Source organism: Engystomops pustulosus, chromosome 6 (genome assembly GCF_040894005.1).
Source record: "Engystomops pustulosus chromosome 6, aEngPut4.maternal, whole genome shotgun sequence".
Lineage (NCBI taxonomy): Eukaryota > Metazoa > Chordata > Amphibia > Anura > Leptodactylidae > Engystomops > Engystomops pustulosus.
Window position 1 is genome coordinate 140,872,453 of NC_092416.1, and position 72,089 is coordinate 140,944,541.

Here is a 72,089-nt window from a genome sequence, read left to right on the forward strand (position 1 = left end):
TATGGGTTCAATAGTTATTTAGTTTTATTCTATGGATTGTTACGGACGCGGTGATACTATATATGTGGGGTTTGTGTTATGATTTAGACTTTTTTGAGCGTTATATGTCTCTTTATATGTTTTGGGGCTTATGGGCATTTTTAGTGATTTATAAAGTAATTTTTTATTGAAAAACATTATTTTGTACATTTTTTACATGATCCACCATGGGATATGAACAAGCAATCATCTGATTGCTTGTTCTTGATAATACTCTGCAATACTAATGTATTGCAGGGTATTATCAGTGCCAGCCTATGCAGATGCATAGGCTGACACTTTGCCTTTAAGATGACGTCACAGACGCCATCTTAAAGGTAAACCCTCCAGGCTTTTCTGGGGTCCCGATCGGACCCCAGAGGAGCCAAAACAGCGATCGGCCCCCCGAAAACGGTGCGGGGGGGCCGATCGTGGGGTAAAGACCCCCAGAAGGCAGGTTAAATGCCGCGGTCGCGTTGACCGCGGCATTTAACGGGTTAAACACCCGCGATCGGAGCCCACTCCGACCGCGGGTGTTAGCTGCGGATGTCAGCGGTAAATTACCGCTGAAATCCCGCGGCTAACGATGCCGGTTCGGCTGCTATACAGCGCTGAACTGGCATCGGCTCTGCGCAGTAGCTGTACTGCGCTGAGCGCTAATCGCGGGACTCAGCGCAGTACAGCTACGGTGCAGAGCGCTAAGGGGTTAAACAGTCAGCTGATGAAATTGCAATTACATGAACAAGTGTGGGCACGGTCAAAACACGGTCTCAGAAGTGAAAAATAAGATTTTTAATTTCAAACGGAGTGTTAGTTATCTTCTAAAATACAACAAACATTAAATACAATTGTGGTGAACAATATAGACACATCTACACACGAATGATGTACAGACCCCAGTATGGATGTGGGGACTTAATTCATCTTTTTCTATATGTGCAATGTCTTACTGACAGAAAGATTAGTTTTTGACAATAAATAATATATAATACTTATGAACAGTATAGTAGTATATATAATTCCCTTAAAAATGCGAGGATTTATTTTAACCTGTTATGTGTACAAAATATCCCTCTCCGTAGGATCATATATTGTACACAATGAGAAATCCTATGTTTTTTATTTTTTATAATGTCCCAATTTTTAGACAAAAAGATGAGTCCTTAATTGATTCCTCTAGTGTAAACATCAATACAAAGAATGAGAAGGTAAAAATGAAAAATACGTAAAAAAAAAAAAAGCGCAATGCTTCTTCCTCAGTAGCTTGAAAATTTCAAGCTACTGAGGAAGAAGCATTGCGCTTCGAAACGCGTTTAGCCATAGACATTAGCCATAACCATTAGACTCTTACAAAATCAGAACACTCCCAAAATTGGATCCACCACACCACTCTCTATACAACTATAGGAAGACTCACACTTACGGGTCGCTGGTGGGCTGGAGTCCATTGTTCAGAGCACTGCACGCTAGCAAGCACAACATCATCCGTGGCACACAGCGGTTGCGGAGCCCGCACTGTGAAGGGAGAAGACCGAGGAGTGGGGAGCATGCAGACTCGTTCTTCTTGGTGGCGTTCCCGGAGGATACACACGGACGCCGTTGCACGTGGAGGACGCCATCGCGCATTGAAAGCGGCCAACAAAGAAATCCCTACAATATAGAACGTCTCCAGATATCTCCGCTAACTAGAAACAGAAATACGGACATAAAGACAGCCACATAAGACCAACCAACCGTGAGTGATCAAACTTCAAGTATTATTATAAAATATCTGTAGGGCCCTACACCCTGTGCAACTTTAAAACCTCCTGGATACCAATTTATCCTCAGAAAAATTCTTTACCTTTTTAACTTTTTTATTTCAATGCATGCAATCTTTTACGAATTTCTTACGAATTTTTTTTTTTTTTTTTTTACCTATTTTTCATTTTTACCTTCTCATTCTTTGTATTGATGTTTACACTAGAGGAATTTTACGAATTTTTTTTTTTTTTTACGTATTTTTCATTTTTACCTTCTCATTCTTTGTATTGATGTTTACACTAGAGGAATCAATTAAGGACTCATCTTTTTGTCTAAAAATTGGGACATTATAAAAAATAAAAAACATAGGATTTCTCATTGTGTACAATATATGATCCTACGGAGAGGGATATTTTGTACACATAACAGGTTAAAATAAATCCTCGCATTTTTAAGGGAATTACGATATATACTGTTCATAAGTATTATATATTATTTATTGTCAAAAACTAATCTTTCTGTCAGTAAGACATTGCACATATAGAAAAAGATGAATTAAGTCCCCACATCCATACTGGGGTCTGTACATCATTCGTGTGTAGATGTGTCTATATTGTTCACCACAATTGTATTTAATGTTTGTTGTATTTTAGAAGATAACTAACACTCCGTTTGAAATTAAAAATCTTATTTTTCACTTCTGAGACCGTGTTTTGACCGTGCCCACACTTGTTCATGTAATTGCCATTTCTCTACCTTGGTCTTTTTCCGGTGTTGGGACCTATTGTGGATGCACTCAAACTCGGCCTAGCAGAGATCGATAGGTGCCACCATAACCTCAGCTGATGAAATTGGTTAATATGTCAGTAAGCAAAATAAGACAGTGTTCATTGAGTGGGTAAAGATTAATCAAGGTATCGACCTATTGAAATTCACTCTCATACTGAAAGTGGTTCGAAAATGAGTCACTAGAGCAATGACCTCCATGAGATGACATCCATGAATAGAGATGTAGGCTTACTTATCACTAACCAAACACAATGTGGACTTTTAGCACTGGATCCTGAACAAAGGATGAATTAATTTTATGTATATAAACGGGAAAAGATGATAAGCTACTGGTCAGCATAATATACAACCAAATGTCTTTCGAGAAGGTGACCTCTCGAGAAGTTGACCATAAGGTATCAAAGGTACCTATGCCTCCAGTGTCTATTCTGGAGCAGGAGGACTGGGAACTACAATTTCATCAACTTCATATTGTGGTCACAGATGGATCTGTACAAAATGGAGGTATTTAAGACATCATGGCAAATGAGAAGGAGGCTGTGCAGAATTTGAATAAACATTTTCCTAACTATTTAAACTAAGTGCACTCTTGGGGAAGGCTAATGCCAAGGAAGAAGGTCACATTAAGGAGCAGTACACCAGGAAATGCAGAGATGGTATTCAATGAGTCGGTAAAGATTAATCTGGTGATCAACAAGGTTTAGAGACCTATTGAAATTCATTGTCATACTGAAAGTGGTTTTAAGATGAGTCAATTTGTCTAAACAGAGCAATGACCTCCAGGAGATGGCACCCAGGGACAGATGCAGGCTTACTAATCACTAACCAAACATAAATGGGGACTTTTACCACTGGATACTGCACAAAGGACTCATTTCAAAATTAGTTTTTGAAAGCGCTGAGCTCAAGGCAACAGGTTAGCAAAATGTATAACCAAACATCTTTCAAGAAGGTGACCTCGATCCAAGCTGGTTCTGTACAGTCTGGAAGCAGCAGCGGTGGAGTTTACCGTACGGTATCAGGAGGTGCCTATGCCTCCAGTGTCTATGCTGGAGCTTCACGTAACAATGTGGCCGCAGGTGGATTTGTACAATATGGAGGTACTCGAATCATGGGAAATGAGAAAGAGACAATGCAGAATCTGAATGAACGTTTGGCCAGCTATATAACCCAAGTGCACTCCTTGGAGAAGGCCAATACCAAGCTAGAGGGACAAATCAAAGAGTGGTACAGTAAGAACAGCGGTGGGGCAGAAAGAGATGACAAGCGTTACTTCCAAACTATTGAAGAATTAAGGAAAAAGGTAACACTTCATTTATATTTGAATATGTTTTAATGGAACATATAAACACAAAAACCTTTTGTAAAAAATATTTAACTAGGAATTACATCTGCATACATAATATTTTAAATATTAAAAATAGCATTTAAAGATAATGATCCAGATTTATGAAAGTGTTTGCGCAGTGGCGTAACTAGGAGAGACATGGGATCACCCTTACCACTTAAAAAATATACATATTAGTATACTTAAACATGCAAGTTACAGTCACATATAAATACACTCATGTGCATATACACATACATACTGTGCCATATGCAACATACTCACATACAGTGTATACAGACACCATATACACATGACAGATACTGCATATATACATCACAGTACATTTTATATACCGTATATTCCGGCGTATAAGACGATCTGGTGTATAAGACGACCCCCCTACTTTCCTGTTTAAAATATAGAGTTTAAGATATATTCGCCGTATAAGACTACCCCCTTTCCAACGCATACAAAACACCGGTAAAAATAAAAAAAAAAAAACAGATTTGAATTTAACATGGTCCTTTTTTTAATGTAAATTCTTATGACATGCAGGTATATAGCAGGAAAACTGTCGCTCATGAACATAAAGCATACAACAACAACATTACCATTACAGCACAGCCCCCAGTAGTATACAGCACAGCCCCCAGTAGTATACAGCACAGCCCCCAGTAGTATACAGCACAGCCCCCATTAGTATACAGCACTGCCCCCAGTAGTATACAGCACAGCCCCCAGTAGTATACAGCACAGCCCCCAGTAGTATACAGCACAGCCCCCAGTAGTATACAGCACTGCCCCCAGTAGTATACAGCACAGCCCCCAGTAGTATACAGTACAGCCCCCAGTAGTATACAGCACTGCCCCCAGTAATAACCAGCCAGCCCAGCATTAATAGAAAACAATAAACTTATATACTCACCCTCCGGTGGCCCCGACCTGCAGCGCTGCTCCCCCGATGTCCGCGTGGGTCCTCTTCTGGCTTCGGCGCCCGTCTTCTGTCTTCACTAACTTCGTGCCGGGCGCCGCCATTGTCCTCCCCTGGACTGCGCCTAGTATGACACGCCGCTGCTGACGTCATACTAGGCGCCGCCCCGGGGAAAAGCATGGCGGCGCCCAGCAGAAGAAAGAAGACTGCGCGGAAGACGATCCGCGCAGACATCGGGGCCAACGGAGGGTGAGTATGCACCCCGATGTCTTTTTGAGGCTGCCGGCAGCTTTTTGAGGCTGCCGGCAGCCATCGCTGTGCAAACACCCGCGATCGGTGCTAGCACCAATCGCGGGTGTTACCGGTAAGCCTTTGCTGCAATATGCAGCAAAGGCTTACCGGCTATGGAGAGGGCTCAGCCCGTGAGCCCTCTCCATGCACCGGGACCCGCCGTATAAGACGATTACCGGCGTATAAGACGACCCCAGAGAAGACAGAAGATTTTTCTGTCTTCAAAAGTCGTCTTATATGCCGGTATATACGGTACATTTAATGCTGGACAATGTGCAGTACAATATAGATATAATGGTGCACATCCTCCATTCCCTATTATATCAGGTCAGATGACGGGGCCCCCTGATACTGCGGGCTCCATAGCGTCTGCTATGGCTGCTACCGTTGTAGTTACGTCCCTATGTTTGCGTCAGTTTTCTGTTTGACTTTTCACTAGAAAGAATGTGCAAACTGCTTGTACATGTATTTCTAAAGTGTTTGTGTTTCAGCTGCGCTGTGTCCGACAAGACAGAAAAAAATGCGCACCTTAAGGGGTATGTTAGTGTTTAGTCGGACCATGCACCACAATTCTATCCGATATGCGCCACAATTTTGGCTGCGCAATAATTCTGCAGCATGAACAAAGGCCCACATTTATCATAAACAGTGCAGTACTGTGCAGTGTGATTCATGAATTGTGGCGCACGGTCTTCATGAATCTGGAAGTGTGAATACATTTTTTGCTGCACTTTGTACCTGCTGCAGAATTGTGGCGCATGTCGGACAGAATAGAGGAGCACATTCAGACTAAGCCCTAACACGCCCCTTTAGGTGCAGCTTTTTCTGGTTTGTCAGACACAGTGCAGTAGCGACACAAAACTGGCGCAGACACTTTATAAACTAGGGCCTAACTTTATGGGGTGCAGAGGTTGCGATCGCACCAGGGCCCAAGAGGTTTAAGGGGCTCTTATGGTGTCACTTTCCCATATGAGAAGACTAGAACTATAAACCATACATTATAGTTGGGGGCCTGGCACAGACTTTGAACTGGGGCCCATCAGCTTCTAGTTACGCCACTCTTTATAAATACATATACGAACACGTTCTTTCTAGTGTAAAGTCAGAGAGAAAACTTCCACAAATGCTTTAATAAATGTGGGTCATTGATTGAGAAGAAAGTGATCGCAACTGAATGGGTGAGTGCAAGTTCCAAGATCCTGGATCTTGATAGTTGATTTTACGATCCTCTTTGGTATGGCACGGTATGTGCCACCATTTAATTCATGTGATTTCATAGAATAAGAGAATGCTAGGGGAATAGATGTGGGTAGTGGGGAACGCCGGTACAGTATAGTACCTTCTTTTGTACCTTTATGCAATACAGTATGTACAAAAAAAATGTAAAACGGGTTTATTTATTTTACTATTACATTACATTTCTAGCAGTGTAATTTTAAACGTGTACATGGGAAAGCAAAAGAACTATGGGGGACGTTTATCATACAGCAGTACTTGTGCACTGGCACATTATAAAGTCCCTGTCCCATTGGTGCCATCGGATACATCAGGATGCATTAAGTCTTACAATTACCCATGAAGATTGCTGGCTGGAGCGATTGTGGAGAGAATTGGCCACATCAACAGCCAGCCCACATCCCTGCATGCCCACTTGGCTTGTTGGTGGTGCAAAGGGAAAAATAGTCTCAATAACTGGTGGGTAATTTCAATTATTACTGGGTTTGTACAAATCCTTATAAATGTCCCCCTATAAGTAGTAACCTCCACTACATACCTGAGCCTAACACAGAGGCATATCAGTACTGAGACCTAGGAGATTTTTTTTGTTATTTTACATATTCTGTTATTAATTAAGAAAATGTATTAATTATAATGGCAAATACCAGTGAAAGTTAGTTTTTAATAAAAGTATATTACTACCCACATCAATTCCCTATCATTGTCATGCATGAAAATTATTCTGTCTACAAGGCAATATGCTAATTGTACCCTTTATTGTCAAATAATTATAATAAATGGGTGGTCTGGACCATCTGCTCCAGTGAAATACCTACCCTAACAATAGGAAGAGAAAAAAATTCCAACTTTTACAAATTAAAAAAGAGCTGGAGTTGGTGGTGACAACTTTATGTTTAGATTACTCCATGGTTGGACATGAGTTATGAGGACATGGCCAAAAAGATTTTCCTATTTTAGAGCTCAGAATTGTTTATGCACATTACAAACAAGATTGACACAGACAATTGTGTCTCAGTAGAGGTTCCCTGGTTTCTTAATACTGATAAATATATTTATTACTTTATTGCTACTTTTATTTTTTAGATCCTTGATGCAACTCTTGAAAATGCCAGTATTTTACTTCAAATTGATAATGCAAAACTGGCAGCAGATGACTTCAAAATGAAGTAAGATGAAAAATTTTTTCTAAAACTGTATAAATGAATACCTCATATGTTGTACACTTGGGCCCCTTAATTGCAGCCCATGCATAGGGCAAGCAACTTATTCCCACAATAAGGTACAGACTGACAAAGGTAGATGACTAAAGGCTGGGGCATAGTACTTCAGATGAGAAAAGAGAAATCTCAAAGAAGATTATGATACCGTAGAACTTTATTGTTAGCGTTACAGCGTAAATCTCTTACATTTATATCATTCTTTTTCTATAGCTGCAGTAGCTGAAAAGTAACATTTTTCCAATATAAATTCAATAAGTTATTACAGCCATTTCCCTGTCATTGCTTTTCCTTCTGCCTGCTTTAGATCCTCTCCATTTAGACCTGCATTCTAGTTGTCAAGAAGAATCACTACTGGAGATAACAGGACGATCTCCGGAGAAGACGTTGAAGGGGCTGAGCTATGCACCCTCTGCTCAGTAATTTAGGGAAGCCAGGACCTGTGATGTATTTCAGCTCTGTCCTGTCTACAGTCTTCCCTCATGTTTCCACACACAGTGCACCTCCTCCCCTTTCAGCTGAACAGTTTAATAATGAAGAATCTATTATTCACCACAGTATCATCCACAAACCTGTTCTGCGTACCACCCCTTCTCTCTAGGCTGAGACATGTCTAGAAACCCCCGAGAGAAGGGGGTCAGCACAGCAGTATTATACACAACTATTTACTTCTCAGTCTGGTCTGTGTCTTCCCAGTCCCTATCGTGCATATCTTATTGTTCTCTGTAATCCTCCTTCCACCTGTCCTGGTATAAGGAGGTAGTGATGGCATCTGCTGAACAGCCAGACTGACTTGTATGTAAGATGGCGCCTGATGGCTGGTCAAGCAGCAGAATTTTTTATCTAACCTGTTACCGACTTTGGATGTGGTACTATGTCACAGGCGGCAGGGACTTACCGCATCATGACGTAGTACTACGTCCCACTTCTGGCACCGGTCGCTGAACGCCGCTGGTTTCAGAAGGTGCGGGTGTCGGCTATAATATACAGATTCCTCAGATCATGGGTGTTGACCCCTTGCACTCTGCGGTCACGAGCATGTAAGGGCCATGTGTACAGATTTGGACTCCCGTGGATACCACACAATCCTGCAATATGTGCACAATCTTCTCCGGCAGCCGGAGCATAACATAGTGTAATGCATCTGTATTATACTGTGTTATGAGAATAAGATCTTGAACAAGCGATCATAGCAGAGCAGATTCTTAAAAATACTAACAAAAAAAATGGATTTCACAGATATAATTCCAACTTGTCTCTGTGTTAACATTTTGGTTGACCATGGATGTGACCATAAAATCCTGACTATGGTCTAAAAGATTCCTCTGGGCTGAATAATTTCTATTGTACTGCTGGGGGAGGGGCAAGAGGAATAGAGCACTACAGACAAAGGCACTTCCTGTCCAGCAGCAGCGTGCAGAGAAGCTACAAACTTTGCAGATCAGCTGAGGGGATGAAGGCATAGTAGTGCCATAGTAGTATTTTATAGGTGACATTAGGTAACAGTGCTCCTTGTGTCATTGTGTTGTATATCATCATGACTCATCTCATGACTCTGATCTGTCTCATATTTCTTTTTCTAGGTTTCAAATATTAGTAAAATCTTCAGAAGCTAAATGAAAGTTTAGATAAACCCTGTACTCTGATAATCTAAGCACATTGTCAGCACACAGTATCTCATAGCACAGAGGAATCATGAAATGCCTGCTCAGCTAGGGCATACTACTGAATATTACACCGACCATCACTTAGGGATATGACTAAAAACAGCAATAAAACTGACTAAAATTGCAAAGTAAGTGTAAACATCATTAGGGGATCTCCACCAGTGCTACTGTACTATGCTTTAGTTGGCAAGGGTCTGACACTATCTTTGTAAGTTAATACATGCATGTATAGTAGCAATGAACAACACAGAAGGGCAAGGACAAAAATTGTCTGCTATGATAATTGTAGGGAATCTGGGGCATCTGGAAAAAGACAAAGTGCTAAATTCCAAATTGCTTGATATACTGTATAACATAACTCAGGAAACACATAAATAAATCCCACACTAAAAAACGTTGATCCCTTCTGGATTGCAGATGTTCCTTATAAAGTATGTTGTATTTCCTACTTTAGGTTTGAAAGTGAGCAAGCTGTCCGACTCTCAGTGGAAAAAGACACATTGGAATTACGCAAGGTGGTTGACCAGCTTACAATTACCAGGGCTGACCTTGAGATGCAAATCGAAAGTCTGAATGAGGAAATTATCTACCTCAAAAAGAACCACATAGAGGTCAGCATTCCCATCTCCAGAATTTCTGTTTTACAGCTACTATGACCAAGAAGGGGCCTGATTGAGAAAGCCAAATCTATGGTTGATAGGAACATTATAGTGTAAGAAGTAGGATGCTTGTATGAAGACTTACTGGGACCAGAGTGACTACCTGGGCCTTTGTGCAGCTGAATATCCATATGCCTTTGGGTGGAAAAGTAAATTAGAGTTAATTTCTTTCAGTGTTTGGCCAATAAGTGGCTTACATTTAAAATAGATGGCCAGTGTAAAATGGGTTAATATCTCTATCTGGTTTATATTACTACATTCATTCTCTTCTTCCCTCCTTCATATACCTTGGTGTCCTCATCTGTTGTGTGACTCCTGATTTCCATTTGAAAATCCAGATGGACAGATAGTCACAAATTTATGTGTCTCTTATGGAATTTACCAGGCACCTCCATTAATCCAAGGCTGTAAAACATTTGCATGTATGGCTGTTGCAATGGATCAAATAATAGCTGGATTCTAATCTTTGGATGTGACCCCAAAAATCTTAATACAGCTCTGCCTCCGTTTTACTGAATTTAAACATACTTCCAGATAATTCAAAACCTTGATATCAAAATAATATGCCAAATATTTTATGCCATAGATTCCATCTACTCTTCTTTTGGAAAATGGAGTCAGTTGACTTTTTACCATGTACCCAAAGAACTTTCTACCCACATAACATTGTTTTAACATTAACAAAATAAAAACCATATAATTTGCTGAAATATTCTTTCTACAATACAAATTGTGAACTACAGTTAGAAAGTAATTTTTTTTATACATTATATGTTTATACATAGTATTTATTTCACTGATCAGGACATGGATGATCTTCGTAAACAAGCAACAGGCAGTGTCAATGTGGAGGTAGATGTAGCGCCTCCTGTTGATCTTGGTAAAATCATGGAGGAGATGAGGGCACAGTATGAGCAGTTGGTTGAAAAACAGCGTCTGGAGGCAAAAAATATGTATGAGAAAAAGGTAAGTGATCAGAACTTTGGAATATTGTTCAGAATGTGAGTAAATGGTGACTGGTGAGCTCTCTTTTCGTAGAACCCCCATAAATATTAACAAGTTACAAAGGGTTCAACATTTCTGGAATTGTTAATTTTCTGGTATTAATGGTCACAGCTCTGGAGTAAAGTTTCTCGGTTGTACCCTAAGCCACCACTATAGAAAGCTTAACCTATTGTCCAAAGTTAGAAAAGAACAGCTTTCTTCCAAGAACAGTGCATGTGTTGGTACTGAGGCCGAATGCTAGTCATTTCAGTTCTGCAAGACTAGACACTGTACCACTGTTTTGGTAAAAATCTTCCATGTTCTTCTGATCCTGGACAGCCCTTTTCATACTTGTGAACTTTACTGAATTCACTGTAACAGCTTTGTGTTCAGAGACAGTCTCAAAGCACAAACACATCCAATTTATGGCAATAGTAGGGTGCTTTGTAGCAGTTCTATGGGCAGCCCAAGTTAGCATGCCTGTTTAAAGTTGGTCTGTATACCCTCTAAAGCATCTCATGTATCAAGCTCCCATTTAAGCTAATTGTAATGACCAATTTATATAATAAAACCCTATATTTGTTATTTTATCCAAGACCCCAGGGGTCTTGTTCAGTTCAGCTTGAATTGGAAAACAGCATGTTACCAGTCACAACTAAGTTACATATTGGGGCACATTTACTTACTCTGTCCCCGGAGTTCACTGAGAGTGCATTGTCCGACGATAATTCACTGCGCCGCGATTTACTAAGTTTGTGATCCCGATATCCTGTATGTGTCGCTTCCTCGCTCAGGTCCGCCGGAGTTCACCTTCTTCTTCCTGGTGCATGTAAGTGTATTGTGTTGCGACACTATTTGAAAGTTAAATCCCGCGCTCAGTCGGAATCAATCGGGGCGTCTGACGGCATGCCCCCCAATTTGTGTTGAATGGAAGCAAGCTCAGCTGCGGCAAAAAACAATTTTGTGCAACACTATCCCAGCGCAGACACACGTTAAATACCTGTCCAAGCTGTGCAAACCCGAAAAAGGCGCAAAGTCTGACGAAAGTGCAGCGCATGACTCTAAGTAAATGAGCCCCATTGTATAAACTCTAGAGATGAGCGAGCACTAAAGTGCTCGAGTGCTCGTTATTCGAGACAAACTTTTCCCGATGCTCAAGTGCTCGTATCGAATAACGGACCCCATTGAAGTTAATGGGAGACTCGAGCATTTTTCACTGAAAGAACACATTGAAAGACACTGAAGAAGAACACATTGCAGATGTTTTCACTGAAAGAACACATTGAAAGAACACAGTGAAGAACACATTGCAGATGTTCGCGTACATCTGCTAACTTATCCGAAGACACGCGTGCAGAACGGTGTTCTTCACAATAGTATGTGAAGAACAATATGTGTGAAGAACACATTGCAGATTTTCCATACATCTGCAATGTGTTCTTCACACATATTGTTCTTCACATACTATTGTGAAGAACACCGCTCGACACGCGTGTTTTCGGAAAAGTTAGCAGATGTACGTAACATCTGCAATGTGTTCTTCACTGTGTTCTTCACTTAAATGATCCTGTGTTCACTGTGTTCACTGTTTTCATTGTATTCTTCACTGTTCTTCACTGTGTTTTCTTAATTAAATGCTCGTTATCGAGCAGGGGAAATACTCGTCTGAGCAACGAGCCGTTTCGAGTATGCTAATACTCGAACGAGCATCAAGCTCGGACGAGTATACTCGCTCATCTCTAATAAACTCCTTTCCATTTGTACATCATTTTGCATGGAATCTTTTTGGCACAAAGGTCAAAGTAGCTTAGAATTTTTGCATATGAGAAAAAAGATGCAAATGAAAATTGATTTAAAGCCATATGATTATTGATGTGTAGGAAAGTGTTTGAATAATTGTATTTGTATAAACTTTGTGTTTCATGTATGTATATAATAATACGAGAATTGAAAGAGTAGAGTATCACTATCCTATTTATGTTTTGGTCAAAAAAAAGAAGGTTTACCCTCAAAACACTGTATGTAGACCACATGAAGTATTTTGAGGGTAAACCTTTTTTTTACCAAAATATGTAGTTCTCTGTAAACATAAATAGGATAGGGATAGTCTTATCTTTCAATCCCCCCTATTTTTCTATAATGGGAGCTCCAGGATCTTTTCGGTCATTAGCAGAGGGCTTGGTACCAACCCTTGTTTTGTCTTATGTTGTCTTCATTAACCACAAATCTTAAGAGATTTTTCAGGCTAGTGATATTGATGACATATCCATAGTAAAGGTCATCAATATCAGCCAGGTGGGGGTCTGCTTACCAGCACCTGCCTAAATGTCTGCAGAGGTGATACATAGCACCCATCACTGCTGTAGCCAATCACTAGTCTTAGCCGTATACCATACAAGACCACCTGGGTCAGTGATTGGCTGCAGATCAGGCATATAAAGGGGAGGGAGCACTAAAATTGGGGTAAGTACAGCTATTTTTATTGTTTTGACTCTATCAGCATTTTGAATTTGGAGAACCCCTTTTATGCAGCTACACAAATATAAAATTAGTAATGTGAAGACAATAAAGGTAAACTATGAGTCTGCTTTTTACAGGTGCAAGAGTGGAATATTGAAATACAAATAAACACAAGTGAGTTGGAGAAGTACAAGAAGGAGTTAAACGAATACAGACAAAAGGTGCAAGAACTAGAAATTGAATCTGAGGCTGAACTGAGTAAGGTCAGTATTTATTGTAATGAAAACTGAGCATGCTCAGATATTCCCATAATTCCACATGAGTTCGTTTTGGGCCCTGTGCTAATTGTTTTAACAGCTAACACACATCCCCATGCAGTTCTAAGGGCTCATTCACACTGCCGTGATTGTGTGCAGGTAGCGTAAGTGGAATATGTATGTTAAGGCCATATAGATTAATCGTCTCCCTCTGTACTTCCCTTTATTCTAAAGCTCTACTCAGTTTTTACCTTTAACTACTAGTAAACCACACTTTGGAGCTGTACATTTTTATTATGCGATGTCTACAATATTATATTGTATTATACTTATCAGGTTACTATACTATTTAATCTTATATTATTAGATTAGGTGACATTGTAATGCTTACTATCATATATTCTTCATTATGGTGCTTTCCTATTTTCTCTTTTATAGATTATTTTCCACCTTATGAGACAATACGTCTTTGCTCCTTGATTTTTGTGATTTTCTCCTCACACACTCTATTGTTTGTCATTCAATTCAGTAATAACATAATATGCAGCTGTCATTGTTCATGCTGCCACACCCAGTCTTTGCTCCATTTTTAGAATAATACCTTTTTTTAAGCCATTTCCATTGTGTCTATCAGCTTCTCAGGACTACTCATGCACATGAGCTTATTTCTTGTCTCCAGAACTTCAATGCTGTAGTTAGCCACAAAGTGTTGCCCATGGAGTTCTATGATTTGTGAAAAACATGGCACCTTTTAATGGACACCATGGGGGGCATTTATCAATATTGGTGCTTCTAAGTTTTTTTGTGCTTGTGTTCGGCGCACGATATTAAGCAATTTTAATCTATGATGAAGAAGAAGTTCCTTATCCGGAACTGCAATATTAAACCACCTGGGCGTCCAAATTAAAACAAGCATGCAGCATGGAGCAGCGTGGAGAAGGAGGCAGAGCAAATCCCAACCTTTGCGTTAGATCCAGGAACACAATAAAGGATGGCACATATTTTAAAAAGGCCATACTTGTGGATAAGCAAAGAAGCCATGACATCGAGCACGTATTTCCCACAAATGAATGTACTGTTTTGGTTTTCATGAATATGGTGATAAATGCATCATTTAGCACATCTGGAATAGAAAATAAATATGTCTTACAGACAACAAAAAGTTTTTTCCCCAAAAAGGCGCTAAAAATTGCAATACGCCCAAAAAAGTATCAAAAAGGAAAAACAGGAAGAAAAATAAAGATAACTGACCCCCCATGTGTCTCATTACACGTTCTGTATTCATGGTTCATTCAAATTCATGATACCTAACTCTAATATTATCTTTACTATATTGACAGAAAAATGTAGCAATTTCCATGTTGGAGAACATTGAAGCCCAGCATGTCATACAGCTGGCAGACATGCAAGATAATATTAGAAATATAGAGACGCTACTTCAGAAAACACACCGAGATGTTGGCAACCAGCACTCTGAATTTATTCTCCTATTGAGCTTAAAGAAAAGACTAGAAGAGGAGATTGCAACATATCGGAGTCTCCTGGAAGGAGCAGCAAGGTGGGATATAAGTATTTTACATTCTTAGTAATATTTGGAGAGGTACTGATAATGTATTGTGAAGTCCTGGGAAGTTTTTCCCATAATCTCCATGGTACGGGGGTCATACTTTATAAAACATGAAGCCTTTTATATGAATTATGGAGAACATGACCTTCTCAAAGCTTACTGTTTCTCCTGATGTGGTGGATTAACAGTATCTACAATGATGTGATCTTATTGATCTTTTTGAGATTTTGAGATTGAGATTGTTTTTACAAAAATATACTTTAGAGACAAACATATCTTATATGGACTAATAGGAAGAGGGCTCACATGACAAATTAGCTTAAGAAACTTCTATGAGATGATCATAATCCATAAATAACAAAGGTTTTGTAGAAGGATGGTCCTCTTTACAAATAATGGCCATGCACAAAAATCTGTAAATCTGGTCTAGATAAAGAGGTGGTTCTCTCAAAGAAGGGGCATTTCTTTAATTTCATTGTAATTGTTCTTGTGCACAAACACCATCTGTCAATGTTTAGGGTAGAATATTATACAAAAATCTGAATGGCTTAACATTATTGGTAGTGTAATTTGCCCAGCCCCCAAAGTAGAAAACAACGTAAGGCGTAGCACTCCTATTCTAGACAGTCGAGTTGATGCGAATAGAATGAAGTTCAGTATTATCGGTGTAGTCAGAGTGCACTTGGGGTAATAAAACAGTTGATCCCTATAGGGTTTACAGGGGATTAAAACATTATTAGGATTAAAGTAGTAGTCATAAAATTCGAGGAAAGTTTCATGTTAATAGACCGAGTAAACTTGTCACTCAACAATATTACAAACTACTGACGGAATACATAATGGGAGAGATTTATTGTCACTATCTAAAATGTATTCAGCTTAGAACTAGTCCAGACAGGCAGAAGATGCACCAGACTCATCAACATCCTTTCCTTAAACTACCGTTCTTTGGCTTCTATTTGACCAATATTTTCCAACAACTAAGGAGCATTTTAGTGCAATTAAAGACTCCTTAAAGTCATATCCCTTTTTCTAGACATTTTCAAAACTGTCCAGTAGGGTTCAGGTGTCAGGGTCCGAGGTAGTGGACCCTCTGAACCACTGCAAGCAATGACGTAAGACGACACCTGGGAGTGGAGTCTAAGTGGCACCTGGTTTTCACCAGAGCCCGCTGCAAAACAGGTTGGACTTGCTGCAGTGGGATAACACAAGGTGGCTGCACAGACGCGACTTTGCTCGCGGTGGTGGTCAAGGTGAAGTACAGAATCGTAAGGAAAAGACAGAGCCATGGGCAGGCAGGAGGTCCCTTTCCCTCATCCCCTATACTTTTCCTGGAGAGTAAATGTCAGGGGCAAGTTTAAAATCAGCAAGTTTAAAAATCACTGTCTACTCTAGTAATAATGAACAAACTTTTGGCATTTATATTTGCAATGCCCATTTTAACATACCTAGTTTTGTCTACAGTTTGTTATGGTCAAACTGATGATAGATTCCCTTTGAACGTGTGCTTGCTGGAACATCCAACCTGAAGGTTTATAAAATGGAACTGAACTGACAATGTGGTTTATGATCATTCAGGTGGGACGTTCCAGTGAGCACACGATGCAAGTTTGATGCAAGTTGCACATATCAAACCCACTCGTAGGCAATAGGCTTAAAGGTGCTGCCTGGAATTTGAGTGGTTTATGGTTAGTTCCACACAAAGTGATCATTGTGGACAATGGCTTCTCTAAAAAGCCATGATGCTAGGGTGAGCAAAGCCTTATCATTCCCTTCCTGGAATTTCAGGGCGGTTTATATGGACTTCCTCTATTTAGCGCTGCACAAATACCATAGATTTTACATCGACAACTGTCAGTTCAAAAGGGCAAATGTGAATAAGATGCAATTATCCTTTAAGTGGATTAGATGATCAAGTTCCAGCTAGGTCAGCTCCATCTTTCATGTCTTATGTTAATGGCTGTGAAATTAGTCTTGTAAGGAGACGGGATTAATGCACCATAATGGTCGGGGGCTCAAAATGTCACCCCTGCCCCTGCAGAGCCATGATGTCATTCCTAATGTAAGGCAAGGATTAGAGGAAGGTGTGAATATCACTGTTCTGACTGCTCCTATGTCCTCTCACTGTAAACATTCAGCTCTTTTATTTTACAGCTCAATACCCAAATGATGATGCCATGAAAGGGTAACAGAAGGAAGACAAGACCTGCTGCACGTGTGTCAATAAAGCTGTACAGCAGAGCCCGCCTCCTGTCATCCCTGGTTTGCAATTGCTTTATGAAACTATATAAACACTGTAACAGCAAACAAGAAACACTTAGCATGGGGAACATATCTCTATGTGGAGTTAAATCTAGGTATTTGCCAGAGAAAGATGTAACATAGATGTGATATAATATAATATGCATTTTTATTTTCTTATTTTACGGAAGATTGCAATAGCTATTATGTAAGTGTTAAATACATCTACATGTTAAGTTACATGCACACGACTGCTTACCCTGAGACTGGCCACACGGGCAGGAATAGGACCAGCTCTATACTTTGCAGATCAGGCAGTCAGCACGCTTATGGGACACTGAGGCATGATGCAGGCACCGCACCGCAAATGTGTCAAATAGAAAGCTATGGGTTCCTGAGCTAGCCATAGATTTTGAAAAATTTATAAGGAATCTCACATCAGGAATCTACCTATTAAGGTAGATCCGATGGTAGGTTTCCCCTTAAAATTCTAAGCCCTAAACTGTTTTAATTTAATCCTATATCACTTGCTAACCGAATTTAAAATTTATGTAGCTATTACGCAAATTTTCGGCGGAGGCTATTGAGGCATTGAGTGACTGTGGGAACAAAGGCTACTGGAGAGGCTGTCCTACCTCCTTCTGTGTTCCGCTTGAACACAAACTGTTTTCAGGCCGTGGGACACGTCAGTCTTGCGCATGCACATCAGCCCCTTGACTGCCACTGTGTCTGCTGCCGGCACTAAGCAGGTGCTTTCACATATGAAGGAGTGGCCTTTGTTCCCACAGGCTACTCAATACCCCAATAGCTTCTTCCAAAAATGTTAAAGTTTGGATCAGGTTAGAAAATAATAAACAATTAGGGAAAGATAATATGTAGAACATTACTAAGAACCTACCATTGGATCTACCTTCATGGTAGATTCAAGATGGTAGGTTTACTTTAAAGAACAGCACAGGTAAAGATTTCCATTGAATGGGTATTCACACGAAGACAAGTTTCTTAAATGTATGCAGGATTACAAAATAACACATTCTTTAATTCACTGTTTTAACAAAAATACAGCATTTCACATATATAATTCCAACCTATCTCTATCAGTCCTGGTGTACTCAATTTCAGTTGCCCCATTGACATGTCCCTCTCACTGCTCCTTGCACTCTAGCCCCTCCCATTCCAGGAAGAAGCTCACTCACTGACACATACACTGACTTCCTGCTGGCAGCAGGGTGAGGAGTGTAAAGCTACAGACAGATACATTCTTTATCTGAGGAGGGGAAGAAAGGCACAGTAGATCTAGTGTGTTGTGGAATTGAAGAGATGTAGGAGAGCTAACTGTGTCATAGTGTGTAACAGGCATCTCATGGATCTCATCCTCTCTCATCAGTCTCATATCTCTTTCTATGTGTCAGATACTAGTGCAATGTTTAGAAGTGTATAAAAACCTTATACTCTGATAAACTAACTACATATTCAGCTCATAGAACTAGATGGATCATAATGGGGCTCCTTTACTAAGGGCCAAAATTGCTCATATTCGTCGGAATTCGACAGATTAGGAAAAAAACACAGTGGGGCAGATTTATCAAGCTGTCTGAAAGTCAGAATATTTCTAGTTGCTCATGGCAACCAATCACAGCTCAGCTTTCATTTTACCAGTACTGTGATTGGTTGCCAAGGGCAACTGGAAATATTCTGACTTTCAGACTGCTTGATAAATCTACCCCAGTATTTTTTACATGCACCAGGAATAGGATGGTGAACTCCGGCGGACCTCGGTGGACCTCGGCACAGCAGTGACACCTAGTGGACATAGGGCGCACGACCTTAATGAATCGCCAGAAGACCCGAAACCTCGTCGGAGAAGGACCAGGTAAGTAAATGTGCCCCAATGTGTCTGCTTAGAGAGTCCCTGCCCACATTCCAGGGAATAAAATCGTGTAGTAAGGGTTAAAAATTTTCTTAATTGTGTAAACTTCACTAGGAGATTGAGATTTGAGAATTTTCTTTCATTGGAAAACCCTTTAAAACCCTACAGTGTCACAGTGCCTGGAGTTTTAGTTTAATACATTTTTCTACTTTTCTTGGCTACTAATGAGGGTTCATTAGGGCTTCTTCTTGGGCTTAGATATTGATCTAAATTTTAAAGGAGTCTCCAAGTTACTAGAAAAGGGATAACTTGCTAATCAGTTCGATTTCAACAACTTGAACCCCCAAAAAAATTAGAACAGGGGTTCCACATCTACAATTAGGAACAGCACTCCGAGCATTGTACTTATCTCCAGTAGTCTTGTAGGATGTAATTGTAGCAGTAGTGTCCACGCTCACTCCACAACTCAAAAAGAAGTACGGGATCACCATCTTTGTGAGTGGTGATAAAATCCAATATGCCTTTTTTCTGTTCCAATAAGGAACTTTTTGGAAGCAATAATTCACATTGGGGGTCATTTATCTTTTGTCTGAACATTTGTATGTTTTTTTTTTTGGTTTGTCCAGGTTTTGGACTTGTTTGATTTATCTTAGAGATTGATATAGCAAGCAGCTGAGTCTGCAGAATTTTTGCAACTTTAAAAAAAAAAAAGTCCTTTCTTGCCCCTGGGCGCTAGCATTACCCCCTATGGTTGTATGGATGTATGAAGATTCAGGACAGCCTTGTAATCAATAGGGTTGGCGTCTTATAAAGCAAGATTTGGCTCTCACTATCATCTGTCGAGTCACATTTTGTATCCTAGGAGGATTTTTAACATTTGCCCGGTAGTTCTGATAATATGTAAGGATTCTGTCTGGAGCAACCTATTCTAGACCTACAGTAGCTGTCTACCTGAGCTGTGGATATTATCCTCTGGTGACTTAATGGACATCTACCACCAACAATTTCATACTTATTAGTCTAAGGGCCATGACTTACAAAAAAATTGCACTATTTTTTGCCACATCAGGTTTGTTAAAAATTTTAAAATGTTAAATGCACTTTTTTCAGTCTTAAAATTAACACAAAATGACCATTATAAACGACATGTATAGTCTTGGGCAAATGGGGCAAATATTACAATGTTTTTTATAGTGTAAAGAGGGATGTATTTTTATTTGATTGGGAAATATTTAAGTTTCTGTCCAATTATTTATGAATATTTTGTTGGTGTGTGATTTTCAACTTTATAGTACATTTCAAGGGTTTTTATTTTTATATTTCCAAATTTTTCCCAAGTTTTCATCTGTAACCTGTGTCTAATCAGAGCATTACACAGCAGCTATGATTAATTTCTGTAGACCTAGCGATCACGTGACCACTGGATATACAGAGCCGGCGATAGTGACAGCTCCTGTATTCACAGCATAGCGCTACTTCAGCAACTTCAGCACTATGCAGTGAAGAAAGGAGACGGCAGAAGCGGTAACAAACCGCTCTTTTCTTCTCCCTATCGTCTTTGGCTGTGTCTGATAGCCAGAGATTAGCATGGGAGCAGGAGAAATCATAGCTACATCAATAGGAGTGATTTATTGCAAAATAATTGTTAAGCCTTTTTTTCTAAGCCGGGGAGAATTGTTTTTCCTTGGATTTTAGAAAGACCTCCTTCACTTCTCTAATGGAGGGAATGGTTACAAAATTTTGCGGACGTACAAAATTCTGTCCAAATAAATTTCTTTTGGGTAGCCTGTACAATTGTATAAGTGGAGGTTGTTTCCCTTTATCACTCAATTTTCTGTTCCTTCTTGAATGGTCCTGGATGAAGGATAACAATCTACACATCAGGTGGGGGGGGGCATTCAATTTTTGGATTTATGCCATTTTTTTAGTAACCCATTGCTTTTCTTCAGATTTACAACATGTGCGCAATATTTATGATGTGTCGGCGCCACAATTTAACGCCCCCACATCGTTTGTTTGTCACTCAATTTTGACGCTCAATCCCGACACTTTTAGTTTTATGACCTATTTTGTGCACAATTAGACCAACAGTTAGACAACTTCTAAAACCATTAATGAATGTGGTTTCTCTTTTCTGATGCTCATTTGTTCTTCCTTTTGTGCGCCAAATATATTGAGTATAGTTATTGCAAGGTGAAAAACATATAAAACTTAACATTTAATGCAAAAATTCCTTTAAAAACCACTATATTCATGAAAAGTAATACATCAACATCAACAAACATGGGTCACTGTGCTGTATGCAGTGTCAAAAAGCACAGGGCCCAAAAAGTAGCGCCATCTACACTACTAATCACAAGTAAAAAATGTACACAAGGTGATGCACGCCAGGTATCAGATAGCATCAAATGCAGGCAGTAGGCACTCAGTCTCGCAAGAGTGGCAGCCGGTCTATGTTCGCTGCCATGTGGAAGACTAGTAATAATACAGGTGTGTGCTATAATGATAATAGCAGTAACAGTGGTATGTAAAGGGTAAAAGATGGAATGTTCTTACCAATCCTGGGTATGAGATACGGACCATCTGGTTCTCACAGGTGAAAAAGGACCTAGGTATCCCTTACAGACTATACTCACACCTTGGTATTGCCCATAAACTCCCGTCCTCACAAGGACGGTCCACAGCTGTCCCTGGCGTGCAGCTTGCCCTTGCTCTTGTAGCTCCACGTTATCAGGTGATCTCAGAGCCATACGAAATGTCCCATTATCCCAACGCGTTTCTTCCGCAATCCCGCGGATTCATCAGGGGATATATAGATATCACTGGTGTCGGTGATTCTTAGATTTCCTTAGGTTGCATAGTGGTGGAGACCAGGCAGTAGTTCCTTTAGTCCCCAGGCCGTCCAGCTTAGTGAAGCCCAGACAAGGCGACTGGCGTGTGTAGCAACTTGCTGCGCTTTACCAGCTGTCTTTTAAGCAGCCGGTTCGTACACGCCACCTGCGACGCCTGCTTCCGGTTTGTGCCGATCACGTGACTGATCATGTGATCAGTCACATGGCCCCAGGGAGGCGGCGCGCCGCGCTGTGACTTCAGGAGAGGAGGGAAAAAACCCTCACCTCTCTCCGATACAATGTTGCGCCACATAGTCACAGCAATATGTATTATTCCACCGCCGCTGATACTTCTCAGAGGTGTGCAGTGAGCCCTTCATGTTTGTACATGTAGAATGGCTCGAACCCTGCCAACTCATTAGACGGTAGGTATACATATACAGTAAAATTAGGTGGTAATTAGTATGATATTTCTGGCAGTATTTAGATAAAACAAAAACATTCAATATATGGAAACTGGCTTACAGGAGAAGGCACAAAATTAAAGTATTACCCGAAAAAAAAATTCCTGGGATACTATTAGAGAATTTACTATTGCTGTTTACAGTTATTTGGGTCCTGTTACCAGCAAAGTGAAAACTACACATCAATAAATGATGCAAAACTTAAAGTTTCGTTGAGTCCGTTGGGGGTAACAGTGGCTAGCCTGTAAATCCAGCGGGTCTCAATTTGCAATATTTTTCGGTTCCAGTCCCCACCCCTGACATTTTGAGGTACCTGAACGAAACCATGAAACCTCAGCACATCGGCACACCCATGGTGATGTTCATGAACATGTTTTGCTACCGGGGTATCTCTCGAGTGCCTGATGTCGGCCAGGTGTTCGCCCACTCGTCTGCGAAATTGTCTAAAAGTTTTTCCAATATATTCTATGCCACAAGTACAGACCACCCTGTATATCACCCCCTTTGTTTTACAATTGATAAAGGAATTGATCTGAATTTCTTCCCCAGTCACATTCGCCACAAATTTCTGTGTGACTAGAATATAGGGGCAAGCTATCCAGCCATCACATTTGAAGGAGCCCTTTGGTTTCATGGTATCCAGCCATGTATTTTTTGGATTGGTCGAAAAATGGCTATGTACCAAACGGTCTCGAAGGGACCTGCCCTTACGATAGGTGATAGATGGTACTGGTGTCAAGGCATCGGTAATATCGGTATCCATTAGTAAAGTCGGCCAGTGTCTCGTAATGATCTGTCTAATGGTGTCAGAGCCGTTATTAAACGTGGTGATGAATCGCACCAAGTTGTCCGAGCCCGTCTTAGTTCTCGGAACCAGAAGATTTTTCCTGTCCTTATTCAGGGCATTCTGAAAGGCATTCCTTAGTATTTTATCTGGGTAGCCTTTCTGCAAAAATCTCGTTCTCAGGTCATCGGCCTGCTTCAAAAACGAATGTCTATCAGAGCAATTTCTTCGTAAACGAAGATATTGGCCCCGAGGTATTCCTCTTTTTAGGGGGGCTGGATGGCCACTTTCCCACCTTAATAGGGAATTGGTCGCAGTCGCCTTTCTAAAAACCTCTGTCCGTAGAAGGCCATCAGGTCTTTTCGTGAGGAGTAGATCCAAAAAGGCCAGTTTATCACCACTGATCTCATGTGTGAATTTGAGGCCAATATTGTTATGGTTTAAATGTTCAACAAAATTTGAAAACTCCAGTTTGGATCCACTCCAGATGATCAAAATGTCATCAATAAAGCGTAGCCATAACACTATATGCCCTTGGTATGGATCGGTTATTGATGAAAAGACCATGGTGTCCTCCCACCAGCCCAGGAGCAAGTTAGCGTAGGTTGGCGCACACGGCCAACCCATCGCCGTGCCCCTGAGCTGGTGGTAGTACTTCCCATTAAACAAAAAGTAATTGTGTGTAAGACAAAATTGTAGAGCCTTAAGTACAAATTCATCATGTTGCCTGAATTGGACCCCTCTTGTGTTTAGAAAAAATGACACAGCCTCAAGGCCTCTATTATGAGGGATAGAGGAATATAAGGCCTCAACGTCAATGGAGGCAAGGAGGTATCCCTCATCCATTGTAATACCCTCCAATCTCCTAAGAAGATCCATGGAGTCTTGTATATACGATGGAAGAGATTCAACATAGGATCTCAGGATTTTGTCTAAGTAAATTCCCAGATTTTGGGTAATGTTCTTAATACCTGATACAATCGGTCTACCTTTTAATGGTTCCAATCCTTTATGGATTTTTGGGAGTCCATAAAAGGTAGCAGTCATGGGGGTCACTGGCTCAAGGAACTTAAGTTCGTTCGTGTCAATTATCCCTTGACTGAAGGCTTCACGAAGTATAGTTCGTAGTTCTCCCAAATATTGAGATGTTGGGTTCAAATTCAAGATCTCATATGATGAACTATCAGTCAGAAGATTCATGCACATCCTCCTGTAAATTTCAGAGTCCATAACCACCACGTTACCCCCTTTGTCTGAGGGTTTGATGGTCAGACTTGTGTCTTTCTCTAGTTCCCTCAGGGCCTCAATTTCGGACCGTGAACAGTTAAATGGTACAAAGCTAGTTTGCATTTTTTTGATGTCATTACTGACATCTCTCAAGAAAACATCAATAGGGGAGGCGTCTGAGACAGGGGGAGACTTAGTGCTATTCAATCGTAGGTTGGTAAATGGACCTTTCCCATCAGTCACGGGATGCGAGTCCTCAAGACCATATAATAGTCTTACGTCCTGTAATAAATCATTTGGAATACCTAGCTCCCTGCACATTTTCTTATCGTTTTTGGTAAAGTGCTTCCTCCACTTCAACTTCCTCACAAATAGATGAAGGTCCTTTATAATTTCAAAGGTGTCTGGCTTGTTTGTGGGTACAAAATTGAGCCCCTTGGATAATACCGATATCTCAGCTTTTGATAAGGCTCTGCTTGATAGATTAATTACTTGGGACCCATCGTCTGAAGTGGGGGGGGCCTGCTTCTTGCTCTCGTTAGGTAGGGCTGGTCTAAAAAATCGGCCTTAGCTCCCCTGCCTCTTTGGTTCCCTCTACCTCGTCCTCTCCCCCTTCTAGTTTTAGAGTGTTTGTTGAAGGAATCCGTATCCGATACGTCAGTTTCGGATGAAGATGCTTCTGTTTCAATATACCTCTTGTTATAAACCGATGAATATGCCTTATTATCCCTGAAATCTTGAAGGTCACGGAGGAATTGGGTGTGCTTCCTCTCCTTTAAATGATACTGATATTTCTCAATTGTTAGTTGTAATTGGTTTTCTTTCGTTTTGAAGTCTGGTTCAGACTCAAATTTTTTTGTAATTTTGATCTGTTCAGTCAGTTTGTTTTCTAAACTTTGTAGAGTTATTTTTTCTTCATCTAACAGGATCTGCATTAATCTAAGGGAACTATTAGTAGCCTCCTTTTCCCATCTTTTCATCAAGTTAGGGGTTCTTGATCTCCCTGCTGGTATTATCGGGATACGGAGACCCCTAGGGACAATAGAGTTCTTAATATAATTCTCAAGGGAGGAAAGCTCCCACCAGGATGTTATTTTATCTTTATATACTTTAGTCAACTCTTTGAAAGCAGCATTAAAAGTTGGTGTATATCGTTGTTGAGTAAATTCTCTATCAGAGAAAACTTCCTTGGCCTCCTCCAGCCACGATTGTGTGTTTAGTCCTGTAGTCAGGAACCCTGCCATATCATCAATATCAAAAGTTATAGGATCGGCCCTCTGCTTACTCTTAAATCCACAGTAAGGAAGGGACTATACCAATCACCTAGTTATTTAAATATAGTTATTGCAAGGTGAAAAACATATAAAACTTAACATTTAATGCAAAAATTCCTTTAAAAACCACTATATTCATGAAAAGTAATACATCAACATCAACAAACATGGGTCACTGTGCTGTATGCAGTGTCAAAAAGCACAGGGCCCAAAAAGTAGCGCCATCTACACTACTAATCACAAGTAAAAAATGTACACAAGGTGATGCACGCCAGGTATCAGATAGCATCAAATGCAGGCAGTAGGCACTCAGTCTCGCAAGAGTGGCAGCCGGTCTATGTTCGCTGCCATGTGGAAGACTAGTAATAATACAGGTGTGTGCTATAATGATAATAGCAGTAACAGTGGTATGTAAAGGGTAAAAGATGGAATGTTCTTACCAATCCTGGGTATGAGATACGGACCATCTGGTTCTCACAGGTGAAAAAGGACCTAGGTATCCCTTACAGACTATACTCACACCTTGGTATTGCCCATAAACTCCCGTCCTCACAAGGACGGTCCACAGCTGTCCCTGGCGTGCAGCTTGCCCTTGCTCTTGTAGCTCCACGTTATCAGGTGATCTCAGAGCCATACGAAATGTCCCATTATCCCAACGCGTTTCTTCCGCAATCCCGCGGATTCATCAGGGGATATATAGATATCACTGGTGTCGGTGATTCTTAGATTTCCTTAGGTTGCATAGTGGTGGAGACCAGGCAGTAGTTCCTTTAGTCCCCAGGCCGTCCAGCTTAGTGAAGCCCAGACAAGGCGACTGGCGTGTGTAGCAACTTGCTGCGCTTTACCAGCTGTCTTTTAAGCAGCCGGTTCGTACACGCCACCTGCGACGCCTGCTTCCGGTTTGTGCCGATCACGTGACTGATCATGTGATCAGTCACATGGCCCCAGGGAGGCGGCGCGCCGCGCTGTGACTTCAGGAGAGGAGGGAAAAAACCCTCACCTCTCTCCGATACAATGTTGCGCCACATAGTCACAGCAATATGTATTATTCCACCGCCGCTGATACTTCTCAGAGGTGTGCAGTGAGCCCTTCATGTTTGTACATGTAGAATGGCTCGAACCCTGCCAACTCATTAGACGGTAGGTATACATATACAGTAAAATTAGGTGGTAATTAGTATGATATTTCTGGCAGTATTTAGATAAAACAAAAACATTCAATATATGGAAACTGGCTTACAGGAGAAGGCACAAAATTAAAGTATTACCCGAAAAAAAAATTCCTGGGATACTATTAGAGAATTTACTATTGCTGTTTACAGTTATTTGGGTCCTGTTACCAGCAAAGTGAAAACTACACATCAATAAATGATGCAAAACTTAAAGTTTCGTTGAGTCCGTTGGGGGTAACAGTGGCTAGCCTGTAAATCCAGCGGGTCTCAATTTGCAATATTTTTCGGTTCCAGTCCCCACCCCTGACATTTTGAGGTACCTGAACGAAACCATGAAACCTCAGCACATCGGCACACCCATGGTGATGTTCATGAACATGTTTTGCTACCGGGGTATCTCTCGAGTGCCTGATGTCGGCCAGGTGTTCGCCCACTCGTCTGCGAAATTGTCTAAAAGTTTTTCCAATATATTCTATGCCACAAGTACAGACCACCCTGTATATCACCCCCTTTGTTTTACAATTGATAAAGGAATTGATCTGAATTTCTTCCCCAGTCACATTCGCCACAAATTTCTGTGTGACTAGAATATAGGGGCAAGCTATCCAGCCATCACATTTGAAGGAGCCCTTTGGTTTCATGGTATCCAGCCATGTATTTTTTGGATTGGTCGAAAAATGGCTATGTACCAAACGGTCTCGAAGGGACCTGCCCTTACGATAGGTGATAGATGGTACTGGTGTCAAGGCATCGGTAATATCGGTATCCATTAGTAAAGTCGGCCAGTGTCTCGTAATGATCTGTCTAATGGTGTCAGAGCCGTTATTAAACGTGGTGATGAATCGCACCAAGTTGTCCGAGCCCGTCTTAGTTCTCGGAACCAGAAGATTTTTCCTGTCCTTATTCAGGGCATTCTGAAAGGCATTCCTTAGTATTTTATCTGGGTAGCCTTTCTGCAAAAATCTCGTTCTCAGGTCATCGGCCTGCTTCAAAAACGAATGTCTATCAGAGCAATTTCTTCGTAAACGAAGATATTGGCCCCGAGGTATTCCTCTTTTTAGGGGGGCTGGATGGCCACTTTCCCACCTTAATAGGGAATTGGTCGCAGTCGCCTTTCTAAAAACCTCTGTCCGTAGAAGGCCATCAGGTCTTTTCGTGAGGAGTAGATCCAAAAAGGCCAGTTTATCACCACTGATCTCATGTGTGAATTTGAGGCCAATATTGTTATGGTTTAAATGTTCAACAAAATTTGAAAACTCCAGTTTGGATCCACTCCAGATGATCAAAATGTCATCAATAAAGCGTAGCCATAACACTATATGCCCTTGGTATGGATCGGTTATTGATGAAAAGACCATGGTGTCCTCCCACCAGCCCAGGAGCAAGTTAGCGTAGGTTGGCGCACACGGCCAACCCATCGCCGTGCCCCTGAGCTGGTGGTAGTACTTCCCATTAAACAAAAAGTAATTGTGTGTAAGACAAAATTGTAGAGCCTTAAGTACAAATTCATCATGTTGCCTGAATTGGACCCCTCTTGTGTTTAGAAAAAATGACACAGCCTCAAGGCCTCTATTATGAGGGATAGAGGAATATAAGGCCTCAACGTCAATGGAGGCAAGGAGGTATCCCTCATCCATTGTAATACCCTCCAATCTCCTAAGAAGATCCATGGAGTCTTGTATATACGATGGAAGAGATTCAACATAGGATCTCAGGATTTTGTCTAAGTAAATTCCCAGATTTTGGGTAATGTTCTTAATACCTGATACAATCGGTCTACCTTTTAATGGTTCCAATCCTTTATGGATTTTTGGGAGTCCATAAAAGGTAGCAGTCATGGGGGTCACTGGCTCAAGGAACTTAAGTTCGTTCGTGTCAATTATCCCTTGACTGAAGGCTTCACGAAGTATAGTTCGTAGTTCTCCCAAATATTGAGATGTTGGGTTCAAATTCAAGATCTCATATGATGAACTATCAGTCAGAAGATTCATGCACATCCTCCTGTAAATTTCAGAGTCCATAACCACCACGTTACCCCCTTTGTCTGAGGGTTTGATGGTCAGACTTGTGTCTTTCTCTAGTTCCCTCAGGGCCTCAATTTCGGACCGTGAACAGTTAAATGGTACAAAGCTAGTTTGCATTTTTTTGATGTCATTACTGACATCTCTCAAGAAAACATCAATAGGGGAGGCGTCTGAGACAGGGGGAGACTTAGTGCTATTCAATCGTAGGTTGGTAAATGGACCTTTCCCATCAGTCACGGGATGCGAGTCCTCAAGACCATATAATAGTCTTACGTCCTGTAATAAATCATTTGGAATACCTAGCTCCCTGCACATTTTCTTATCGTTTTTGGTAAAGTGCTTCCTCCACTTCAACTTCCTCACAAATAGATGAAGGTCCTTTATAATTTCAAAGGTGTCTGGCTTGTTTGTGGGTACAAAATTGAGCCCCTTGGATAATACCGATATCTCAGCTTTTGATAAGGCTCTGCTTGATAGATTAATTACTTGGGACCCATCGTCTGAAGTGGGGGGGGCCTGCTTCTTGCTCTCGTTAGGTAGGGCTGGTCTAAAAAATCGGCCTTAGCTCCCCTGCCTCTTTGGTTCCCTCTACCTCGTCCTCTCCCCCTTCTAGTTTTAGAGTGTTTGTTGAAGGAATCCGTATCCGATACGTCAGTTTCGGATGAAGATGCTTCTGTTTCAATATACCTCTTGTTATAAACCGATGAATATGCCTTATTATCCCTGAAATCTTGAAGGTCACGGAGGTATTAAGAACATTACCCAAAATCTGGGAATTTACTTAGACAAAATCCTGAGATCCTATGTTGAATCTCTTCCATCGTATATACAAGACTCCATGGATCTTCTTAGGAGATTGGAGGGTATTACAATGGATGAGGGATACCTCCTTGCCTCCATTGACGTTGAGGCCTTATATTCCTCTATCCCTCATAATAGAGGCCTTGAGGCTGTGTCATTTTTTCTAAACACAAGAGGGGTCCAATTCAGGCAACATGATGAATTTGTACTTAAGGCTCTACAATTTTGTCTTACACACAATTACTTTTTGTTTAATGGGAAGTACTACCACCAGCTCAGGGGCACGGCGATGGGTTGGCCGTGTGCGCCAACCTACGCTAACTTGCTCCTGGGCTGGTGGGAGGACACCATGGTCTTTTCATCAATAACCGATCCATACCAAGGGCATATAGTGTTATGGCTACGCTTTATTGATGACATTTTGATCATCTGGAGTGGATCCAAACTGGAGTTTTCAAATTTTGTTGAACATTTAAACCATAACAATATTGGCCTCAAATTCACACATGAGATCAGTGGTGATAAACTGGCCTTTTTGGATCTACTCCTCACGAAAAGACCTGATGGCCTTCTACGGACAGAGGTTTTTAGAAAGGCGACTGCGACCAATTCCCTATTAAGGTGGGAAAGTGGCCATCCAGCCCCCCTAAAAAGAGGAATACCTCGGGGCCAATATCTTCGTTTACGAAGAAATTGCTCTGATAGACATTCGTTTTTGAAGCAGGCCGATGACCTGAGAACGAGATTTTTGCAGAAAGGCTACCCAGATAAAATACTAAGGAATGCCTTTCAGAATGCCCTGAATAAGGACAGGAAAAATCTTCTGGTTCCGAGAACTAAGACGGGCTCGGACAACTTGGTGCGATTCATCACCACGTTTAATAACGGCTCTGACACCATTAGACAGATCATTACGAGACACTGGCCGACTTTACTAATGGATACCGATATTACCGATGCCTTGACACCAGTACCATCTATCACCTATCGTAAGGGCAGGTCCCTTCGAGACCGTTTGGTACATAGCCATTTTTCGACCAATCCAAAAAATACATGGCTGGATACCATGAAACCAAAGGGCTCCTTCAAATGTGATGGCTGTATAGCTTGCCCCTATATTCTAGTCACACAGAAATTTGTGGCGAATGTGACTGGGGAAGAAATTCAGATCAATTCCTTTATCAATTGTAAAACAAAGGGGGTGATATACAGGGTGGTCTGTACTTGTGGCATAGAATATATTGGAAAAACTTTTAGACAATTTCGCAGACGAGTGGGCGAACACCTGGCCGACATCAGGCACTCGAGAGATACCCCGGTAGCAAAACATGTTCATGAACATCACCATGGGTGTGCCGATGTGCTGAGGTTTCATGGTTTCGTTCAGGTACCTCAAAATGTCAGGGGTGGGGACTGGAACCGAAAAATATTGCAAATTGAGACCCGCTGGATTTACAGGCTAGCCACTGTTACCCCCAACGGACTCAACGAAACTTTAAGTTTTGCATCATTTATTGATGTGTAGTTTTCACTTTGCTGGTAACAGGACCCAAATAACTGTAAACAGCAATAGTAAATTCTCTAATAGTATCCCAGGAAAAAAATTTTTTTTCGGGTAATACTTTAATTTTGTGCCTTCTCCTGTAAGCCAGTTTCCATATATTGAATGTTTTTGTTTTATCTAAATACTGCCAGAAATATCATACTAATTACCACCTAATTTTACTGTATATGTATACCTACCGTCTAATGAGTTGGCAGGGTTCGAGCCATTCTACATGTACAAACATGAAGGGCTCACTGCACACCTCTGAGAAGTATCAGCGGCGGTGGAATAATACATATTGCTGTGACTATGTGGCGCAACATTGTATCGGAGAGAGGTGAGGGTTTTTTCCCTCCTCTCCTGAAGTCACAGCGCGGCGCGCCGCCTCCCTGGGGCCATGTGACTGATCACATGATCAGTCACGTGATCGGCACAAACCGGAAGCAGGCGTCGCAGGTGGCGTGTACGAACCGGCTGCTTAAAAGACAGCTGGTAAAGCGCAGCAAGTTGCTACACACGCCAGTCGCCTTGTCTGGGCTTCACTAAGCTGGACGGCCTGGGGACTAAAGGAACTACTGCCTGGTCTCCACCACTATGCAACCTAAGGAAATCTAAGAATCACCGACACCAGTGATATCTATATATCCCCTGATGAATTCGCGGGATTGCGGAAGAAACGCGTTGGGATAATGGGACATTTCGTATGGCTCTGAGATCACCTGATAACGTGGAGCTACAAGAGCAAGGGCAAGCTGCACGCCAGGGACAGCTGTGGACCGTCCTTGTGAGGACGGGAGTTTATGGGCAATACCAAGGTGTGAGTATAGTCTGTAAGGGATACCTAGGTCCTTTTTCACCTGTGAGAACCAGATGGTCCGTATCTCATACCCAGGATTGGTAAGAACATTCCATCTTTTACCCTTTACATACCACTGTTACTGCTATTATCATTATAGCACACACCTGTATTATTACTAGTCTTCCACATGGCAGCGAACATAGACCGGCTGCCACTCTTGCGAGACTGAGTGCCTACTGCCTGCATTTGATGCTATCTGATACCTGGCGTGCATCACCTTGTGTACATTTTTTACTTGTGATTAGTAGTGTAGATGGCGCTACTTTTTGGGCCCTGTGCTTTTTGACACTGCATACAGCACAGTGACCCATGTTTGTTGATGTTGATGTATTACTTTTCATGAATATAGTGGTTTTTAAAGGAATTTTTGCATTAAATGTTAAGTTTTATATGTTTTTCACCTTGCAATAACTATATTTAAATAACTAGGTGATTGGTATAGTCCCTTCCTTACTGCGGATTTAAGAGTAAGCAGAGGGCCGATCCTATAACTTTTGATATTGATGATATGGCAGGGTTCCTGACTACAGGACTAAACACACAATCGTGGCTGGAGGAGGCCAAGGAAGTTTTCTCTGATAGAGAATTTACTCAACAACGATATACACCAACTTTTAATGCTGCTTTCAAAGAGTTGACTAAAGTATATAAAGATAAAATAACATCCTGGTGGGAGCTTTCCTCCCTTGAGAATTATATTAAGAACTCTATTGTCCCTAGGGGTCTCCGTATCCCGATAATACCAGCAGGGAGATCAAGAACCCCTAACTTGATGAAAAGATGGGAAAAGGAGGCTACTAATAGTTCCCTTAGATTAATGCAGATCCTGTTAGATGAAGAAAAAATAACTCTACAAAGTTTAGAAAACAAACTGACTGAACAGATCAAAATTACAAAAAAATTTGAGTCTGAACCAGACTTCAAAACGAAAGAAAACCAATTACAACTAACAATTGAGAAATATCAGTATCATTTAAAGGAGAGGAAGCACACCCAATTCCTCCGTGACCTTCAAGATTTCAGGGATAATAAGGCATATTCATCGGTTTATAACAAGAGGTATATTGAAACAGAAGCATCTTCATCCGAAACTGACGTATCGGATACGGATTCCTTCAACAAACACTCTAAAACTAGAAGGGGGAGAGGACGAGGTAGAGGGAACCAAAGAGGCAGGGGAGCTAAGGCCGATTTTTTAGACCAGCCCTACCTAACGAGAGCAAGAAGCAGGCCCCCCCCACTTCAGACGATGGGTCCCAAGTAATTAATCTATCAAGCAGAGCCTTATCAAAAGCTGAGATATCGGTATTATCCAAGGGGCTCAATTTTGTACCCACAAACAAGCCAGACACCTTTGAAATTATAAAGGACCTTCATCTATTTGTGAGGAAGTTGAAGTGGAGGAAGCACTTTACCAAAAACGATAAGAAAATGTGCAGGGAGCTAGGTATTCCAAATGATTTATTACAGGACGTAAGACTATTATATGGTCTTGAGGACTCGCATCCCGTGACTGATGGGAAAGGTCCATTTACCAACCTACGATTGAATAGCACTAAGTCTCCCCCTGTCTCAGACGCCTCCCCTATTGATGTTTTCTTGAGAGATGTCAGTAATGACATCAAAAAAATGCAAACTAGCTTTGTACCATTTAACTGTTCACGGTCCGAAATTGAGGCCCTGAGGGAACTAGAGAAAGACACAAGTCTGACCATCAAACCCTCAGACAAAGGGGGTAACGTGGTGGTTATGGACTCTGAAATTTACAGGAGGATGTGCATGAATCTTCTGACTGATAGTTCATCATATGAGATCTTGAATTTGAACCCAACATCTCAATATTTGGGAGAACTACGAACTATACTTCGTGAAGCCTTCAGTCAAGGGATAATTGACACGAACGAACTTAAGTTCCTTGAGCCAGTGACCCCCATGACTGCTACCTTTTATGGACTCCCAAAAATCCATAAAGGATTGGAACCATTAAAAGGTAGACCGATTGTATCAGGTATTAAGAACATTACCCAAAATCTGGGAATTTACTTAGACAAAATCCTGAGATCCTATGTTGAATCTCTTCCATCGTATATACAAGACTCCATGGATCTTCTTAGGAGATTGGAGGGTATTACAATGGATGAGGGATACCTCCTTGCCTCCATTGACGTTGAGGCCTTATATTCCTCTATCCCTCATAATAGAGGCCTTGAGGCTGTGTCATTTTTTCTAAACACAAGAGGGGTCCAATTCAGGCAACATGATGAATTTGTACTTAAGGCTCTACAATTTTGTCTTACACACAATTACTTTTTGTTTAATGGGAAGTACTACCACCAGCTCAGGGGCACGGCGATGGGTTGGCCGTGTGCGCCAACCTACGCTAACTTGCTCCTGGGCTGGTGGGAGGACACCATGGTCTTTTCATCAATAACCGATCCATACCAAGGGCATATAGTGTTATGGCTACGCTTTATTGATGACATTTTGATCATCTGGAGTGGATCCAAACTGGAGTTTTCAAATTTTGTTGAACATTTAAACCATAACAATATTGGCCTCAAATTCACACATGAGATCAGTGGTGATAAACTGGCCTTTTTGGATCTACTCCTCACGAAAAGACCTGATGGCCTTCTACGGACAGAGGTTTTTAGAAAGGCGACTGCGACCAATTCCCTATTAAGGTGGGAAAGTGGCCATCCAGCCCCCCTAAAAAGAGGAATACCTCGGGGCCAATATCTTCGTTTACGAAGAAATTGCTCTGATAGACATTCGTTTTTGAAGCAGGCCGATGACCTGAGAACGAGATTTTTGCAGAAAGGCTACCCAGATAAAATACTAAGGAATGCCTTTCAGAATGCCCTGAATAAGGACAGGAAAAATCTTCTGGTTCCGAGAACTAAGACGGGCTCGGACAACTTGGTGCGATTCATCACCACGTTTAATAACGGCTCTGACACCATTAGACAGATCATTACGAGACACTGGCCGACTTTACTAATGGATACCGATATTACCGATGCCTTGACACCAGTACCATCTATCACCTATCGTAAGGGCAGGTCCCTTCGAGACCGTTTGGTACATAGCCATTTTTCGACCAATCCAAAAAATACATGGCTGGATACCATGAAACCAAAGGGCTCCTTCAAATGTGATGGCTGTATAGCTTGCCCCTATATTCTAGTCACACAGAAATTTGTGGCGAATGTGACTGGGGAAGAAATTCAGATCAATTCCTTTATCAATTGTAAAACAAAGGGGGTGATATACAGGGTGGTCTGTACTTGTGGCATAGAATATATTGGAAAAACTTTTAGACAATTTCGCAGACGAGTGGGCGAACACCTGGCCGACATCAGGCACTCGAGAGATACCCCGGTAGCAAAACATGTTCATGAACATCACCATGGGTGTGCCGATGTGCTGAGGTTTCATGGTTTCGTTCAGGTACCTCAAAATGTCAGGGGTGGGGACTGGAACCGAAAAATATTGCAAATTGAGACCCGCTGGATTTACAGGCTAGCCACTGTTACCCCCAACGGACTCAACGAAACTTTAAGTTTTGCATCATTTATTGATGTGTAGTTTTCACTTTGCTGGTAACAGGACCCAAATAACTGTAAACAGCAATAGTAAATTCTCTAATAGTATCCCAGGAATTTTTTTTTCGGGTAATACTTTAATTTTGTGCCTTCTCCTGTAAGCCAGTTTCCATATATTGAATGTTTTTGTTTTATCTAAATACTGCCAGAAATATCATACTAATTACCACCTAATTTTACTGTATATGTATACCTACCGTCTAATGAGTTGGCAGGGTTCGAGCCATTCTACATGTACAAACATGAAGGGCTCACTGCACACCTCTGAGAAGTATCAGCGGCGGTGGAATAATACATATTGCTGTGACTATGTGGCGCAACATTGTATCGGAGAGAGGTGAGGGTTTTTTCCCTCCTCTCCTGAAGTCACAGCGCGGCGCGCCGCCTCCCTGGGGCCATGTGACTGATCACATGATCAGTCACGTGATCGGCACAAACCGGAAGCAGGCGTCGCAGGTGGCGTGTACGAACCGGCTGCTTAAAAGACAGCTGGTAAAGCGCAGCAAGTTGCTACACACGCCAGTCGCCTTGTCTGGGCTTCACTAAGCTGGACGGCCTGGGGACTAAAGGAACTACTGCCTGGTCTCCACCACTATGCAACCTAAGGAAATCTAAGAATCACCGACACCAGTGATATCTATATATCCCCTGATGAATCCGCGGGATTGCGGAAGAAACGCGTTGGGATAATGGGACATTTCGTATGGCTCTGAGATCACCTGATAACGTGGAGCTACAAGAGCAAGGGCAAGCTGCACGCCAGGGACAGCTGTGGACCGTCCTTGTGAGGACGGGAGTTTATGGGCAATACCAAGGTGTGAGTATAGTCTGTAAGGGATACCTAGGTCCTTTTTCACCTGTGAGAACCAGATGGTCCGTATCTCATACCCAGGATTGGTAAGAACATTCCATCTTTTACCCTTTACATACCACTGTTACTGCTATTATCATTATAGCACACACCTGTATTATTACTAGTCTTCCACATGGCAGCGAACATAGACCGGCTGCCACTCTTGCGAGACTGAGTGCCTACTGCCTGCATTTGATGCTATCTGATACCTGGCGTGCATCACCTTGTGTACATTTTTTACTTGTGATTAGTAGTGTAGATGGCGCTACTTTTTGGGCCCTGTGCTTTTTGACACTGCATACAGCACAGTGACCCATGTTTGTTGATGTTGATGTATTACTTTTCATGAATATAGTGGTTTTTAAAGGAATTTTTGCATTAAATGTTAAGTTTTATATGTTTTTCACCTTGCAATAACTATATTTAAATAACTAGGTGATTGGTATAGTCCCTTCCTTACTGTGGATTTAAGAGTAAGCAGAGGGCCGATCCTATAACCTCCAAATATATTGAGGCTGTGTGTCACAATATGACATCACGGTGCAAATCACTGCTAAAATCAAACACCAGAAAAAAACAACTAGCACCAAAAATAATTAATGCCCCCATTGTACAAAAACCAACAGAAAAATATTGAATGTTGTGTATCCTCATGTGGGAGTTTCAGAATAGTAGAATAGCCAACAGTTTCAGGCTTTGTTCCTACAATATTCATTACATCTTTCAACAGCAGGACTCAAGAGCTCTTCATTCAAGGAACATGAACATTCTGTCTTACACAAAATAACAACTTATGATCTGAACAAATCTCGTCAAGTTGTAAGGACGCACACCCTTTCTTTAAGGATGACTGCCAAGATCAACAGCCACACAAGCTGAGTTTCCTGCCATTGACCATTATCATTATGAACATTAGGATCAACACTGAATTGACTTTTCCCTCACTGCTTTACTAAATTAACCCCTTCTGCAGTAACTTCATTTTTCTTTCACATTGAACAACTAAACAATATGTATCTCCATGTATCATTGGTGGTCTCAGCAGTGCTGCTGGAGTAGCCTGATGGGATGTAGGTTTTCTATATGGCAATTGTGTAAAGGTTGCAATGATGTTTGTGGTTATGGTGAAACAGTATTTTCACATGGGCATTCACAAGTAATTCCTGCTATATATATATATATATATATATATATACAGGCAGTCCCCGGGTTACGTACAAGATAGGGACTGGGGGTTTGTTCTTAAGTTGAATTTGTATGTAAGTCGAAACTGTATATTTTATAATTGAAGTTCTAGACAATTTTTTTTTTTTTGCCCCATTGACAATTGGAGTTTCAAAATTTTTGCTGTAATTGGACCAAGGATTATCAATAAAGCTTCATTACGGACACCTTACAGCTGATCATTGCAGTCTGGGACTATAGTAAAGCATCCAGAGAGCTTCACCAGAGGTCACAGTGGGCAGAGGGGTCCGTCTGTAACTATGGGTTGTCTGTAAGTCGGGTGTCCTTAAGTAGGGGACCGCCTGTATATGTATATACATGCGGTCACCTACTTAAGAACAATCGACAATCGACTTACATACGACCCCTAGTTATAAACGGACCACTGGATATTAGTAATTTATTGTACTTTAGTCCTAGGCTACAATAAACAGCTGCAACAGTTATCACAGGTGTCTGTAATGAAGCTTTAGTGTTAATATTGATCATCACAAATCTGCGGTAACTGTGTGATGCCATCATGTCAATATGGACCAAAATCTCTGAGGAATGCTTCCAGCACCTTGTTGAATCTATGCCACGAAGAATTGAGGCAGTTCTGAAGGCAAAAGGGGGTCCAACCCGTTACTAGCATGGTGTACCTAATAAAGTGGCCGGTGAGTGTATATATATACATATATATACAGTTGCATGTAATTTAAAAAAAAATATCTATGTGAAGATAGTTTCCCATAAATGTAGTCATTTTGGCCATTAGAAACCAAAGCTGTTCTTGTATATGACCCTCTCACACCCTGGCAGTGATGGCCATGCATGCGCTATTAAGGCCTCACGGATCATCTGGATTCAGTGGTCATTACCACAGGACATCTGTGGGACATGTAGTAACTTCCCCACTATTTCATATGCAAAAACTATTTGCTTCTTTGAACAATAATTCCAGCAGCAATGGTCCTTTCTGTCCTTCTTTTTTAAGGAACAACTTGGCTACATCTATGAGAAATAATGGGTATTTTTTTTTTAATAACATCCAATTCAATATATGTATGTATATGGAAGATACATAAAAATAAATGTGAGAATACTCCTTAGATTTTGTCAATTTTATAACTGCTATCAGTGCACTACTTTCATCACCTTAAAGGAGTTTTCCCACAAACTAAAGTTAGGCCCTATCCACTGTGGATCAGTGGGGGTTCTCAGTGCATTTCCCCCTCAGTGTATTTCCCCCACAGTGCTAATACCCCCACAGATCGCTAAACGAGGGGTTTGTCGGACGCCTCGCAGCTCCGTCTGACTAATGGAGCAGATGGTCGTGCATGACCGTTCTACTCCATTTATCTCTATGGAGCTGACCAAAATTGCCAAGCGCCGCACTCCATATAGCCTTATACTTTGTCTAAGATGAGTCACCTTTAGAGGCTGAAGGGGAAGCGTCTTTTTAAATCCCCTTATCTTTGTTTCTATAAAATCTAAAGACATGCTTTTTGGGCCATATTATATATAAGATTTTTTTCTTTGGGATCACATTAAGCTTTTGGTTCTGTGAGCTACAGAACTGGAGATACCGATAGTTAAAGATATAGGCAAAAACTAGATCTTGTAAGACTTTTCATTTTAAGTGTGTTTTGCCAGGGACATTTCTTGATGGAGACTTCAGATGTATATCTTTGACACATAACACCAAGTGTGTTCTTTTAAAAAAAACAAAGCATTTTTTACATTCCTGGAATCAACTAAATTTGAAAGTTTTTCTTACTTTCCTAGGTAAAACTCTAAGCAAACATGCCAAGTACCAACTGCTTAAGACATGTTTGCTCACACCCTTAGTGACTGTCATGCTCCAGTTCCTTATCTCCTGTGGCTTGAAAGATAGGGCACAAAAGGTTAAAAATGTCACCATTACTCACATTATTATTTATGACAAAGTGCATTCTGACATATAGAAGCACATGAAAATATGTTCAGTTCTTTTTAAGCATCCCTCCACTTTAAGGATATTATTTATAATCTGGTAAATCCAGAATCTAGAATTGCTATATATCTGCAGAATTATTGGTCATTGGTAGGGGGAGCATATGGGCATACTGTATACAAATACTGAAAGTAAGAATGCATAATGAATTAATAGCAGAATGTTTGATCTAAAAACAATATGATGCTTAAATTGATTTTTTGGGATCTTCAGGTGTTGATATTCATGGCCTACACTTGCATTGTTGCCAGTAAGCTTTGCACTGGAGCAGTGAATTGTTAACACACCATAATAATGGGGAATAAACACTTTTGACATCCAGAGAATACAGCTTGGAGGAAACAGTGATCCTTAGGGGACTTAAATTGTGTACAGTTGGAGTACTACAGCAAAACCACTACATTGTGAACCGAATTTCTTTATTGTCCTTCAACTCTACAGTTTGTTTGGCAAAAATAGGTAACCAATGGGGTATCTCGTCTGTTGCACCCCTGTAATAAGCAGAATGGGGGATTGGAAGTCCCTATGATCTGCTTCGGATTTAAGGGTTTGGGTCTTCCTATTAGCATCGGCTTCCAATCAAATGCACAAGTGAGGCACTACTTTAAAATAGCTTGTAAATGTTTCTTTGTATTGAGCATATTGAACAGCAGCATTCAATATCCACCCAGTAGTGTTTAAAAATGTTCTCGTCTCTAAGTCATTTTGTTCCAGTCAATGCAGGTAGAAACTTTTCTAATGGAGCCACTCAGGAATGTAGTGAGGAAGAGTGTGTCATTGATGTTACGGAGTCGTGGGTCAATGGTGTAAAGCTTTACTCTTAAGATTACAACTGATTGCTAGGGGTTCAAGGAGAGGGATAACCTGTGATCAGCTTGCTATGGGAGAAGCCTTTTGAACTTTCCAAAATAGAAAATCCCTTGTGGTGTTTGTAGATTTAGAGCAAAAGCAATATTCCAATTAACCTCATCATCCTTAACTGTAAAAGATAATACACTCTAGGGTACATATATCCTACATCTGGCTTTGTGCACCTGTTTTTAGGGGCAGATGTATCTAAGTGGTTTCTCCTTATTAATACATGTGATATTTGAGGAGTTCTATAGTCTTCAGTGAATTTGTAGCTTTAAAAAAAAAAACCACAAAAGGTCTCCAAAAGTTAGTAGGGGACATGTGTGGATTAGCCCAGATTTTGTGACTTTTTCTAACTTTTTTTAAAGCACTTGCAACTTTCACATCTGCATTTGGCATCTAAAAAAAATTCAACCATGGTAAACCATAAAGGGAGAGGGGCTTAGGTGTAAAAAAGTAAAAAAAAGTGCATATGCGCTGTGAAAAGTATCAAATAAAGAAGAAAAAGCTAAGCCACACATTAGATACATGTCCCACTGAATCATGTTCTTGTGCCTGAAGCTCCCTACAAAACATTGCACCAGACAGTTAATTTACTGAGTACACACCATTATTGTGTCTCTGCTGTCATGGGTGTCTGACTCTGAAACAGTGGATCATTTCGTCAAGTGCAAAACTGGTTTTCTGGCAGCACGATAGAAAAGGCTGCAATAACATTGAGCCTCACCCCTAGTAGTGATAAATCATCACTCCTGGGACATATTGGGGAATCATATCACATACCAAGAGAATAAGGTGTGCAGCAATTCACCCCCACCCAAGAGCATAATCATTATCACTATTCACCTGTGTGGAAATGGCATTTCTCAATACAAACTCGTAGGAGGGAATGACACGGGGAGGTGATGAAGCATAAAAGGAATGGAAGACGTACATTGTTACCGCCACACCCTGGCTGCACAAATTAGGATTACTGTCACTTCACTAAGATCCCATCCATAGAGTATGCTGAAAAGACTTTGTTTCTATGCCACGCCATATTTGGTGCCATTACAAAGATTTTGTTGGGAACATACATGGTGGCAATTTCATAATCTATCAAAATTAATTCCCTGGATAGATTACTGTCAATACAATTGGGTTACTATATCAGAGCCATTTTGAGATGTATATAGATCCCAGGTCTAGAGCATGTTTCCTATAATCTCCATGGAACCCAAATGGTCAATATATGTCTTTATTCTATTCCTGTTGCCAACCTTGTAGAACGTTATCTATTCACTGGGGGTTACTACCAAAAAAGGATGATGGGGCCATTTAAGAGATGAAACTCTGACTTGGATAATACCACTGTAATTGCAAATAAAGGATGGAGACCAGTCCTAAGCATCATAGGTAAAACAGGGTTACGCAAAAAGACAAACTTGTCTCCAGAGCAAATTTTCTGATTCTGTAGACCCTCTCAAGTCTTGCAGCTGCTTGTGTAATTCGGGGAATTGCTGCTGTCTAGAGACATAACTAGTTACTAGTGAAGTACCGGAGGATACTCTGATATTTGCTTGAAGCAAATATTGGATTCCAGAAATACAGCAGAATTTAGATTTTAGTAGGGCCTATTTATAATGTCGATGGATTATGGCCCCTAATTTGGTGGGCTAATGGAACCCACTCAGGCACTTAGCAGAACTTACAGTTTATCGGTCCCCCTACACAAACAGTTTTATGACCTCCATTTATCATGTGACACCACTAATATTTCACAGCTATCTCTCATATTTACTGTAGTGCCTATATTTCGGGGGGGGGGGACTAAATCTGAGTTATGATCCGGTCAGAAGAAATAATGACAGTATCAATATCAGCTTGGGGAATTACTAGTGACTGAATAATATATAAAATGATTGCTTTGACTAAGTAGGACTATGTAGGGCTTGGGATTCCTGACAATGCCAAGTCCGGGAGACAACTGCTATGTACCCCACCATGCAAATCACACATGACAGGACAAAGAGTGGCCTTGTTAGTGTTCAGCGGGTTACAATGCCTACATCCGGGTATACCTACACCTTTCATTGTTGTATGCCCAATATCATGGTAGGAAAACCAGTGTGTAGGACACACATAGTAATTATCTCATTGTGAAACTGAGGCCTGCTGGCTGGATGTGATTGTGCTTAGCAACACATAGTGTAATTGGATTCCACACGAAAACACTGCATTCATTGCAGCTCAGTTTCTTAGCTCCTCTACAAAAGTCATATATTATGTTACATCATTATTACCATTCTTTATAAGGGCAATGCCAATGCTTTACACTGCAGGACTAGATGCCCATTATCTGATGTGCCAGAAAAATCACAATATAATCAATACTGATCCCAATCCACCCAATTAATTTGGTAGGTTAGGCCTCTGTGGTTGTGTCTCTGAGCAGTACTGGATTATAATATAGACAGTTTGGGCCGTAGCCCGGGGCCTAAACCTTCTAGGACTCCCATGGCCACCCAAACCACCCACCAAATTTAATACTGAAAAGCACCTTCACACATGTAATCTTTGTACCACTATTTATGCTCTCATTACACATGTACAGAAGAGCCATTTCAGGTCCATTGAAGGTCCTCAAAGATCCTGAAATTGCAGATTGAAAGCAGACAGAAAGAAGCTTTATTTTAGCACCATATGTAGGAAGTGATTCCAGACTTGTAAGGGCTATAATATTCATAGAGTCCAGGGTCCATTGAAGTCTTAAGATGCCCTTGCCACTAACCCCAATAAATGATTGGGGTCAGAGGCACAACCAAAGAGACCTGACCTAGCAGTAGAAACTCTTGAAACCTCAAAGCTGTATTAACCATGGAACGGCTCAGTTCACAGTCAGTACTATAGGGGAATAAAGAAAAGACTGGACTCCCACACTGCCAGTCATAGAAGAATACAGTGCCTTGGGCCAGGGAGAGCTTAAGTCTCAAGGATATGAAAATGAGACAACTGACCGGGACTCTTTAAGACTAGATCTCTATGACCAACCCAAAAGTTTAATAATTTACTACTCTGGTCCACCATACACTGTAACATCCTTGTCAAGCTTGTTATGACAAAATAAAAACCTGCAATATGACCTATATGAGAGGGTCTGAGGTATGTTGATACTCAAGTAATATTATCTTCAGAAGATTTGTGTACCACTCAGCCCTGCCACATCCACAGATAATAAAAACAAGTATACAGGTTCAGGTCACTGAGTTGTACCTGATATTTCGTTGCCCTTTTATCTTTTCTTTGTTCTTATACCATCAAACAAATCTTAGCTGACCATAAGGAGATGGTTCATTCAGAAATACTACAGTACAAACCTTTATGTAGTTAGATGTAGTCTCCAACCTGTATGGCCTCCAAATGTACAGCTCCAGGCACAGGTACAGCTCACATTCTGGGATTACTGAGACTTCTAATTTTGCAGCAGATTGAGAGCTACCATTATGACCTTCAGGTTCAAGAGTGGTAGTTTGTGTGCCAGTCTTAATGAATGGCGCACCGGGTGCACAATATACAGAAATTATTAAGGGTTTCAACTTCTTAGTTATTCTGGCATAGAACTTGCGCTCTGGAATGGTCAATATTTTTGGTGCAGGTCATAATATATTTGGCTAGCCACACCATCCCTAACCTGACCCACCTTGTTCCATCTATGCCTAACTATGCCCACCATCTAGATGTTACAAGAATACAGGCACTGATATGAATTAGTACGTTACGTCTATCGATATACTGCCAGTAATGCAACAAGTGGAGAAAAGCTCTAGATTCAATTTTGGCAGTAACATAAGAAAAATGTGTTTTCTGTAATTGTAAGGTTATATTTGCACAGGGTTGTTTTAGATGCAAACACATTCAAAGTTCTGCAACACATGTGCGGTGTATGAAGTAGTATAAAACTTGTGGCTCTTTGGATGTTGCAATAATATAAATCATATAAAAGCTATGCTGTGTGTAATAGTTCTGCAGTTGCTTGAGAACATGAACCAGAGTGAAATAAGGAAGCAAAATACATAAGTAATAAAGGGATAATAGAAAAAGTATTCTCATAAAAAATAGATCTCACCCCACCTTTGTTGTATTGTTATAGTCTACAAATGCCCCAGGCATGTTTCAGTAAGGGATGATACTTACATCTGTTGTTTTTAACAGGTGGGCACAACATACGCAGCAGGTAGACAGAGCGTAAATAAATACTTAGATGGGAAGGAGGAATGTGCACAATGAACACCCAGAGACCCACCCACTCCTCCCGTATAAATGTGACACAGCAGAGCACAGAAGTCAGCCTCTTGCATCTTCCCTACATCAAGTGGTACTGAGTCTCCTGTCTCTGCATCATTGCTGTTCCTCATCCCCACAAAATGTCCTATTCAAGCAGTTTTCAGCTTAAAACATCCAGCCAAAAAGTGCAAAACAGTGGCTTTGGCAGCAGCTATGGTGGATTCAGCAGTGGATCCTTGTCTGGAGTTGGTTTTGGTGGAGGATTGTCATCTCAAAATGCCAAGATCAGTTACTCCAGCTCTGGCTTTGGTGGGAATGATAGTCTTCTGCTTGGTGGAGAGAAGCAGACAATGCAAAACCTGAATGATCGTTTGGCTTCCTATCTGGACAAAGTGAGAGCTTTGGAGTTGGCTAATACCGAGCTGGAAAAGAAAATAAGGGAATGGTATGAGCAGCATCATGCCCTCAACAACACTCAATCCAAAGATTACTCCAAATACTTCCAGGTCATTGAAGATCTCAAGAACAAGGCAAGTACCATGTATATAAGTGAAACTGACCAATAGGGGAACCAGTACAGAGACATGGGATGAGGATGTATTCATACATTGGGTACTGGGTATAGAAGGTATACTGACACTTTTGTGTAAAACCACAGATAATATGTTGTTGTAGCAGACTTAGCATAATGTAGAAAACAACCAATGTTGTTGGGGTTCTGGTTCGCAATTCCCATGGTAACAAGGAAGTTCTTAAATATTCACATCCCATTTGAAATTAGTGCACTCTACTAGAACTTGGAGCTGTTCCTTGATGATATGAATGGTGATCTCAACCACTATTTGACCTTCTCACTTGTTTTTAGCATTCAAAGACACTATGGTGACAAAAAATACAACAATAATGTAGACATAAGGAAGTAATAATTCACTGTAGCCCTGCTGTTCTGAACACAATCCTCTAAGATGGATATAGTCCAACTATTTACATGGGGATTGTCTCCAGGGCTTTCTAGGAATTAGATACTTTCTATTCATGTGTTTTTTCCATCATGTACATATTACACTGTAGACTAATAACGATCGAGATCCCAAGGAAAGCAAACAATACAGATGTCTGCAAATCAAATGGGCCACATGTTAGAAGAAGATATAAGTAGAGTCATACATGTAAAATAGATTTAAGACAAAGATAAGGGAATACCTTCTTATACTATGGTTGTGGGCAACTTTTATCCCATTCAAAAAAAAAAAAACCTGAATCAGTTTCGTAATATATGTAATGTAATCTATTGTTATCCAAAGAACTTTTACCAAAATAGACAAAACAAGATGTAGATATTCATCTTAACACTTAACCTCCTTGGCTTGTTAGAGACGGGACATGTAAATCTCCCCTCAGTGGATTTCTGTTGTGTCTAAAACCTACAGCAACATCATTTGGTTCGAAATTTCTCAGATGACAAGTAACCATACATAAAAGCCAAATATCACAACATGATGGCTATCTATTAGTCCAAGTAACCCTAGGCATTAAAGGTCACAGAATTTCAAAACAATATCCAGAAAAGACAGTGATGATGGGGGATATTATGGGTCAGGAATGTGGCTCAATGAGCAACATTGGTAATTTAAACGGGATTCACATCCAACCAATGACAACATCACTGTGTTTTAGTGTGGATTTTATTCTGACACAAACCAGTTTTTCTATCAAATACCAGAAACATATTGATTGGTTAATTGTATTGGTTATTAAATAGTAAATTTGTTGTCTTAACATTTTTTAGTCTTGGCATCTATCCCACCTATAGATCTATTTACAATGGTGCTTGAATCTGAATTTTAATCAGAATTTTAATTTCATCTCAATAAAATAAAGTGATGAAATTAGACATCTGCTAAAAGAGTTTCATTGGTTTGTGTGCCGACTACTCAAGAAGTCTAAACAAAAATATTTGAGCTACTCAATGGCTTATAGAAACATGAAGTTAACCACATGACAAATCCTTTGTGTTTAACAGATCATCATTGGAAGTACAGACAATGCAAGGATTGTTCTTCAGATTGACAATGCCAGGCTGGCAGCTGATGACTTCAGAACAAAGTGGGTGCAATTTTATGTATTATATTCTATTATGTGGATGATCAAGATGCACAATTCTTATTATCAGATTGATTAAGAACCAGTATTTTATTGATAAAAATGTTTTATTTTTTGTTTGCTGTTTTTAGTAATTACGCTAGTCTAATATAGATCATACGTGTCACGGGTGGTCCCGCGACCCACATCGCGGGTCGTGGGCTCACCCGTGCTGCTCTGCCCCCGCCAGCGCGCCGCCAGCGCATCTCACCCATCCCGGCTCCTGGCTCGCTCCCCTCTGCTGTGAGCGCACGTCCCCGACTGTAGGGCACCTTCTCCAGATTTAAAGGGCCAACGCTTTGCGGCGGGCTCTGGTGAAAACCAGGTGCCACTTGGACTCCGGTCCCAGGTGTCGCCAGGTGTCGCCTAGTTCCATCTCCCGCGGTGGTCCAGAGGATCCACTGATCCTGACAATATGCCTACTTGGACCATGCATCTTCTTTAGTATACCACAAGACAAGACATAGCCTCCAAGTAATACAAGATACCCAAAGTAACTTTTAAAGTCCCCAAAATATTATACGGGCAGTCCCCGGGTTATGTACAAGATAGGGACCGGAGGGTTGTACTTAAGCTGAATTTGTACGTAAGTCGGGTTGCTGGTAACTAAGGATGCATTAGCTGGTGCGATCTCACGCTTCCTTAGTTAACTGGAATCTCCGGCTTCTAGTGCAGTGGCTGGTAACTAAGGAAGCGTGAGATCGCACCAGCGAACGCACCCTTAGTTACCTGAACCCCCCGATACTGCCGGCAATTACTTACTTTATACATCGTCAACAGATTGTGCTCCCCATCACCTCCATGGCCCGCTCCAGCCACTCGCTCCGTCCAACGATCCCCGTCACCTCCATGGCTCCCTACAGCCTCTTGCTCTACCCAACGATCCCCTTCACCTCCACAGCCCGCTCCAGCCTCTCGCACCGCCCAACGATCCCCGTCAACTCCATGGCCTGCCCAATGAGGAGGCACAGCACTCCAAGCAGCGCTATTGAAACCCACAAGTGGACTGCGCATGCGCGGGGTGCAGAGTGCCCCGTTCGTATCTACGGGTTGTCTGTAACTCGAAACGCCATAAGTCGGGGACTGCCTGTATATATTTATTATATCTATTATTTCATTAGGTATGAGAACGAGCTGGCTCTACGCCAGAGTGTAGAGACTGATATCAATGGTCTACGTCGCGTGTTGGATGAACTGACCCTCTCAAGATCTGACCTTGAGCTTCAACTTGAATCCTTGTCTGAGGAGCTTGCATTCCTTAAGAAGAACCACCAGGAGGTAGGAAATATTTTATACTAGTAATATATACTTTATAAATGCATCCTAAAACTAAAAAAGTGATTAATGTCACTCTGTTTCCTCCACATAGGAGATGAATTCCTTTAAGGGTAGCACTGGCCAAGTGAATGTTGAGATGGATGCTGCTCCAGGTGTGGATATCACCAAACTTCTGAATGATATGAGAACAGAGTATGAAGGTCTTGCTGAAAAGAACCGGAGGGAGGCTGAAGAGTGGTTCCTCAAGAAGGTACAGTATAGCTCCCTTGGTAGAATTTGTGCAGAAAAATATGGAGGATTAGGGCCCAATACACAAGGCTGTAGTCTTCAGCCATGTTTGGTCCAGACTTCAGGATCCCTTTTCATGAGCCACTTCACTCATTGAAGTTATAGGTCAGTGGAAACACACCAGGGTATTTTCTTCTTTATATATAACCATAACCCAGGCATGTGCTTTAATGTGCTGATTTTCTATCCACATCAACTAGAATTTTGTTGCAAACATCTACTACTCTTGTAGTAAAAGACTTTTTTTTTTAACATCAAAACAATCTCATCATATTATGTGATTACAGAGTAGTGAATTAAAGAAGGAAATCTCCATGGGAGTACAAGAAGTCCAGTCAAGCCGCTCAGAGATTTCAGACCTTAAGAGGACACTACAGAGTCTTGAAATTGAACTTCAGGCTCAGAACGCAATGGTAAATGAATACAGACCAAGTAATACCAGTTGTGCTTATTTTTATTGAAGCATAGAAAATATTCTGTTCAAAACTGTTTACTTCTCTTACTACTATTTATCTTTTTCTATATGACACACTTATCTATTCCAGAAAAACTCCCTTGAAGGTACATTAGCAGAGACAGAAGGTCGCTACTGTGTTCAGCTTAACCAACTACAGATCCAGATCAGCAGCGTTGAAGAACAGTTGCAACAGGTCAGAGCTGACATGGAAAGGCAGAAGGGAGAGTATGTACGGCTTTTGGACATCAAGACTAGGCTAGAGATGGAGATTGAGACTTACAGACGCCTGCTGGAAGGAGAACTAGGGTAAGAACAACCAATAAATGTATTCAGTGATATACATGAAAGAAACACATTTGGGAAACCTCCTTGGAATACCCACCTAAACTTTGAATGGGAATCAGTTTTTTACAAGAAGTAAAAATAGAATTGAAAATTATTCTCAAAATCGGATCCATATAAGGGGTTTGGAGTGGTTTTAATGTACCACACCAATTAAATGATTAATTGGTGGTATAAGTAACATAGAATTTTATGTTCACAGGTCCTTCACTGTTCAACAGACCAAGTCACAAACATCATCCATTGACTCCAAGAAAGGTTAGTAGGATTTTCATCATAAAAACAAGTCTATAAGAGCATATATAACAATGGGGAAAGCATTGTGTCTTCTATAGACCTGTCTTGGTTAACACCTTTAGCTATTGTGTGTTAAGGACCAAAAAATATTTTGTAAGATAAACATATCCCCTTCAGGAAATGACCATTTACTCCGAAGAGGGATGTAGATAGGTAGAACGAGATTACAATGCGGCAGAATTACTTACTCGTCCCTGCACGATCCCGAGGTGCGTTCACTGACTCCAATGCATAGCTGACGCGATTCACTAAGATTGTGCGCCCGATATCCTGCATCTGTCGCTTCCCCAATCAGGTCCGCCGGAGTTCACCTTCTTATTCCCAGTGCATGTAAGTGCTTGATCTTGCAACACAAATTCAAAGTTAAATCCCGTGGTTTGTCCGAATCCGTCAGGTTGTCCAACAGCCCGTCCCCCAATTTCTGTCGTATGAAAGCTGGCGCCGATGCACCAAAATCTGATTGTGTGCGAAACAATCCCCGGCGAGATCCCCAAAGAGTCGGAAAACCCAACCAAAATGCGGTCACGGGACCCTTAGTAATTAAGCCCCAATGTGTTTACAGCTCAAATAGATCTACCATGGTGTCTACCAATGGTCTACCATGTTGAAATTCCCCATGCTAGTGATGATTGCTTTCATTAGGACAGTATAGACTAATAGCAGAATATCAATCATTCTAAAAGAAAAAATTTTTTATCGCAGCACTACCCTGACATTAACATTGATATGAAATGGACAGTGGGCGTGCTGATGGTGACATACAGGTGCTTAACTGTATCAGAAAATTTGAACAAGACAGAAAGTAGCACCAAGCACCAATCCACACTGTAGCTATAGATGTAGAAAAATTTTATTTTTCACTTTTCTCAAATATTCCCGGGATATTCATACCTTTTAAGTGGATGAATATCCCGGGAATATTTGTGAAAAGTGAAAAATAAAATTTTTCTACTCATACATCTACAGCTACAGTGTGGATTGGTGCTTGGTGCTACTTTCTGTCTTGTTCGAATATCAATCATTGTATTATCATTTTATTATAAAGATTTTCTTGTGTATTCTGTTTTTCTTTCAATTATCTCATTAAGTCCAATATACGGTACATTAACAATAATATAACTTATTACAGATCCAACCAAAACAAGGAAGGTGAAAACAATTGTTGAAGACATTGTTGATGGCAAAGTGATTTCTACTCAAGTCAAGGAAATTGAAGAGCAGATGGACTAATGGAACGTGTTGATGATCACACAGACACAACCTTCTAAAATTCAGTTTGATTACAGTTAGAAGTTTATTGTACTGTTAAATTGGTTATTGGACTGTTAAACTTCTTGGGGCTCACTGTAAGATCTGTAACATAACCTAAAAATCATCATTGTTTTTAATGTATTAAATAATCAGGTGCTACTGGGAAATCTGCACCAAAAGTAGAGCATATGTTGCATTATCCTACACATAGAAGTAGTAAAGTAGTAATTTCTAATTCCTTAATGCAATATGTTTCTTTGGGTGCTTAATGCAATATGTTTTTCCTATAATTTTCCACAATATAAGCTGAAAAACTGTGATGAAAAATTGAAATACTTTGAAAGTTAATGTCCCTGTGATCATTTGACAAATAAAGCATTATATAAAATTATGTGTGAGTCATCTTGAAGCACTACAACTTAATATAAAGATGTTCATGAGCATTGACTTTCTTAAAAGCCAGGAATCCTACAAAGCAGAGAGCCAATAGTGATGCATCTCTATTTCTTAGTTTCTTACTTTTGGAGACTTAATCCAAAGCCAACGGCTCCTTCATACCACATGTCCACGCACACTTCAGTAGGTGCCCAACTTTTGTATTACATAGATGAGATTCTTGAAACATGTTTTTGTGATCTCCTTGTAGACTAAACCATAAAAATACTACATATTGTACAACTTAACTTTCCATACAAAATATGTTCCCGACACAATAGGTCAGCTGTGAGTCAACATTAAGAATTGAGCGTTGGTTATACTGAGAAAAGAAGCTTAGTGACTTTGAGGTTGAAGTTGGTAATAGATAGTGAATACATGCTACCTGTGCAGATAACAAGTTTGTAAGTTTTAAGAATCTTACAGGTAGGTGAAGATCTGATGACATGTCAGTGGACTGATGAAAAACAAATGGACCTTAGAGGGTTTGTCTAATATTTTTAATATATGGGCTATCGACATCAGTATAGCCATTTTTTTAAATTATCTATCTATCTAAATTCATTTGACTTCCTTTTTTCCTAATATTTGCATTGTGAAAAACTGAAGCCATTGTCATATAACAAGTGCTTCCGATGACGCTGGAAATGTTCTTGAGAGCTACTTGGAGGGACATGTTGATACAGGTAAATTACATTAAGGGATGAGCTCAATGTACAGACAGGAAAGGTAGAGAGAGCAGGGTTTTAGGGTCTCAAGCCATGACACATCCAGATACCTCGATGATGTAGAGATTGTATTAGTAACAAGAAACCCACACAAGCTCACAGGAAACATACAAACTCTATGCAAATGTTGTCCTAGATCAGGAATGAGCCCAAGACTTCAGCGTTACCAGGCAACACGTGTGAGCCACGATAGTTGCACTTACAGTATATTGAGGGAACATTTTTGTTCAATTCAACATCAGGTTCACTTCTAAAACCAAGCCGATGTCTTACAAATCTACAAACTGAAAGATAAGTAAAATATCAATTACTCATCTTATAGGTAGACTGGTTGACTTTTATGCAAAAAAAAACTATACAATTTGTATAAAATTCTATAAATTCTATCAAATCTTACCATACAGAAGGGGTTAATCACCAGTGACTCAGAACACACTCATAAGGGAATGACTGAGGAGAAGGAAGTAATTCAGATCTGAAGTAGGAGATAATGGGTCGCCAGGGTGTAGCTCTTTGTATTACCACTACTTACGGTTACTATAGTATGTGAACCATATGGAAAAGGTGATGAAACAACAAGTGATACATGTTCGGATGCAGTCAGCAGACACGATGAAAGGCAAATCATCACAGGCTATGGGCTTTATTCATGGGAACATTGTTCATGGGAACCAAATTAAAACTATTGTTATTATAAGTTACAGCAATTGCTGACCTGAACGATAAGCCGGAGTGAAATAGGGCAAAACGACAATGGTTTGGTTTCTTCATGTATATGGGGTATATTGAGGGTTGTATTTCCAATAGACACTTAAAGGGAATCTGTCATCAAGAACATGCACAACAAACTTACTCACCCCTCACTGTGCCCTTATTCAACAGTGCAGTGCCCCGTCCACTACCGATTAGCTCAATCCACCACCGCTTGGCCCCAATCATAACACGGTATTCGAGAAATGGTGAGGAGACCTGTAGTTTCCCACATAGTGCTCACTTCTAAAAACAATATGCCAGGGAGAAGGACAGGAAGTGGACGAGGAGAACATTTCCTGTCACCTTACATTTGAAGAGACACAGAACTGTCAGTAGAAAAAAAGAGGCGCGGTTCACTGGCAGCCTGGAGAAAACATGACTCTTCTCTTCAGAAGTTGACTCCTCTTTACTCATTTATATATTAGAAAAATGGCCGTAAATTGCCTCTGTGTCAGATAATTTCTTGTGATATGGGAAGGACTTTTAACCCTTTGCCAGCAAGTATTACTGGTGTAAGGGGTAAAATTCTGGTGACAGGTTATGGAGGGGGTATACTCAGAAGCAGGATAGCTTTTTTGTCTTCATATTATTTTTTTAAATCTCATTGGCTAAAGACTGAGAGGGTGTCATAAACCATACAATATAGAGTCATAATATATAGGGGTAATTAAATGGGATGTATGGTATATATTGGTGGGAGCAAAGAGCTAAACAGATTTTGGGGGTGGGGGACATTGGGCTTCCTTAACGTATGGGAGAGCGGCAGGGGCGTAACTACAAGAGGCAGGGCTTCATAGCAGACTGCTGAATGGGACCCCCTTCCCGCTTTAAAATATATATATTACTCTCATATATACACATGGATTTCTTTTTACCTTTATACATAAACATATAGTTCTTCCCTCATACACATTTATAGACTCGCATACATATAGAGCACATACACATCATATATACGCACACATAAAGTGCCATATACAGACATACAGCATATATACATACATACAGTATATACACACCATACACCATACACACATCACAGATAAAGACACATATGCAGCATATATACATCAAATATATGTTAAATACATATTATGCTGTGCACCATAATATATATCCAATGGTGTACATCCTCCATTCTTTAGTGTCAGGTCAGATGATGGGGCCCCCTGACGCTGCTGGCCCCATAGCGGCTGTTAACACTGTAGTTATGCTCCTAGAGTGGGGCATAGCAGGTCATAGTATCTAGTAGTGGGGGCACAGGGGTTTATAGCATACTGTGTGGGGCACAAAGGGGGTCACAGTATATAGAAGTGAGAGCAAAGTGGGTTATAGCTTATTAGATGGGGTCATAGTGTATAGGAATAGGAATAGACACAGTAATAGCGTTGAGGAGTGGGGTGTAATCAAAGGGAAAACAACTAATGATTTTGTCTAAGAGTACGTTATCTTAGATAAAGTAAAATGAGTGAATCATGGTGGGCCCTGGGTATTTGAGAAAAAGAAAGCATAACTACCTTCAAGTGACAATCAGTGCTGACTATACATTGGATGGTGCCATGCATCAATTGACACTTTTAGGTATTATTTTAGGGTTTATTTAGTGAGGGGTGATTTGTCTTTTCCAGTTTAACCATTTCTGGATACATAAAATGTATTAATTTGCTGTTTTTACTTTTCTCTGTATCAAATGGTGACGGCAAAACAAGTATACAGTGCACCAAATATTAAAAAATACTACTTGTACCCCTATGAAAAAAATGTCAAAATTCTCCCCTTCGTTAAAAATGTCTGCTACTGAGAAAACATGCAAATGCATTTTCCCTGACAAGAAATGTATAAATTTTCTCCACTGTGCCCACTGATTATATAATCTGCGCCACTTTCATAAATTTGTGGCTTACACTGTGGGACATGTATCTATATTTCTGCTAGTTAAATTGTCTAATTTTTGTGACTTTTCACTGCGACTTTTGCTGTCGTTTGTCAAGTACGCCTTTGTCTGCACCCTGTGCCATGCACATTTTCCAGATGTTCCGTGTGACTTTTCACTTATTTTCACGTATTTTTTTTTTTGGCGTATTTTTGTGACTTTTTAGGCGCAAATCTGCACCTGATCCAGGGCAGATAAAAAGGAAGGATTTTTTTTTCATGGACCATATTTTATCACAGAAATTTAAATTATTTCACATGCTTTAAATGTTTAAAAATTCATTAATTTTTGAATTTACATTTAAATTTTTTTTTATTTATTTACTTCTATGGTTGAGGTCACACGTGGCGTTTTTGATGCGTTTTTACATGCTTTACAACAGCTTAGGAGAGGTGATTTGCCTAATTACATTACTGTTAACGTTTGCATTTACAAAACACAATGTAAACGCAATGTTAATGCATGTGTTAACGACACATTGGGGCTTATTTACTAAGGGTATGCGGCCACACTTTCGTCGGATTTTCCGCCGTTTTCGGGATTTGCGCCGCTGTGACAGGTATTTAACTGGGGATTATGCCGCACGCGATCAGATTATGGCGCAGCTGTGCAGGCTTTCATGCAACAGAAATTAGGGGGCATGCCGTCGGATGATCCGACTGATGCGGACTGAGTGCAGGATTTAACTTTCAAATTGTGTCGCAAGCGGGAAGAAGAAGGTGAACTCCGGTGGACCTGTGCGGGGAAGCGACACATGCAGGATACCGTAGTGAAACTCAGCACAGTGCATTCCAGTCGGACAATGCACTTTTGGGGAACGCGTCAGGACCAGTAAGTAAATGTGGGGGCAGACACCTCACTATTAACATGTGTGTGTACATTAACATGTGTGTTTATGGGGCACCAAAATTACATAAGACATTTATTGTAGGAATAGTAGAAACTTCTGATTTTGCTACATTTTTTATCTGGGGTTCAGTACACTAAACATTAAAAATGTCAAATGTCAACAGTAATGTAATTAGGCAAATCACCTCTCCTCAGCTGTTGTAATGTCTTTCAAAACACAATGAAAACGCAACCAAAATGCAACGTGTAACCTCACCCTTAACACCACTTCTGACCAGAGCCTCATATGTTGTCATCTCTCTGGGTTGTGACTACAGTGCTTAAAAATGCAGGGCACAGCCTCAAATCCAAAATTAACAGTAGTGCCCACTCCTGTATACAATCCCCTCGCGTGGCTTGTGTCCATGTGGATTTGAGACATTTGCAACAAAAAGTCTAAAACAAAAGGCAAAATTTGCGCCTGCCAGGAGAGGAAAAACTGAACATGTATGACAAGAAAAAAGACATGATTATACATAAGGACCTTCCAAATGTCTCAATTATACACCAAAGTAAAAAAAAACAAACAAGATACATGTCCCCCACTGTATCCTAAATACAAAAAACGGCTAATAATATACAGATCAGTAGCAAAACTACCATATACTGCAATACAGTAGTATGACGCCTCACATAGTGTTATACACCGAAGTATAAAAAAGTTATTGGCCTCAAAACATGGCAAAATGAAGACTTTTTTGTACGCAAAGCTTTTACTAAACACAATTAAACCTATTTTATTTGCTATCTACATGATCATACCAGCCCAAAGAATAAAGAAGGGGGGTATTAGGAGGGCACAGTGAAAGCTGTGAAAACAGAACACAGAAGAATATGGCGCAAATGTTTATGTTATCTTGCATTTGGAAGATTTTTCCAGTTTCCCACTACATGCCATGCAATATTAAATACTGACACTAGGAATTACAATTTGTCATGAGGAAAACTAGCCCTCGGTAAATGGTAAATTGAAAAAAGTATAGATTTTTGGTGTTAAGGTCTTTAAGGGGTTAAAAATTCATAACTTTTTTTTTTCATTTTCAGCATACAGAGGATGATTAGGACTTGTTTTCTATGTAAAAAATTATAATTCCTAGTGGAGGTAGTGCATATCCCATGACATGTATGTAAGGTCGGAACAATATTCCAAATGAGGGGAAATTTTCTTTGAGGATTCTGGATTTTTGGCTTTCATTGGGCGTTGTTTTTCCAGGAATAACATTTTTTATATTTAGATTTTTAGTTTCAGTTTTAATTTTTAAATGTTTTGCTCCCTTGTTCTGTTATCTTCTTATTCTCCCTCCTGTCCGGATGTTATGGCCAGCACTGGCACCTTAAAAGTTTATCAGCCTTGGTGACTTTACTAAAATGAATGGGTGGTGGTATTCTTCCTCTTCAAAGTGTTTTTCTGGCGCTTGAACATTTTATAAGTAGACTTTTTAGCGACTGCTGGTGCATCCACAGATGTGTATTTGAGTAACATTCTGATGAATCTCTAAAAACTTTGATGTACCCTGTTAAGTTTGTTTTAGTCAATTTCTGTTTTCTTGAGTTACCTACTCCGTACATTACAACTTGCTGTAAGATATATTGCGTTATGAAAATGCCAAAGAAAAACTGTAAAACGGAGGTGTGGATATGCAATGTTCACGATTGAAATAGCTGTAAATCTTGTATCAATGTTTTCCAATAAAATTTGGTTTATATAAACAAAATGTTTTGAGGACTACATGTTTTTTCAGTGATTGCTTGTACTTGTAGAGCAGCCTCCACTGGTGGCACTTTAGTCTCTACAGCCGGAGGTTTCGACACTTCTACCTTGGCACTTGAAGCCTTGAGTGGCTGGGGAGACTTGTGATGCAGTAGTCACTGATGGTCCATCATTCCCTCCAGCAGTGTCGATGATACCTTGGCTGGGACCTGCACTGGTATCATTATTTCAGGGTCCAGCTTCTTCCCACTGGTCTTATGGCCTGTGGACAAAGGCGGAACATATGTCCAGGATGTGAGCACAGTTTACATTTTTGCAATGTCCAAATTGTCCACATACGGAGATCTTGATATGGGAACAGTTAATAGTGAGGTGTCTGCCCCCACATTTATGGCCCAGACACAGCTGCCTTGCCATGAGGCAAGTTGAGATTTTTTCCACAGACCGCACCACCAGCTGATTGACAGGGGTAACCATTTTCGAGGTTTCTACCTTGCATTCAGAACGTGTCTCTGTAAAGTATACCTGATCGTGGCCACTCCTGGCTGCCTGGGACTGCAGGAGCAGGATTGGATTGGATCTGCAAGAGGAGGCCTTTAGTTTGTAGTGTTCTCCCCTTTCCACTGTGGTGGACTCTACATCTTTCCAACTCGGCTCTGCTTCACTAACTGTCCAACTTGGCTCTGCTTCACCACCTATCCAAATCAGCTTTACTTCACCAACTGTCCAATTCAGTTCTGCTACACCACATGTTCTGCTTCTGAGTGCTGTGTAGTCTGCTCTCCACTCACTGACTCTATGCACAGCTGAGGGTTCTGTAGAATCTACACTGCAGTCTGTGTAGATGGTTGCTGTGATCACGGCATGTATGGCTACTGGGGGGAGTGTGCGGAGCTACATATACTCCCCTGGATGTCTGACTGGGCTGAAAAATTCAGAAGTCGATTTAGAAGAAAATGAAAGAGAATCGAGCTGGATCCCTCCCCTAAAAGGACCAAGATTGATTGGTCAGAATAGCCAGCCTGATCCAGATTTCTTCTGTACCTTTCAATCCCTTTGAAACCACCCATGAAAAAATATTAGGAGGAACACAAACCTTTAGTCTCATCCAAATCCTGTAATTTTATCTGACCATCACAGTCTTTTGATATGGAGCAGGAGAATTATCATAGCTCCCTACTGTCCCGGATTCGGCAGGACAGTCCAGTTATTTGGGCGCTGTCTCGCCATCCCGGGTGGTAGGGAGAATGTCCAGTACTGTCCTGCAATGTCCTACTTCCTGGTCTCTGCCCTGACACATTAGAGATGCAAAGCCGAGACCAGGTGTCAGGAACAGCTCCTGCTGCCACCTCTCTGTCTAAAAAAAAGTTTAATTAACCTTTTCATCGTTCACCTGCAGTCTTGCTTCCTCTTCTCCCTGGGGCTCTGAGATGATGATAATGAGGGTGGGGCCAAACAGAGGGAAGGAGCTACTGCTCTTGCATCCACCCCCTCTCCCCTCATCATCTTGGAGCCCCGGAGGAAGGAAGCAGAACTGCAAGGGAACAATGGAAAGGCAAGTAAAGTTTTTTTTCTGTTTTATAACCAGGAGGGTAGAGAAGCCACAATATAAGTAAGTGTGTGACCAGGGGGCAAAAATATTCAGGGGTTCGAATAATAATAGGGGGTTCAGATATTCGGCATAATAAGAGAGGGAGCAGAGAGGTGGCACAATAAGAAGGGGAGCAGAGAGGTGGGCACGTGAAGAAGAGGAGCAGAGGAGGACATAATAAGGAAGAGGAGCAGAGAAGGGGCATAATAAGAAGGGGAGCAGAGAGGGGGGCACAATAAGAGGTGGAACAGATAAGGGGCATAATAAGGAAGGGGATAAGAGAAATGGATATCAATGAAAGGGGAGGGGGAGCAGAGTCTGGTTCATAATAAGAGGGGGAGCAGAGAAAGGGACCACAATAGGAGGGGAGGGGAATGGGGCATTGTACAGTGAGAGAATATACTCTGTAAGAGCCATTATTCTAGGTATTATATTGTGTGGGCATACTAGAGGGGTGGGATAAGGGTATGCACCATTCTTTTTGTCCCTCTTTCTTAAACCCATGCTATAAGATTTGAACATGTCTAATCTGTTCATTCTCAGGGAGGTAAGCCGCCACCAAATGCATCTTGCAAAGACCTTCTTCCCCTTCCCAGTACAAAACACATGCATGCTGGGCTTCGATGTTGTGAGAGGTAGATGTTGGTCAATGACCAGCTATATACAAATATAGACAGCTTTAATCTATACATCCTATTCTCTTATAATGTAAGACTAATGTTTTTTTTATTGTATGAGGAGCCCAGGGCTATACAATGATAGATGAGAAGATCCATGAAAATGAAAAGAATCTGCCTCTCCCCATTTTAACAATATCGAAAAAAAATCACCCACTTTCCACAAATAATACTTGAAGACAGATGACTTCTTTTTCAAGTGGATATGCAAGTATCAGAAAACATGATTATTTTCATTCTAGCATGGGCTCCTCTTGTCTTTCATGACATCCCATCCATCTATCTAATCTTTCAAAGACAGTTCATAAAGGATTGCCTATCATACCTATGGAAACCGCTTGCTGACAACAGTGGTGAACACTACAACTGCAAAAGATGCAAATGAGCGCACACAACAAAACTTGTCTGAGATTTATTATGTCTTTCGCAGAGAAAACTGATCTCTTTCTAAAATGCAAGTTCAACTGATAAAATCTAACAATACAAAACTTGATAAATGGCCTTTATATAAAAGCCCGTGAGACCTCTACGTGTTTTAACGCTTCACATGTCAATATGTACATACCATTATCACACTGCAGCAAATCAACTTACCAGACTAATGATTTTTTGATAGTATGAGAAGCCCAAGGCTATACAATGATAGATGAGAAAACCCATGAAAATGAAAAGAATCTGCAAAATTCAACTGTATCTAAAAAAGACCACGAAGGCATGCAAAAAAATAAGTCATTAAATTTAGTTAACACAGATATTGGCCCAGATCTATTATTCTGGCTTTGCCAGTTTTCTGCCTGACTCTGCACTGCAATGAACGTCTTTGGAGCTTGTATACATATTTAATAAGTGTTTTGCGACAGTTTTGTGTCGCGGCTGCACTGTGTTGACAAAACAAAAAATGGGCACCTAAAGGGGTGTGTCGCACATATTAAAGGTGGACCTGTTGGGGGGGGGGGGGGGGCAAATCACCAGTAGTAAGGACTTACCAAACGCCAATGTAATTGACTTGGCTGTAATTGACTTGGCTGAGTGCACTGCTCTGCAGGACGCAGGCCAGCATGTGTTATGACATCAACATGCACACTGGCCCGTGTTCCTTAACAGACTACATAGCATCAGGCTGGCGAAGAAGACGAGAAGCAGTGGCCAGGAAGTACTGGGGCTTGAACCCAAAGGTAAGTATTAGGTTTATTCTATATATTGGGGCACATTTTACTTACCTGTCCTGACCCATTCCCCCGAAAGTGCATTGTCCGACCAGAATGCACTGTGGCGCGATTCACTAAGATTGTGGGCCTGATATCCTGCTTGTGTTGCTTCCCCGCTCAGGTCTGCCCTTCTTCTTCCTGGTGCGTGCAAGTGATTGGGCTTGTGACACAATTTGAATGTTTAATCCCACGTTCGGTCCGAATCAATCGGATTGTTCGATGGTCCGGCCCCCTTATTTCAGTTGCATGAAAGCCAAACTCCGATCGTGTGTGACACAATCCCCTGTTAAATACCTGTCACAGTGGCGAAAATCCCCAAAACATCAGAAAATCCGACGAAAGTATACTGTCAACTGGGTGGGCTGTATATGTTGTCTACTGGTGGGGCTGTATATGTTGTCTATGATTGAGCTGTACATACTGTAATGTCTACTGGAGGGGGGGGGGGTGTTATATTGTCTATTGGGAGTTGTTTATTCTGTCTACTGGGGGGCTGAATATACTCTCTACAGGGGGCTGTATATATTGTCTACTAGGGGGCAGAATATACTGTCTACAAAGGAGGCTGTGCGGGTGGCTTGGCTCTATATGACATTTATGGGGAGATCTGTACATAGGGGCTAATTTTAACTTAACTACGTGGACTTATAAGGAGTACTGTATATAATTTAATTTGTGAGTATGTATATAGGGCCATTATAAATAAATGAGGGTTACTGTAAATAAATAAAACATGTGTGTATATTCATTAGTAGGGTGCTGTACATAAATTACTTTATGTGTACCCAGCATTAGTGCTTAGTGGGACTACATTAATTATTGAGTTCTGTAGTAATCAGTTCAGGGGTCTGGTATATGTAATAAATTGTGGGTGTTGTATATACTATAATTTATTTGGGAGACTATATAAAGGATGTTTTATGTGGGCAGTAGTGTATTCAGTTGTGTTGTGTAGGAACACAATCCATTAAACTGTAAGCAACTGTGGTATTTTTAAGGACGCTGTGTGGAGATATGCTGCCTGGTCGGGAGAAATCATAATGAAGTCCTCTTCCTGATGGAGTAGATCGTAACCAGTAAGGTACCAGATGTCACTAATGTCTGTGTCATTGATTGACCTACTAGTGTGTGAGGCAGCCTCAGTATGTGTAGCCAGTGAGCTGTTGATGTTGACTAAGAATGTTTCCAATTTTTAATAATGTTGTCAGCATATTCTCATCAGGTTGAAGATGCTTTTGAAAGTTTTCATTGCAATTCCAGTCAGATATGGATCAGGAGTAGGCTGCTACAGGGTGGCTGGATCGGGGGTTGGAGTCCATTTTAAGTTTTTTCCCTCAGGCAACCAAAATGCCAGAATGCCAGGGTCCACTTACATGCTGATGAAAGGAGAAGAGAATACACGAGGTGCAAACCCATGAGGCAAGAATAGGCAAGATTAGGGCCTGCTATGCACTTTGCCCATGAACGGAACAGTGGAATACCCAGCTTTAGAGATGAGACCATAGAGGTATATGGGGATGTGTGCTAGCTATTTAACAATGTCTAGCGCATTGTACATTTGTGTTCAAGAGGCCTAATACTGTATGAGAACAAGTACATTAGACAAACGTACCATTATATACAGAGTTTTCCCAAAAATTATTTGTGCTGCCCCCTACTGTTTAGTAATCCAGCAATGACCAGCAAGCCACAGATCAAACATAGATGCACCTGTCAGAGATGTCACTTTTCCTAGATGGTTTTATTGCTGAACATTGTATTAAATTCACCTTTACCCTAGGTAATAAATAATATGTAAAAATATTTTTGTGACTTGGTTAGCAGACCCATAATAACCCATAATTACATACAAAGGGGACTCATAAAACGTACTATTATCTCATTCAGCCTGATAAACGTGTTCTTCTATGTCATTTCGGCTACATAACCTTGTCTACATGCTAAAACTGCTGGAGGGGGCACTTTGTTGTTCTGGCTTGAGGGGATGGTCACATCTAGCAATGTTCTACTCTCTGATCAGTCTTCTCCCTGGGTTTGCTTTTTCAACATACAGGGGCAGATTTACTTACCCGGTCCATTTGCGTTCTCTGCGCTGGATTCGGGTCTGGCCAGGATTTAATAAGGTAGTTCCTCCGCCGTCCACCAGGTGCTGCGCTGAAAAGCATCTGAACGCACTGGAGTTCACCGGCTCGGGCTGAGTGAAGGTAAGCGCATCCCGAGCTACACATTTTCCGTTCTTAAATGCGGCGATTTTTCCGAATACGGCGGGTTTTCGTTCGGCCACGCCCCCCGATTTCCGTCGCGCGCATGCCAGCGCCGATGCGCCACAATCCGATCACGTGCGCCAAAATCCCGGGGCAATTCAGGTACAATCGACGCAAATCGGAAATATTCGGGTAACACGCCGGGAAAACGCGAATCGGTCCTTAGTAAATGACCCCCACAGGGTCATTGCCAGAGGAATCTTAGACACATGGAGAGGGCCTCAGCGATTGCCAGACAGTCATAGTCCCAGTAATGAGTCCTTCTAGTATATTCCAAACAGTCTCTTTTAGGTTAGGGAGGAGAAGAGGTTCATAGCTTATATGGTCCTATAGTTATTATATTATATTGGAGTTTGGATGCAGTACCTATATCATTTTTGGTAACTGTTTTTGAACACATACATTGTTCGAAGAGAAGACTTCAATCTTTGAAAATAACAAGTTTCAAAAAAATAAAGACTTGTGCACTAGAAATGTCTTCATTTTTAAGAAGCCATTACCAAGTGTCAGCAACATTGCCTTAGGCTGCACACAGAGTAAACAGACTTGCAAAAGCCAAGGGCAAGCAATGGGGGAAATACTTTCAAAGAAAAAAATAAAAGAATTTCCCACACCCAATTCAACAGACACATTATACTGACAAATTCCCCCAAGGTGTTATAATAATTTTATGAAGGAAATTTGGGGTAGGCTCAGAAACAGGTGTTCACTGTGGATGTTTTTTTACTCTAACGCCCATTAAAGGTTGTATATATAGAAGCAGAGACCATCAACAGTATCCACACTCTCTCTGCTTCTTTGAAGAGATCAGACCTCCAAAACCAAATATTCACCATGACCTCCTATCGAACAAGTTCTGCATCATCCTATCAAGCTTCAAGCTTATCTGGGGGATTTGGAGGTGGCTTCAGTAGTGGCAGCTTTGGAGGAAATTTTGGAGGAGGCTATGGTGCTGGATCCAGTGCTGGCTTTTCCTTTAGCTCTGCTGTTGGATCCAGTGGTGGATTCTCTTCTGGTGGAGTCTTCGGTGGAAGTGAAAAGCAGACCATGCAAAACCTAAATGACCGCCTTGCTTCATACTTGGAGAAAGTGAGAGAACTTGAGGCTTCAAACGCTGAGCTAGAATTGAAAATCCGAGAATGGTACGATAAAAGAATTAGTGGTGGGGCAGATGCAGCTTCCAAAGACTACAGCAAGTACTATGAGATTATCAGCGACTTGAGGAACAAGGTACAGTCCCATTGCATTTCAGTTAAAGACTTGTAGTTGTAATTTAATAACTATTTGTGCTGTAGTTATCCCATTTGGTGTTATGGCCATTGTTATCATGTACCTTTTATTGACTATTATTATCCAACAAAATGTTTTGAAACATTTGATATATTTAATTTTCTAAAACTTCTTGTTTTGTTTTTAAAAGATCTTTGGAGCCACCATTGAGAACTCCCGTGTTGTTCTGCAGATTGACAATGCCAAACTGGCAGCTGACGACTTTAGACTGAAGTAAGTTCAAGACTTTATAATAGTCTATAGTAATAGTTTGAAAATATTATATTAAGGATATAGAGTTGTGGAGGATGGGATCTTTGCTGACCAAATGCATGATGGGTATGAAAAGTAGTTATAGGAGGGATGGTAGGATCAGCAGATATCTACTATGACTAAATGATTCTTGCAGAAGCATATGAAAAGAAGGTCTAATCTTAAAGGGAAGGTTGATGTTAAAAATACACAGTATGTACTGTTGGTAAAAATTTTAAAAAACCACGGAGGAAATGCGTGAATCATAGTAAACATGTGGCAAATGAAGTAACTAGTTCATAACTCTAAGTGGCAAGGCGTCAATGCTAAATCTGTAACAGGGTACCTGTCATGTGCCATTCACAATATTAGAATCAGACCTCCAGGACCTCAGTGTGAATGCTTCTTCTACCCCACCATTGCTTTTCTCCTAAAATAAAGAAATGATTATGGAAGACCTTCTTAATACATACACATTTTTTTTCATAAGGTATGAGAATGAGTTGGCTCTTCGCCAGTCTGTTGAGGCTGATATCAATGGACTCCGCAGAGTTTTGGATGAGCTGACCCTGTCTAGAGGAGACCTGGAGATCCAGATTGAGAGCTTGAGTGAAGAGTTGGCTTACCTGAAGAAGAGTCATGTTGAGGTAATATTCTCTCATGTAACCAAATGTTCAATGTAAACATCTTCATTGAATGGAAGATGGAAGATACAGTCATCAATGGACTGTATCTGGTTTAACCAGGACCCACAGAGCGTAAAGCATTGTATACCTCATTCATGAATTTCTAGAGCTTTGTAAGAACTTTACCTTTAACATAAGGTCTGTTTTTTTTAACTTGTGGTCCATGACAAAATGTACTACCATAGAAACACTGAGGAATGTTTAGTTGTAATAAATAAGTTGTGTATGTTTTCTAGGAGTTGAGCATTGCAAGAAGCAGTGCTGGTGGCCAAGTCAACGTAGAATTAGATGCTCCTCAAGGTGTGGATCTCACTAGCATTTTGAATGGCATGAGAGAAGACTATGAGGCACTGGCTGAGAAGAATAGAAGGGATGCGGAGGCATGGTTCAGCCAGAAGGTGAGGTGCTCAAAGCATTTTTATATACAATTTCAGTACCAAAATAGTTTGCTATATATCCATGTCAGTTTTATGCAATATTATTAGTAGTAGTCATCCCAAAGTCATAGTAGTCATCCCAAAGAGATTTCAGTTCATTCAAAATTTGACCTTTACTTATCTAGAAATCTTCTTAAATATGTAAACCAATATCTTTCTGTATTGAAACCATTCCTTTCATCCATCCCATAATCTAACATCTTCAACAGCCATGATTCATTTTTGTATGATTTATTAATTTTTTTCTTTAGAGCAATGAACTGAAGAAAGAGATTTCAGCTGGTGTGGAACAAGTACAAACAAGCAAGAGTGAAATCTCCGAACTCAGACGTTCCCTTCAAGCCTTGCAGATTGAGCTTGAATCACAGTATTCTTTGGTAAGTGAACTGAGACAGAAGACATCAATTTAGACAGATATATTGTACACATGTTAAACCCTAAGACAACGATCAGTTTTCATTAAATGAACTTAAAAACATTATGGATTTTCTGAATTTCTAAAATGTGTTTGCTTTTAGAAAAAATCCCTTGAAGGCACTTTGGAGGAAACAGAAAGCCGTTATGGAGCCCAATTGCAGCAGCTCCAAGTTGCCATTAATTCTGTTGAGGAACAGCTGATGCAGATCAGATTTGACATAGAAAGACAGAGCCAAGAGTACAGAGAACTTCTTGATATCAAGACAAGGCTGGAAATGGAAATTGAAACATACCGCCGCCTGTTGGAAGGGGAGCTAGGGTAGGCACAAAATATGTACCAGAAATGCTGTGGTTTCCATTTACAGTGAATATCTATAAGATCTTAAGCCCCAGTGCTCAATATTATTAGGCTTTTAGCTAATGGTATTCTTCTCATGTGGCAGAGGGGCTTATGTGTTAGGGTTTACTGTAAAATTTAAATACCATTCAGCTGTGTCCCTGTATATACCATATCTTTTTGCAATCTGAGGTTTTCGATGACAAAACTGGTATCTCTTTCAAAGTTCCAAGTTCAGCCCTTCTACAAAACTCCTGTGAAGAAAATTTCCCATTTTATGCGGCCATTTTTTAATCTGCAATGGAATGCAATAATGGAATTTAATTCGGTTCAATGCCAACAAGACCATACTTTGCGTTCTGTTAAGCATCAACAGCTGATCAGGGGTGTGAGGGGGGAATCAAGTGTCCAACCCCAGATTTTCTTTATATTTTACTATGCTGAGTATATGTCATCAATATAACATTCCCCAGAATGGGTTTCTCTCAGTTACTCTCAACAATAACTTTTGCCGTCCAAAATGAACATCACCATTAATATGAAAGTACTATTTTATTCTATCAACAGACAATTTTCCAGCTCATACTCAAGCCAGACATCAACAACTGTGAAAGCGGAATCAATAGAGGTGAAAAAAGGTAATATAATGACTTCTTGCTTCTTCTATTCCTTTTTACAAGCTGGAAATGAAATGGACATAAGATTTTAAAATGTGACTGCATTTCATTGAAAAGCAGCGTCACTCTTGTCTGCAGTCCAGTCCATTCTGGTTAATGTGACAGAGCTCCAAATCCAGACACAGAAAATGTGGTAATTGTGTTATGCTGATAAGCCTATGCTTTGTAATCTTATAGAAATAAGCCTTTACAGAGTAACTATTTTTAAGCAATATTTGTCCATTAATAGTACAGTTGACATTTATGTCTCTTATGACCTCTTTCCTTCTATACTGCTTAGTCTAATGTTTCGATTCGTCTTCAGCAAAGACAAAATACACTTCAAATGTCAATGGCAGGAGAGAAGTTGAGAAAGTGGGGACCAGTAAGAGGCGCAAGCAGACAGGCATGCTGCATCTGACAAATTTTAGCAATAATCATGCAGATTTTAGCAGTACTGAGCAGTATAGATGTGTCTATATACGGTATGCATTTATGCACACACTGGGGCACATTTACTAAGAACAGTGCAGTGTGTACTATGTGCAGTTTGCCTGTGTAGTGTGCAGGGGGCGCCAGATTCAGGATTTCTGGCACCCATTCTTCATGAATCTGGCACCCCTGCACTGCCCCGACAGAGTGCACCACTTTTGCTTCGTTGCACCTTTAACATGACACAATTCTGTCGTATTTTGCATACGGAGCACCGGAACGGCCCCTCCATTGCAGAGATTTGTGTTGCATGAAGAATAGTGTAGCCGCGACACAAAGCGGCTCCATGCGGCACAAATGTGCCACAGGGACTTCTTAAATACCTGTGCAAGCAGTTTGCACTGAAAACAACGTGGAAAGTCTGACAAAAAAAACTGGTGCACGGCCCTTAGTAAATGTGCCCCATAGTGCTGCCTTCATGCATTAGTCTGTCTGAAATGCAGGATACTGATTCAACTGGACAAGGGCTGAAGTAAGAGGAGCCACAGCTCTAATAAAGCAAACAAGAAAAGAGAGCAATAGCAGGAAAGTGCCTGCAATAAGATAATAAATGGTTATTAATGAATGCTATTACACCTATAGAAAAGAACTTACTTAACATTACAGGTACCACCTTAAGCACTGGTGAAAAAGATATCTTACTTTTATCTACTCCATGTGGCCTCTCTCTCTCCCTTTCTCCTCTGTTAGTCATATAAGACCACTCCAGGAAGTAAACTAAGCAGTTTAGCAGGGAGGATACTGGTTGATTACATGACATAGAGGTATTTTCCTCTATGATACACAGTTTCTTATATTCTCTCAAGCTATTCATTAAAAAAATATCAGTAAGACAGTAACCCTTTAAGAAGACTATAAAAATAGTAATACAGTACAGGCGTTCCCCTACTTAAGTACACCCGACTTACAGACAACCCATAGTTACAGACAGACCCCTCTGACCTCTGGTGAAGCTTTCTAAATGCTTTACTATAGTCCCAGATTGCAATGATCAGCTGTAAGGTGTCTGTAATGAAGCTTTATTGATAATCCTTGATCTCATTACAGCAAAAAATGTTTAAGCTCCAATTGTCACTGGGGCCAAAAAATTTTTTGTCTGGATCTACAATTATTAAATATACAGTTCTGACTTACATACAAATTCAACTTAAGAACAAACCTCCGGACCCTATCTTGTACGTAACCCGGGCACTGCCTGTATATGGTTATATCTTTTACACAAAATAAAGTATTATCATACGAAAGATTTACAACACCATTTTATTACAGACCCAAGCAAAAGCAAAAGGGTGAAGACCATTATTGAAGAAGTTGTGGACGGAAAGGTGGTTTCTTCTTCTGTCAATGAAATTGAAGAGAAGATCAACTAAGAAGACAGAGTGATATGTTAACCTTCCAGAAATGGTGTTTTTGGTTTCATAAAGTACAACCCTTCACTATTACTTACAGAAATTAATGAAATGGGAAACTGTATCTGATTTAATAAAGCTGTCTGCATAGTTATCACATTGCTTGAGTCTTTTTATTTTTCTTGAATGTTTCAGCAGTGTAGATTACATCATTTGGATAAAGCAGAGGGTTCTCTAGAGGGAACTGCGCTGTGTGTATGTGTAACCATACCAGAAAGACTGCACAGAACCCTACAGTCTGCAAATTACCATCTAAATCATAACCAAAATTGCAATAGCAGCGCTTGCAGGGGGGCAAACACTGGTACGATTGATTACTTGGGAAACTTATGGTATAGTACTTGTCAACACATTGGGGCACATTTACTACGGGTTTTGCACCAGTTTTCTGATGGACTTTGCACTTTATTTCAAGTGTAAACTGCTTGCACAGGTTTGAAGAAGTGTCTGCACCACAAATGTGTCACACGACCGTGCAGCTGCCACCATGCTACACAAATTAGGGGGTATTCCGGCGCTCAGTTGGACCATGCGCTAGATTTTAACATGCAAAGTCTGTTGCACGCCTAATGTTAAAAGTGCACCAATAAAAGTTGCACATCTGGTTGTAGAAAATAAGGGAGACCCTATGTCATTTTTTTAAAAATAATAAATAATCAAAAAAAATGACATGACGTCCCCTTACTTTTTACAAACAGACAGCTACAATAAAGCAACTACAGCCTGGCATTACTGTGGTGGAAGAGATCACTGTTTTGGGCCTTTTCCAAACCAATAATACCAGCCTGTGACCGACCCAGTACCCAGCCATCACTGGATGGTTAGGTACTGGATTGTACCCGGCTCTTCCCGGCACCCCTGGTGGTGGTGGGTAACGGGGTAATGAGCAAGGTGGTTGTCAATAGTCTTTTCAGCAACTAACACAAAGCCATTACTAAGAGGAAATTCCAACTCATAGTAAAAAAAAACACAACCGGCGGGCGGTCGCGAACCGGTTAACATATCTAGGTGATTTTGAGAATGTTTTCTTGTGACGCATTGTACTTCATGTTAGTTATAAAATTTAAGTGATAAGTTTTGGGATTCGTTCTGAAAAAAAGTGAAAATTTCGCAAAAGTTTGTAAAAATTCTTCATTTTCCAAGTTTGAAATGTTCTGCTTTCCAGACAGGAAGTAAAACTACCCAAAAAGCTTGATAATTAACATTTACAGAATATCTGCTTTATGTTGGGATGATATTTTATGCGTCCTGTCATTCTTCTAGGATGTTATGAGGCGCAGAACTTTAGGTGCAATTTTTCTCATTTTCATGAAAATTGCCAAAACTCACATTTTGAGGGACAACTCATCTTCCAAGTGACTTTGAAAGGCCTAAATAATAGTAAAACGACATAAATTACCCCACTATAGAAACTTAACCCTTCAACGTATGTAAAACAACTTCTATTAAGTCCATTAATAGAGATGAGCGAACATGCTCGTCCGAGCTTGATGCTCGGTCGAGCATTAGGGTACTCGAAACTGCTCGTTACTCGGACGAATACTTCGCCCGCTCGAGAAAATGGCAGCTCCCGCCGTTTTGCTTTTTGGCGGCCAGAAACAGAGCCAATCACAAGCCAGGAGACTCTGCACTCCACCCAGCATGACGTGGTACCCTTACACGTCGATAGCAGTGGTTGGCTGGCCAGATCAGGTAACCCTGGGATAGACTAGCCGCTGGCCGCGCTGCTCGGATCATTCTGTCTCTGGATGCCGCTAGGGAGAGAGCTGCTGCTGCTCAGGGAAAGCGTTAGGGTGTTCTATTAGCTTACTGTTAGGCAGGAGTGATTCTCAAAGAACCCAACAGCCCTTCTTAGGGCTACAATAACGTTCTACTTTTTTTATTTTAATTTGCATATTTTACCATTTTGTGAGGAATTAGCAGGGGGACTTGCTACCGTTGTGTTTAGCTCTTAGTGGCACACATATCCATAGCAAAGACCGAAGTGGGAAAATTCAGTAGGGGTTGGATTTCTATTAGGCAATAACTCAGTGTCATCTCATCTGGCATAGTACTGTGCTTCCTTTGATACTTGGCTAGAAAATAGCCATAGGAGAATACAAACAGCTTCTTGAAGCCTACAGTAGCGTTCTATATATTTGATTTCTGGTTGATCTGCTGGTGGCTGTAGTTTCTGCAGTGCATGTACTTGCCAATTCTGAGCAATTTGTAGTGAGACTTGCGACCGCTGTGTTCTGCGCTTAGTGGCGCACATATCCATAGCAAAGGCTGAAGTGGCAAAATTCAGTAGGGGTTGGATTTCTATTAGGCAATAACTCAGTGTCATCTCATCTGGCATAGTACTGTGCTTCCTTTGATACTTGGCTAGAAAATAGCCATAGGAGAATACAAACAGCTTCTTGAAGCCTACAGTAGCGTTCTATATATTTGATTTCTGGTTGATCTGCTGGTGGCTGTAGTTTCTGCAGTGCATGTACTTGCCAATTCTGAGCAATTTGTAGTGAGACTTGCGACCGCTGTGTTCTGCGCTTAGTGGCGCACATATCCATAGCAAAGGCTGAAGTGGCAAAATTCAGTAGGGGTTGGATTTCTATTAGGCAATAACTCAGTGTCATCTCATCTGGCATAGTACTGTGCTTCCTTTGATACTTGGCTAGAAAATAGCCATAGGAGAATACAAACAGCTTCTTGAAGCCTACAGTAGCGTTCTATATATTTGATTTCTGGTTGATCTGCTGGTGGCTGTAGTTTCTGCAGTGCATGTACTTGCCAATTCTGAGCAATTTGTAGTGAGACTTGCGACCGCTGTGTTCTGCGCTTAGTGGCGCACATATCCATAGCAAAGGCTGAAGTGGCAAAATTCAGTAGGGGTTG

The 72,089-nt window shown here is 40.8% G+C and overlaps 3 protein-coding genes across 3 annotated transcripts; all 3 read left to right on the forward strand.

The window, feature by feature from the left end:
• Nucleotides 1–3,375: 3,375 nt before the first annotated feature.
• Nucleotides 3,376–17,393, forward strand: LOC140064475 (keratin, type I cytoskeletal 17-like). Its single transcript, XM_072111405.1, has 7 exons — nucleotides 3,376–3,853; nucleotides 7,425–7,507; nucleotides 9,680–9,836; nucleotides 10,689–10,850; nucleotides 13,466–13,591; nucleotides 14,926–15,143; nucleotides 17,307–17,393. Exons 1-7 carry the CDS (start codon nucleotides 3,476–3,478, stop codon nucleotides 17,320–17,322), a joined length of 1,140 nt encoding a protein of 379 aa, XP_071967506.1. The 5' UTR covers nucleotides 3,376–3,475; the 3' UTR covers nucleotides 17,323–17,393.
• Nucleotides 17,394–45,062: 27,669 nt separating this feature from the next.
• On the forward strand, nucleotides 45,063–51,463 carry LOC140064473 (keratin, type I cytoskeletal 12-like). Its single transcript, XM_072111403.1, has 8 exons — nucleotides 45,063–45,547; nucleotides 47,041–47,123; nucleotides 48,281–48,437; nucleotides 48,529–48,687; nucleotides 49,013–49,138; nucleotides 49,271–49,488; nucleotides 49,727–49,782; nucleotides 50,951–51,463. The coding sequence occupies exons 1-8, from the start codon at nucleotides 45,158–45,160 to the stop codon at nucleotides 51,049–51,051; spliced, it is 1,290 nt and encodes a 429-aa protein (XP_071967504.1). The 5' UTR covers nucleotides 45,063–45,157; the 3' UTR covers nucleotides 51,052–51,463.
• Nucleotides 51,464–64,028: 12,565 nt separating this feature from the next.
• Nucleotides 64,029–69,309, forward strand: LOC140064476 (keratin, type I cytoskeletal 47 kDa-like). Its single transcript, XM_072111406.1, has 8 exons — nucleotides 64,029–64,490; nucleotides 64,681–64,763; nucleotides 65,272–65,428; nucleotides 65,704–65,865; nucleotides 66,156–66,281; nucleotides 66,423–66,640; nucleotides 67,226–67,296; nucleotides 69,076–69,309. The coding sequence occupies exons 1-8, from the start codon at nucleotides 64,095–64,097 to the stop codon at nucleotides 69,174–69,176; spliced, it is 1,314 nt and encodes a 437-aa protein (XP_071967507.1). The 5' UTR covers nucleotides 64,029–64,094; the 3' UTR covers nucleotides 69,177–69,309.
• Nucleotides 69,310–72,089: the final 2,780 nt, after the last annotated feature.

Coding starts and splice junctions, on each gene's coding strand:
- LOC140064475 (XM_072111405.1), top strand. CDS start 3,476: ATGTATAACCAAACATCTTTCAAGAAGGTGACCTCGATCCAAGCTGGT. Junction 3,854..7,424: donor TTGAAGAATTAAGGAAAAAG/GTAACACTTCAT, acceptor TTTATTTTTTAG/ATCCTTGATGCAACTCTTGA. Junction 9,837..10,688: donor TCAAAAAGAACCACATAGAG/GTCAGCATTCCC, acceptor TTCACTGATCAG/GACATGGATGATCTTCGTAA.
- LOC140064473 (XM_072111403.1), top strand. CDS start 45,158: ATGTCCTATTCAAGCAGTTTTCAGCTTAAAACATCCAGCCAAAAAGTG. Junction 49,139..49,270: donor TTCAGGCTCAGAACGCAATG/GTAAATGAATAC, acceptor TATCTATTCCAG/AAAAACTCCCTTGAAGGTAC. Junction 49,489..49,726: donor CTGCTGGAAGGAGAACTAGG/GTAAGAACAACC, acceptor TTATGTTCACAG/GTCCTTCACTGTTCAACAGA.
- LOC140064476 (XM_072111406.1), top strand. CDS start 64,095: ATGACCTCCTATCGAACAAGTTCTGCATCATCCTATCAAGCTTCAAGC. Junction 66,641..67,225: donor CTGTTGGAAGGGGAGCTAGG/GTAGGCACAAAA, acceptor TTCTATCAACAG/ACAATTTTCCAGCTCATACT. Junction 67,297..69,075: donor ATCAATAGAGGTGAAAAAAG/GTAATATAATGA, acceptor ATTTTATTACAG/ACCCAAGCAAAAGCAAAAGG.